At 40.2% G+C, this 72,089-nt stretch overlaps 1 long non-coding RNA gene across 1 annotated transcript; it reads right to left on the bottom strand.

Annotated features, from left to right (window-relative positions):
* Positions 1–35,695: 35,695 nt before the first annotated feature.
* LOC121014960 (uncharacterized) lies at positions 35,696–58,924 on the bottom strand. Its single transcript, XR_005783536.1, has 2 exons — positions 58,821–58,924; positions 35,696–36,123 (listed from the first exon to the last, which is right to left on the bottom strand). It is a non-coding gene; the product is annotated as an uncharacterized LOC121014960 (long non-coding RNA).
* Between the last annotated feature and the right edge of the window lie 13,165 nt (positions 58,925–72,089).

Raw genomic sequence — 72,089 nt, 5'->3', positions numbered from 1 at the left:
TAGGACCCAACGGACACCATGTGTTCCACTCATTCAGAACATTGGGCTGTCAGGAGTTAACCCTCCAGTGGGCATGATTCACCAAGTATTAATTACAGTTGCTGCTTGCTCAGATTTTTCCGGGGATAGGACAGGACAGCCCAGATTTCATCCAAATCCCAGAGGAACCTTTCCTCTAGACACCAGACCCTGCCATATCAGACATGACAAGACTTCCAAGCAGTAGACAAGGCAACAGTCCAGGAGACTGCCAGTCACTGGCCAGTTCTGCCAATACCCCCACGTGGCTGTCAGCACGACCAGCAAAGAAAGTGGCAGTCTCCCTGCAGCCCACCACAGAAGTCACTCACTGAATGGCAGGGCAGGAGCACACTGGGGGCAAGGAAAGGCCATTTCAAAATGTGAATTGGAACCAAACGTGGTAAATTGTGGCCTAGTTCCTAAACAGGAGCGGAGTCTGTCCTGGCTACCAATAGTACCCAGCCTCACTGCCAAGCCTGCAGAGGCTTTTCAGTGGGAATACTTGGCTGCTTTGGACGTTAATAGCCCCTGAAAAGGGGAAGGCAGCAGGCAATGTGAATGGCCAGCAGATTTTTTTCCTGAGTGTCCAGGAAATGCTAACAAGGCCATCACTAATCTCCTTGAAAGGGAAACGATCATCCGGGCACCCCTTTCTGAACTCAGGCCTAGGGCCTAAACCCACTTGCCAGTGGTCAACTTGTTGCTTTTCCCATTCCTAAAGCAGTTTCCAAAAGCAGCTGGGGGCTACAGCATGAATGGACCACAAAGGCATTATGCTAAGTGAAATAAGCCAGTCACAAGAGGACAAATACTGCATGATTCCACCTAGATGATGAACCTGAAGTAGTCAAATTCGTAGAGGCAGATAATAGAATGGTGGTCACCAGGGACTGGGTTGGGGGAAATGGGAAGGGTGGGAAATTATTGTGTAAAGGGCAAAGGATTTGCTTTGGGAAAATGAAAAAAGTCTGGACATGGATGGTGCCGTTGGTTGGACAACAATATGAATGTACTTAACACCACTGAACCATATGTTTAAAAATGTTAAGTTTTAGGTTATGTATATTTTACCACAATTTTAAAAAGAAAAAAAAAAGCAGCTGGGGAAAGTCAAATTCTCAACCATATCCCCCAGGCCGTGAAGTCACCTTATCTCCCATCAGTTCTGCCCCTTAGGCTAGCCTTGACCCAGGTCTACCAGTGAGCTCAGCAATTTGTCTCCAGAATGTAGTCAGGACAAGAAGGGCCTTTCTTCCTCATCCTTTCTCCAACACACCTCTTCCCCACACACCTACCAGGGAGGTAAACTGACCAATAGAATTATATCAAAAGACTGAACTAAAATATTGAGGAAACAGTTCAAGAGACAACCCTGAACAAGACATCAGGAAGAAGAAAGGTCAGTAGCCAACCTTGGATGGCATATCCAATGTAGTTTTCTGCAGAACTTTTCATTCTATTATTTCCTTTCTTCAGTCTTCTCATCAGATACTTCTTCCCCAAACCTAGTTTCAGGTCTCCCGCTCAAGAAAAAAAAACCCTCTTTCAGGAAAGGAATCCAAAACTCAATCCCAATGAAGGTATAAAGTAAAAGCTTTAACTTGTTATCTCTAGTAAGAGTATCAGCTCACAGATTTTTTTTCTGCAAACATGGCCTTAGGTGAAATCTGACTGAAGGATTTCATGAAGGGAGTAAGAGAACTGGCAGGGAATGAGGGGCATGGAGGTCTTCAGAAACTCCTGAAGGAATATTTGATAGCTGTCTACTTCTCATCAAACAGTCCTAAGTTTTCCTCTGCAAAGACGTCTCTGTAGGCCCCACTCACAGATTTCTAAGCACGGAGAAGAAAAGAAAGCCAGGAATTATAAGAAAAAATATATATATAATCGCTACTTTTTTGGCATTTACTATATACAATACGTTATCCTATTAGTCTTAACCACTGCCTTATAAAGAGAATATTATTATTCACATTTGACAAATATGGAAACTAAGACTTTGCAAGAGAAAGCAATTACCTATTGTTTACCTTCTATATAAACACACAGATAGTCATGAATGGTCTTTTCCACATTTCCCTTTCTCTCAATTTTCCCTTTCTTCTCCATTTCTCCTTCCTCTTCATTCTCATTTAAGAATCGTGGACTCAAAATACCTGGACCCCCAGGCATTAAAGCACAGAAGTCAAGATCACACTCTAGAGTCCAAGAGTCCCCGTGTTTGAACTTATCAGTTACTAATTGAAAAGCCTGTGTATAGTGTTTGCAGCATCAAATCATGTGTCTGAGAAAGCATGTCTAAGAACGAACCCTACCTAATAAACATCCTTTATGTAACAAAGTTGTCTTCAGAATAAAAACCTGTAAAAAGATGTCTGAAAATGTAAGTCAGAACTAAGTACTGTGAACACATTCTATCTGGTTTGATCCACATCAAAGACAGCATGTTGCAGTCCAGATTGTACCAACTCCTCCCACATTCAGCAACAAATACATGTTGAGCACTGCTGTGGGATAGGAGATACAAAAATGAATAAGAGCCAGTCTTCATCCTCAAGTAGTTCAGAGTCCAGGAAAGGATAGAGATAACTAGACAAGTAAGTGAGCAGCATGACAAGTTATAATACAAAGACAGACACAAAGCAATGGGTCACAAAGAAGCGGGTGCCTTGATAGGACCGGGAATACAGAGGAACAAAAGAGGGAAAACATTTCATAGCAGAAGGGAATAGTACATGCAGAGACACAGAAGCCTGAAGAAACATGGCACCCCCACGTAGCTACAAGTGCTTCATGGCTAGAAAACAGGTGTGAAGTATGGCTGGGGACACAACTGGTCAGGTAGGCTATGGCTACTTAGAAGGTCTGTCAGTCTCTCAAGAGTTTGGATTTCACTGTGCAGGTAATAGGAAACTATTCAGGGTTCTTAACTTAGCAGTGATGAGATGCAAAGCTCGTGTGACAAAGATTACTTAGGTCACTGTGTTGGAAGTAGATGGGAAGGAAGTGGGAACAAGGATACCCATGAAAGCTCATGTAGTTGTTCAAGGGAAAGAGAATTGGGGCTCGAACAACAGATTCAAGAGATTTTGTCTGGGAGATTACACAGAATCTGGTGAAGAGAAGGGGTGTGAAGGAGGAAAGATTTAAAACCATTCCAGTATTTTGGGCTTATAAGACAGTAGCCAACTGTTCAGCAAAGGGAAGAACACTCTCCCGTCAGTGAACATCACAACACATCACGGAAGCGTGTGGATAATCTAAAGCCTGTGAGTGCCTATCTACAAAGTAAGGGAGCCCAGAAAAAGCAACCTTTAGTTGTTCTTAAGATTCACCCCCTCTCATTGCTCCATCTTTCATTCTGCTCACATGGGCTCAGCACAAAGCAAGACCTCCATGAGAGCTGGTCCTTCTGCACAACCTGCCGTCCATGCCCAAATGCAGGCTGTACCGAACTCATCTGTGTGTGCTGTGCAGAATCCTCTCCTTTGGGTTGCTAAAGTATGGCTTCAGGTAGTTAATCACCATGATGCAGCATATCTTTATTTTTTTAAACCACGATGGGCTGAGGGGCACCTGGGTGGCTTAGTCTGTTGAGCGCCCAACTTTGGCTCAGGTCGTGGTCTTGTGGTTCATGAGTTTGGGCCCCGTGTCAGGCTCTGGGCTGACAGCTCAGGGTCTGGAGCTGCTTCGGATTCTGTGTCTCCATCTCTCTCTACCCCTCCCCCACTCGGTCTCTCTCTCTCAAAAATAAAAACAAACATTAAAAATAGGAAAAGAAAAAAAGAGAAAGCAGCTGGGCCTCTAAAGACTCCTGAAATTCTTATATGTCCTTAATTCATCCACAGTACAAGGACTGCCAGGCAGTTGACCTGGGTCATCTGGCTCGCCTGCCCCAACCCAAGCCATGCAGTCAGCCAAGTCTGTCGGCAATACCCTCTGGGCTCAAGTGTCTTTGAGACTAATTGCCTGCAGGTCACAGCCAGAGAGTACACATTTATTCCCTCTACCTGAGGGAACATTTAGTCTTATTAATTTTTCACAATAGTCTTTATCTCTCATAAGGCTATACACACATGTTAGCTATAAAAATGCTCATCAGATCATCATTTATAACATCAAAAAAGTTGCAAACCACCTGAATTTTCAACAATAGTGTACAAATAAATGAAAGCCCATCTATATCATGGAATAGTATGTAGCCTCCCAAAACGTTGTTCCACAAAGGGATCTATGCATATACAAACATGCTCACTACAGAATGCATGGCCGGGGACACATACTCTTAGAGCATAAGCTCCATGAAGCAAGGGCTTTGCTTTGTTCATCAATGTCCGCTTAATGTCTAGAACAGGGCTAGGCATATGGTAATCATTCATTAAACATCTGCTGACTGAATCATATAAGAAGTGGGAAAGGCAGATAACACAAGAGTGTGGTCCCATTTCTGTAAAGAGAGGCACACACACACACATATATGTAGACAAGGATCTGGAAAAATATGCATCAAAATGTTACCAGTAGTTTTCTCTAGGTGGGTGGACTTTTCTAAACTCTTTTATTTTTATCTTTTTTTTTTTTTTTTTTTTTTTTTCTGTGCACTGTCGAAGGTCCTATCGTAGCAAGGACCAAAGCAAAAAAACTACTGAAGGTGGGGATTGGAAGGCGGATCCGATTACAACTGAGGCCTGGCTTCTCAAGTTCACCTAGGCACTCACTGTCCTTTGCATGCCAGAATAACACGACATTATCTAATCCACGATCTCACACATAACCCAGAACACTAATTTGCACTAACACAGAACATACCCCTTGGTGCTAACTTCATTACCAGCCTCTATTCTAGCCAGTGGCAACAGGACCGCCATCAACTCTTGATAGTCTCTCATGACCGAGCTCTGTGGGAGCATCCAACTCCCTACCGGAAGTTTCTCTTCATAGAAATAGATTGCCCACTGGGGCGCCTGGGTGGCTCAGTCGATTAAGTGTCCAACTCTTGATTTGGGCTCAGGTCATGATCTCACGATTCGTGGGATCTAGCCCTGCAAAGCCTGCTTGGGAACCTCTCTCTCCCTTTCTCTCTCGGTGTCTCTCCCACTCCCCACTCATGCTTTCTCTCTGTCTCTCAAAAATAAATAAATAAACTTTGAAAAATCCTTTCAGAAGAAGAAGAAGAAGAAGAAGAAGAAGAAGAAGAAGAAGAAGAAGAGAAAAGAAAAGAAAAGAAAAGAAAAGAAAAGAAAAGAAAGAAAGAAAGAAAGAAAGAAAGAAAGAAAGAAAGAAAGAGAGAGATTGCCCACATTTGCAGGACAGTTCTCCTTTCCTTAATACCCCAAGCATGAGAGTGTGAATACTTCTCACCCAGTTTCTCCACAGGCAATTAAAAAAGTTCCCAAAGGCATCACCTGCCGGGGCTGAGTCCCAGTTGAACTATGACTGCCCTGGAGGAAAACAGGGCAAGCAAAAACACTGAAACTTTGTAAAATCATCTTGTGTCAAGTTGCCCTGGTACCAGAGCTGGTGTGTATAATCCTCTCCTGGCTGAGCTAATTGGCTTAGCTCACTGATGATTTTATAGCCCCAGAAGCCGTTCTCTGATTGCAAGAATGAGAGTTGCCAAATGATCTTAAACCACAGCACAGACGGGCCCAGTGCCATCAGAAGAATATTTGGGGAAAGAGCTATTTTAAACAAATGCTCCTCTGGGTATAAGGATACTTTTCTGTCTAGACTCCTGCTAACACCTGTTGCTCACTCATCCTGCCCCCAGACCACCTCCCCCTTGACATCACCGTGGCCAAGACAAACCATGGCCACCCGACAGAGCCCAGAGATGCGACCACGTGAACAGCAGACCCAGGCAGCCCAGGCATCACATGCTCTGGCAAAGACAGGCCCAGACAGCTCTGCTGCCAGGTGTCCAGGAGCCATTTACGGGCAGACAGAAGACCTGGCAAATTACTTTAAACTTTCAGGTGGCCAGGGAGAGGAGCCTTCTTCTTGAGTGCATCACAGCTTTGGCTGTGGCACCAAGCACATCGAAAGAGAGGATGGCAACACACTTGTCCAGACCAGTACACCCTTTCATACCTACGTCCCCCTTCCGCATTCCCAGTAGGTGGCTGTCTAGCCTATCCTTGAATCCTTCCAGTGACCAGGAAGCTCACTACCCCATGAAACAGCTCACTTTATTTGAGAGCAGTCTTCCTTACACTGAGCTGAATCCCTTCCTGTAGCCTATCCTCCCCCTGTTACACTTTAGAAAGTTACATAGAAAAAATCACATCTCTCTCTCATGCAATTAAAATCAACATAGGTTTCTGCACTAGGCACATAAAACAGTTCCGATATATAGGGTAAGCACGTACTAGAATCCTGGGGTAATTTGCCAATTCCTTGTAGTTTCGAGCCTGGATTTTAACAAAAGGGTAAGGCTGGGCTTGTGTAGGGTTAGATCAGATCTGAGATTACTGCATACAGTCAGGATTCCAAAAGGGTAGTCCTCAGGAAAAAAAGAAAAGAATGACAGAAGTTAGTACCAAAAAGATAATGGGTAACTCAAACTAGATTCTGCATGGAACAGAAAAAGAATTATTTCCCCAATAACACCCTCAATGCAACTTCACATTCTTTGAAACAAATATTCGTACTATACGTAGGCTGAAAAACTTAGGTTGAATGTCTTCACTTTAATGTCTTGAGTTAGTTGCACAAAATCAAAGCACATCCTCTCTGAAAGAACACACTTTAAACTCAAGCCTCAGGATTTATCACAAAGTTTCCAGAAACAACAGCTCAAAATAGAAAATCATCAAACATACAAGGAAACAAGCTGCTATGATAAAGAATCAGAAGAAAGAGAAAACTGCTGAATCAGAAGCATATACATCACAGATATTATCATTATCAGAAAGAGAATATTAAATAATTTATTGAATGTGTTTAAAGAAATTTTTTAATGTTTTGAGAACATGACAAAGGAAAAAGAAAGTTTATCAAACCTAATAGTTTAGATTGGAAAAATAGAAAATAGAACCCTTACAAATAGAAGAATACAAAAATTGAAATTACAAATTCAGTTGATGAATGAAACTATATAGAATGGAAAGAGAAGAAATATACTTAAAATATAGCTTGGAAAAACACCCAAAACACAATATGGAGATACAGAGATGAAAAAACTGCAAGAGGTTAAAAGATACAGAAGAGAGGGGCACCTGGGTGGCTCAGTCGGTTGAGCGTCTGGCTCTTGATTTTGGCTCAGGTCATGATCCCAGGGTCATAGGATTGAGCCCCACATCAGGCTCCCTCCCTTACTCATAACATGCATGTATCCTCTCTCTCTCTCTCTCTCTCTCTCTCTCTCTCTCTCTCTGTCTGTCTAAAATTTGAAGAAAACAAAAAGATACAAAGGATAGACTGAGAAGGTCTAATACATGTCTAATCTGAGGTCTAAAACAAGATAACAGAATGAGGTAGAAGCAATATGACTGTTTCTCCAGGGGAAAATCCACAGATTCAGGAAGTACAACAAAGCCCAATGGAGATAAGAAAGAAAAAAGGAAAAAAACAAACCTTGACCCATTACCGTGCATCTGTAAATATTAAAAGCAAAGAGATCTTTAAAACAAGCAGCGAGAAAAAAAAGATTACCTATAAATAATTTAAATTACACTGACAGCTGATTTCTCAATTGCAACAACATAAGCCAGAAACCAATGAAAATGATAACCTTAAAGTGCAGAGAGAAAATAAATGTCAAACTAGTATTCTCTACCAAATGAAATTTACTTTAAAGACTAAGAGTGTAATAAAGACATTTTCAAAAACAATCAAAACTAACAGTATGCTACTAACAGAAACCCACTAGAGAATCTTCTAAAAGATGTCTTTAAGAAAGAAAATTATGCTAAAAAGTAGAGCTTAGAGGCAAGAAGGACTGGAGAACAAAGTAAATGCTAGTAAACATGCAGTAAACATAAATAAACATTAATTATATAAATAATAACAATTGTAGCCATTTGAGAGGCTAAAAGATCAATGTAGAACTAAAACAGTAAGTCACAGCAATAATTTATAATAAAAGAGAGAGAAGACTGAAGTTAAGGCATTGATTTCTTATATTATATACAAGGAGAATAAAGATAGTAATTATCTTTAGACACTGTTAAATGAAATATATATGTTAAATTTTCTAAGGTAACCATTAAAGCCCCTGAAATAGAGTCTATAATTTCCAAACTACTGTAGAAAAATAGGGCAACTGGTGTTAATCAACACAAAACAAAAGGAAATAAACATTGAAAACATGGGTGGGAAGCATATAAGATAAAAACAAACCCAAATCAAACAGTAATCATGATTTAAGGTAAACAGATGAAGTTCTCCAATTAGAAGTAAATATGGTCAGTTTTATTTATTTTTTTTAACTTTTTTTTATTTGTTTTTGAGACAGAGAGAGACAGAGCATGAACGGGGGAGGGTCAGAAAGAGGGAGACACAGAATGTGAAACAGGCTCCAGGCTCTGAGCTGTCAGCACAGAGCCCGATGCGGGGCTCGAACTCACGGACTGCGAGATCATGACCTGAACCGAAGTTGGCTGCTTAACCGACTGAGCCACCAGCTGCCCCTGGTCAGTTTTCAATCAAGGTATATACTAACTATAAAAAAACAGAAAATGATAAAAAATAAGAATGCAGAAACAGTGAAAGGAAAAAGATAAAATATGCCAGGTAAATACTAATTAAAATAAAGATGAGATAATCTTATCAGACAAAATACATTTTAAGTAAAAAAAAAAAAAGAATTATTCATTACGAAGGTATAAAATCCATGATATAAGATATAAGGCAAAGATACAAGGCAAAAGTTAAAGAAACCATAAAAACTGACAATTTCACTATTATAGAGGGAAACTATATACACCTCTCAGTGACTGACAGATCAAACAGACAAAAATATTTCAAAGGATATATGGATTTTCCCACTAAACATCTATTCTAATCAAACTTTAGTATGTCTTCCTATACTGTGAAGCTAGAAACCTAAAACAACACTTCCCAGATTCACATGTATGACCCAGTTTTTCTGGGACAATTCTGGTCTATGCCCACTTCCCTGGCATAATTATTAAAGGCACCCCCTTCTACCCTGAAAAGTGTCTGTCGTGGATAATAAGTTATACTATTATGCTACTTATATGTAAAACACCATAAAAACGAAAGTTTCCTTCAAGCACGCTGAATTGGTGACTCAAATATCAAAAGCCACATTACATTCAGAGATGTAATTTTTCCAAAGAGGTGAACAACACTTTTGGACAAAACAGGATACAGTCTCCTTGAATTTACATGATATGACATTCTTGGAAAATTCAGTGCATAGTAAAAGACAAAGTCACTTTAGAAAGTCATGAAGGATGTGGGACAATTCTTCACTGTATGAGGCTGTTTTACACATTGCAGCACATTAAACATTTACTACTTCCGGCCCACTAAGTGCCAGTTGTGCATCCCCCGATTACTGTAACAAAATGAAAATACTCCCAACATGGTGGCTTCACCCCAGTTCAGTACCATTGAGTGCGGATGGCAGAGGCAATTAAGAGGCCATTTCACTTCTTCACGCGAACATCAAGAGCCTGAATAATGCGCCATGGGCTCTGAAACCTTGCAGTACATACTCTTTTCCTAGAGGTAAAGTACCTCCTCTCAGGCTCCAGAGTAAGTTAGACAGTGGCTATGGGCCTGAATTGACCATCTCTCTACCCTATAAGACATTTCCAAAAATTATCTTTAAAAAAAAAAAAATGAACTGTTTTAGACAGTTTTAAATTGACAGAAAACAACTCTAAAGATAGTTCCCATATACCCTACACCAAATTTCCCCTATTATTAACATCTTACATTAGTATGGTACATTTGTTATAATAAACCAATACTGATATATAAAATATTGATACATAATTTTATAACACTACACAATATTATTATTATTATTACTAACTAAAGTCCATACTTAATTCTTTTCTCTGTTCCAGGATCCCATCGAAGACACCACATTATATCTAATAGTCATACCTCCTCAGACTCCTCTTGGTTTTGACAGTTTTTCGTACTTTCCTTATTTTTGATGACCTTAACAGCCTTGCAGAGTCCTAGCAGGTATTTTATACAACGTCCTTCGTTTGAGATCTGTCTCATAATTAGACTGTAGATATATGTTCTTGAGAGGAAGACCCCACAAATAAAGTACCATTTTAATCATATCATACCAAGGATAACTGCTCTCAACATAACTTATCATTATTGATGTTAATCTTGATCACCTGGCTCGGGTCATATTTGTCAGATTTCTCTACTGTGGAATTACAAATTATTCTCCTTTTCCATATTGTACTTTTTGGAATGCAAAGCTCACACTTAAGTGTGGGGAGTTATGCTCACCCTCCTTGAGATCAGAGTATCTACCTACATAAATTATTTGGAATTCTCCTACATGGAAAATTTCCACTCTCTCCCGTTTATGTATATATTCAATTATTTATTTAGATCAGTATGAACTCATGGATATTTATTTCATATTTTAGGTTATGATCCAAAAATATTTTATTTATCTTGTTTCTCAAATTGTTCCAGCTTTTGCCATTGAAAGCTTTTTCCCTTGTCTCCTGTGTCCTTTTTATTTTTTTTAATTTTTTTCTTAATGTTTATTTATTTTTGAGACAGAGAGAGACACAGCATGAGCAGGGAAGGGGCAGAGAGAGAGGGAGACACAGAATGTGAAGCAGGCTCCAGGCTCTGAGCGGTCAGCACAGAGCCCGATGCGGGGCTCGAACTCACGAACTGTGAGATCGTGACCTGAGCTGAAGTCGGACGCCCAACCGACTGAGCCACCCAAGCGCCCCTCCTGTGTCCTTTTTATACACACCCTGATTGTTGTGGGGGATTTGGAGTTTGGGGCGTGGCTTTTTTTAAGGTCCTTACTTTCTGGTACTACAAGATGCTCCAGGATCATCTTGGGTGTATCCTGCACCACTCCTAGGTGCTATTTCTTCATTTCATTTATTGGAGAATTGAAGAATGATGTTGTAAGCAAGATATGGTTCCTATCTGTTCTGCTTGCTATGGGGGGCAATGGTGCTTCCAGCATCTTCAGCTGACAGAGCAACAAAATACATGTGCCTGTACTAACCCAGGTATATAATCATATCTATAAATATTTCTACACTTAACCATATATCAGCCTAAACATATTAGGCTATGAGTTCATACTGATATCTCCAAATCTCCTCCTATAAGCGTTAGTCTAACATCTCCTTGCTTATCTGTAACCCCCATTCCAACACTGAGGAACCTGGCCCCCACCATCCATCATCCATTTACTTGATCATTTACTCCCATTACACATTCTAGCAGAATCAGAATTGTTAATTCACGTTCCCATTGGAAACATTATCAACCAGAGTACAGTGCTTATATACACTTCATTTGCCTTTAGTCCTACAGACCACACCATTCCCAAAGTTACTTAAGTCAGCACCTTTCCCTCCACCCCAACCCAGTGAGGTTCTTTCATACATCTGTTATATAGCTAGATTGTTTTGTCACATTCTCCATGCCATCCTGAGATCCCCTGACTTCCTAAATTATTTCTTTATTTTAATACATCAAGGTTTACTCTTTGTACTTTAAAGTTCCGTAGGTTTTAACAAACGCATATTGTCATGAATTCACTATTACAGTAACCAATGGAACAGCTGGAACCATCCTTAAAAACTCCCCTGGGATTCGCTCATTCAACCCTCCCTCCCCACCCCTAAATCCTTGGAAACCACCGATGTTTTTTCCAACCCTATCATTTACCTTTTCCAGAATATCATATCATTGGAATCATACCATATGTAGCCTTTTTAGACTGACTTCTTTCATTGGCAATATACATTTATGATTCATGCACATCTTTTCATAACATGATAGCTCATTTCTTTTATCACTGAATAATATTCCATTGTATGAATATAACACAGTCTGTTCACCTATTCACCTACCGAAGGACATTTTGGTTATTTCCAGTTAGAAGTGATTATGAATAAAGCTGTTAAAAACATTCGTGTACAGGTTTTTGTGAGGGCATAAGGTTTAAATCAGTTGGGTAAATACTTACAAGCATGCTTGCTGGATCACATGGCAAGACTATAATTAAATTTGTAAGAAATTGTCATTCTAGTTTCCAAAGTGGCTGTATCATTTTGCAGTGAATAAGAGTTCCTTGTGCTCTGCGTCCTTGTCAGCAATTGGTGTTATTAGAATGGTCAAAATTGAAAAAACTAATAGGTATGGAGTGCTATCTCATTGCTGTCTTAATTTACAATTTCCTAATGACAAATGATGTCTAACATCTTTTTATAGGCTTAAAATCTATACTTTTTTGGTGAAGTATCTGTCAGAACTTACTTCCATTTTTTTCAATTGGATTACTTTCTTACTGTTGAGTGTTAAGAGTTTTTGCATATTTTGGATTCGAGTCCTTTATAAGATACGTGTTTTGAAAGTATTTTCTGCCAATCTATGGCTTGTCTTCTCATTCTCTTAATAGCATCTTTCACAGAGCAGAATTATTGATTTTAATAAGATTCAAATTGTCATTTTTTTCCTTTCATGGATTGTTTTGGTGTTGTATCTAAAAACTAAGAGCCAAACACAAAGTTACCTAGATTTTCCTCCCATTCTTTTTCCAGAAGTTTTATAGCACTGCAATTTACACTTAGGTCTATGATACATTTTGAGTTAATTTTTGTGAAAGGTATAAGATCTGTGTATAGCTTCATATTTTTACATATGGACATCCAATTGTTCTAACACCATCTGTTGCAAATACTATCTTTTCTACATTAAATTGCCTTTGTTTCTTTGTTAAAGATCACTTGACTATATTTGTTTTGATCTATTCTGGGCTCTTGTCTGCTCCATCGATCTCTGTATCTATTCTTCAGTACTGTGTTGGCTGTTCCATATAAACTTTAGAACCAGTTTGTTAATATTTACAAAATAACTTGCTGGGATTTTGATTGAGATTATTTTGAATCTAAATCAAACTGGAAACAAACGATGTCTTAACAATATTGAATCTTCCATGAACACAGAATATCTCTACATTTATGTAGATGTTTGTTTTTTTAATCAGTTTTGTTGTGTTCTGAATATAGTTCCTATATATTTTGTTGGATTTATGCCTAAGAAATTTTTGCTGCTATAAATGATATTTATAATTTCAAATTCAAATGCATTTGAATGCATTTAGGTATGCAAGTACCAATGCATTTAGGTATGCAAGTACCAATGCATTTAGGTATGCAAGTACCAAATGCATTTAGGTATGCAAGTAACTTATAATAGAGTATTCCTAAATCCTCCCTCCTATCTCTTAAGACAGTGCTGTCATTCATTTCATTTATCAATATGATTATAATCACCCAATAGACTGTTGCTATGAATATTTTAAACACATAGGTACCTTTTGGATCAATTAAGAATAAGAGAAATAGGGGCGCCTGGGTGGTTCAGTTGGTTGACTGTCCAGCTCTTGATTTCGGCTCAGGTCATGATCTCATGGTTTGTGGTATCAAGCCCCACATCAGCCTCTGTGCTGACAGCACAGAGCCTGCTTGGGATTCTCTCTCTCCGTCTCTCTCTCTCTGCCCCTTCCCTATTCATTCTCCTCCCTCCCTCCCTCTCTCTCTCTCTCTCAAAATGAATAAATATACTTTTTTAAAAATAATAAAATAAAAAATATTTATTCTTTTTCCAACATCCTTTCTTTATATAGATCTGAACTTCTATTTCATTTTCCTTCTACTTGCAGAACTTCTTTTAACACTTCTTACAAAGATCTGGTCATCATAAGTTTCTTTAGTTTTTTTAAATCAGAAAATGTCTTTATTTCTTCTTCACTTTTGAAGGATAATTTCAGTGTATATAGAATTCTAGGTTGGTAGCGCTGTTGTTTACACTTTAGATATTTCATTCCACTCTCTTCTTGCTTGCATGGTTACTGATGAGTTCACTGTAGTTCTTATCCTTGTTCGCTTCAAGTAAGATATTCTTTCCTCTGGCTTCATTCAAGATGTTTTCTTTGTCTTTGATGTTCTGCAGTTTGAATATGATATGCAAAGTAGGTATTTTTTTCTGCTGGTGTTTTCTGAGCTTCTTGGATCTGTTCTTTGATGGCTGTCATTATGTTTGGAAAGTTCATGGCCATTATTTCTTCTGTTCTGTTCTCTCTTTCTTCTGGTATTTCAATTATACATATGTTACACCTTTTGAAATTATGCCTACAATTCTTAGATGATAAGTTCTATTTTTTTGTGGCAATTTTCTTCCATTCTTTTTTAATTTGCATTTCATTTTAGGAAGTTTCTACTGACCTATCTTCAAGGTCAATGATTTTTTTCTTTGGTTGTGCCCAGTCTACTAACGAGGCCACCAAAGAAAGTCTTCATCTCTGCTACACTGTTTTTTTTTTTTTAATTTCTAGCATTTCCTTTAACCCTTTCCCAGAATTTCTATTTCCCTGCTTACATTATTCACATGTTCTTGCATGCTCTCTACTTTTTTTCCATTAGAGCTCTTAACTTATGAATCATAGTTATTACTTTAAAATCTGTATCTGATGATTCCACCATCTGTCACATCTAAGTCTGGTCCTGATGCTTGCTTTGTGTCTTCAGACTATTTTATTCTTGTCTTTGGCAAGCCTTGTGGCAAAGTAGGAGAGAAAAATATCATCCTCTCATCAAATGATCAAATCTCAATCTTTTAATGGGCTTGTATCTCTGAACTGTGACCTTCACAAATGTTTCTTCCAGCTTCTCTCCACATTCCCTACAGAAAGGATGGCCTGAAGGAGCTGGAGAAAAAAGAATGCCCTTTCCACAGGGAGATAAGGCTTTGGCAAAGTATTTTCCCATGGAGAATAGGCTTTTGTTAGGGAACATACTCTTGGCATATCACAGTGATTAATCTTCCCCTCCCTCTGCCAAAGCCACATAGGATCTTTCTTGGATCTTCACCATGAGAACCTGGTGGTATTCCTGAAGGTAAAACCCACAAAAGAGTGAGGTTCTCCCCAAGACCACAAATATCCAGCAGCTTCTACCCGATATGTAGATCTCAGCTGTGGCTCTTTTGATTCACCTGTCTCTCCGGACTTCACGGTGATAATTTCTCCTGCAACTTCATTCCTGTCATGGGTATGAGAAAAGTCACTAATACTCTGTTTGTTTGTTTGTTTTCTTATAAGAATAGGAGTGATGACTTCTAATCTAAAGAGGTTTCAGGGCTGAAACTGAAAGTCTAAAAATCATCTATTTTAATTAGAAAAAAAATTTAAGCAAAATTGGCAAAATGTGGTAGTTGTTAAAGCTGAGGATAGATTTATAGTTCTTTATAAAATCTCTACTTTTAATTGTAGAAATATTTGTTTGACAATTTCCATAACAAAAAGGTTTGTTTTTAATAAAAATTATTGTTAAGTATCTGAAACAGGTCGGCTTTAATTAATAGGGATAGGGAGGAAAAAAATCAGTGATTAGTCAACAATATTTATTAAATGTCTACTATGTGCCAAGGACTGTGCTAATTGGAATAAAATTATGAAGACTATTGTTTCCTGCCCTCAAGGAATTTTAGAAAGGTTGGCATTAAATAAGTAATAATGAACTAATAACTTGTGCTAAGGTCTACAAAGCTGATTTGTTTTTGATGGTGCTGTGGGAACAGATAACAGAGAACATAGAATCTAACCTGGTCTGGAGAGTCAGGGAAGATCATCTCAAAGACTATCAGAAAATATGGCTGCAGGAAGAACCTCCATGCTGTGCCTAACTCCAGGAGACCCAGCAGCATGCATCAACGATAAAACCTGAAGTTAGACAGGACCCAATGGTTGGCCTCCACGGGTTGGACATAATGATGATAATATTAAAGAGTAGAATGTTTCAGAAGCAAACAAGCTTTCCATAGGTTGGAATCCCAGGCAACCTCTTAGATCTCTAACCACCTGAATTTATGGTGGACAATCAGTGAGATTTTCACAATTCATTCTTGCCTTCTATAAATACTAACTTTTTCATGAGCCTTCCTTCCTTACACATTCAAATTCTCTTTAGATACCAGTCAGCTCTGGATTAACTTGTAGTTTTATTCCTGGAGTAATCCCATAGAAGGAGGATTGAGGCTTCATGTTAGAGCTAAGGAAACAGGAGCTAGGCAATGAGAAAACATTGAAATTTCAGAGTTCTGTGCTCGGATATGCTATGGCTGCAACACATAAATTAATGCAAGTTACATGTCTTTTGGGTGTAACATTTTCCCAGCTGAGAAAAATGAAATTATGCCACTTACCAACTCTAGTGCAGACTATTATTAAGCAAGCTAAACAATTATGCCTATAGAAGTGCTTTCTATTGATTTATTATATGGCTAATGGTAATTTATGATGGTAATTATTAAAACATAAATTGATCACAACATTTACAGCAACATCAAAACCTCCCAAATTATTATTATCAATTTATAATTTTTGAATAACAGCAATCAATCATTATTATTGTGGTTAAATGATAATGATTTATAATATGGTATCATACGTTTGCTCCAAATATTAAGAGAAGCACTAATCTCTTATGGTGAAAATAATAACACTAATAATGATAGAGTGATGACTGCTAATCATTTCCCATTATTAGTATTAAAATGTCTAAATCATCAAAAAATCTAAGGAAATAAGATATAGCAGAGGCATATGGCCAAAAAAGTGATGTATTTTCACCAAGTTGAACAAATCAGGAATGGAGGCCAGTGGTCTACAACACCAGCTGCCCATTAGAAAAGATAGGGGACTTTCTAAAAAGTATCAGTTCCCAGGCCCCACCTGCACCCCACTCCCCCAAGGGAATCTGATTTAATCCACCTGGGTGTGGCCAGTGTTTCGAAGGTTCCCTGAGAAATTCTAATGGGCAGCCAGAGTTGAGAACCACCGCTCCAGATGTTTGATTTTCATGCCTGAGAATATAGATGAATTTGCTCCTAGGGGCACATTGAATTTGGAAACCTACTTGCCCAACCTCTGTCAATCAATGCTGTGTATAGCAGAGGAATGAGTTGTTAGTTTTAGTTGTCAGGGAATTTTCTTCATGGAAGAAAAGTACATTAAAATACCAAATTACAGTATTTACATATTTCATGTTTTTTTCCAACTGTGTTCCCATAGCAACTAAATCCATTTGCTCCCTACTTTCTTCTGAGTTATTTTCCATCATGAGCCATGCTTTATTAGAGAGGCAAACAGTTTGCCCTCTGAAATGACTGTTTTGCTGTTTACTGTTTCTCTGCCAGAGAACTCAACTCGAGTTGCATCATCCTTACTCCTGCGCTACACGAATTCAATAAAGTTAGCTTTGCTGGTTTGGGAAGAGATAGTGACTCTGACCCCTTTCTTCCATCTGGAGGAATCCCTGAGTTTTTCTTCCAATGAGCTGGCCAAGAAAAGGCAAGTGGAGTGGAAGGCTTCCCTCAGGGAACCTGGGAGTGGGGAAAGAATGCAAGCGAGGAATCGATTAAATCCCAAACAGTGACCAATTAACCTAAATCAGCAGTGGATGAAGGATAACCCAGCTCCCTGGGATCTCACTGGGTTTGGTCAGGCAGGGGCACTGGCAGAAAGGCATTATGGTTGCAGATGGCCACCTGCTAGCAAGCGGGAAGAGAGTGAGTCCCGCTCCAGTCATGAAAGAATTAACTGAATACCCTGAGAGGAGGCCCAAAGGAGTCATAGGACACTAACATTTCTTTGAGATTTCACCCAGACTTGGCAGACTGACTGCAGGGACTGTTCACTTAAAATGATGACATTTCACTTGCTAATGGGGCTCTGCTTTGCAAGGGGACAGGGATGCCAAAGAAGACCGCAGGAGGGAGGCATGAGGCTCAAAGCTTCAGGGCAGCTCCCCTGGCTGACGCCTAATGCCAGTATGGACCTGGGCTGCCAGTACCAGGGGAGAGACAAATGAGTGGCACCAGAGACCAGCCAATGCTTCCACACTGTCTATTCTCACTTGCTGACTCAGAAGCCTCCTTCTGTGCTAGCTGCACTAATGAAGAAGACTGGCTTCCTCCTCTCTCCCAGACTCTACATAAAATCCAGACCTGTGGTGCAATTGCCCCCCCGGGGCAAGGGTGCTGGTACCCCATGCAGCATCTCAGAATGCAGCAACAGAAATCACATAGAACGAGTTTCCCTCCCACCTGTATGATCTGGGTGTAACTTACATACGTGCATTAGTTACACTGCTTACTGCCAGGCCCTAGGGGTCCGAGATAAAGTCCTTCAGGACCCTTCAACCAACATCATTTATTCAAGAATAACCCCCAGTGTCAGTTAGCGTCCCAGCAGGAAACAGCACTGTCAAATTGGGTAATTTGAGGAGAGTTTAATTAAGGGACTATTTACGAAGGGAAAAAAAAAAAAAACACTAGAAATGGTGTGTAACCTCAGAACTAGGAAGAGTAGGGCACTGTTACCACTCTGGGCCTAAGCAGCAGAATCCAGAGACAAAGCCATGTGAAGCTGACAGGAGCTGAGACCCTCGGCTTAGGGAGGAACCCAGCACACGGTGAGCACACAGGGAGGGGGCCAAGGAAATGAAACCAACCCACTTCAGGGTTATTGATAAGAAGACAAAATTTGCCAAACTGCTCAAAAGAAGAGAATGTGGGGTGGTAGAAATCAGATTCTAATTAATTTAGGCTCTCCTTGCTTTGCATGGCTTTTATTCAATATATTAATTTTTTCCTCATTGTTTGCCTAGTAAGTCATCCCATACACTGGTCATCTAAGAACCATCTTCGCTGTAGCCCATAGCTATGGTGAGTTTATTTTCCCAAGTAAATATTAAAATTTACCACCTTGCCATGTGCTAACCTGGAAAACATACGGTCACCATGGTTATGATACATACAGAAGCACACTAGGGGTAACAGCATCCACAATAATAGCCAAAAATAATCTCTCAAAAGCCTCTCCTTAACCCATGAACCTGTTCTCCAGGAAACTCGATTCCTGTGATCAGAGTGGTTCAGAGTTAAGTTCAGACAAATGGGGGCATTTGTCACTTCCTTTGCACTTTCATCCTTCTGCCTCCCCATATCCAACAATCCCCCCCTCTTCCACCCTGAAACAACACAGCAGACATGCCCAACACACACCAATGCCCGCCGCTCTGCTTCCAAGCCAGGGAACTTCTCCACTTGTGGTCGCTGCACAAAAGCAATGGCTTTATTTGCAGAACAGTAACTCCCGCTGCCCAGATGGCTGAGACCACCATCGCTGAGAAAGGCCCTTTGGTTGTCAACCTTTCATCTGCTCTCCACTGCAACTGATATGCAAGTCTTCACCCCTCTAGTCTCTTTCCAAGGCCCAAGTCAGTGACAAGAAGCACTTGGAAAGCCACGTGCTGTCTTGTGTGGCTGTAGAGAAAGTTCTGGGGAGGAGGAATAAGACTGGGCCCAACTGAAAGGGCAGAATTGATCATCCTCCATCCACTGGGTTTGTAGTTGGATACAAGGCAAAGGATTTGTGTAACCTTTCCTGTTGGTAATGGGGAGCTATCACCGGTTTTTAAGCAGGAATGTGGATTAATCAAAGCTAATTTTGATGACCATGTGGATGAAATGGGCGGGGTAGGGACATAAGACTACTGATGGGACACCAGGTGAAAGAAGATGACAACCCATGGCAGTGTCCATAGAGAAAGAGACAACAATAGAGAATATCTGGAAAGAAAACTGTTCAACATAATCAAATGATGTCATGAAGCTAAAGAGAATAAGATTTTTTGAATTTAGCTATTTGACTTTGGGGTTGGTATTAAGAAACTTAAAAGGACATGATCCCTTTTCTCAGGAAATTTTACTCTAGTTGAGGAGCTCAAAAAATGTCACTGCAAAAAGTATCTAGAACACAGTTCAATGTCTATGAAATATTTGTTAAATGACTAAGAAGATATTTTTCCATCTTTTTTTCTTTTTTCCTTCCAGCCTCTTCACTATTCTTCCTAGAGACCTGTCTCTTCCCGGGAGACAACAGACTGCCACAAAAATCAGTAATTTAGTTTATGAGTTCCTTTAATTTAAAGATATGTTTCTTTCTTTGTGCTGGTTTGAGCCTCACTTACCATGTTAAGTGGCGGGTTTTATTTTCTTTTCCTTTATTTACTTTTTTTTTTTAATTTTTTTTTTTTAACGTTTATTTATTTTTGAGACAGAGAGAGACAGAGCATGAACAGGGCAGGGTCAGAGAGAGAGGGAGACACAGAATCTGAAACAGGCTCCAGGCCCTGAGCTGTCAGCACAGAGCCCGACGCGGGGCTCGAACTCACGGACCCTGAGATCGTGACCTGAGCCGAAGTCGGACGCTTAACCGACTGAGCCACCCAGGCGCCCCTCCTTTATTTACTTTTTAAATTATTTTAATATTTATTAAACATTAAATGTTTATTTAATTTATAAAATTAATTAAAGAGAGAGAGAGACAGAATGTGAGTGGGGGAGGGGCAGAGAGAGAGGGAGACACAGAATCCAAAGCAGGCTCCAGGCTCCAAGCTGTCAGCACAGAGCCCGACTCAGGGCTTGAACTCACGAACTGTAAGACCATGACCTGAGCCGAAGTCAGATGCCCGACTGACTGAGCCACCCAGGTGCCCCTATTTTCTTTTATTTCAAAGACCACTCCACTGAGAGGAGGGAGATGGAATGGAGGCAGGAAGGTAAAAGATCCTCTACCCCTTTTCTGGTCCCGTTAAAATGCAACCCCATCTTCCAAGGGCCAAAGGATGGGTATTTACTCCTGACAAGGCAAATTCTAACTCCACTGGAACAAAACTAGAAATATGCAGCCACAAATCGAATCTTTTCCCCAAAACACTAGGCTTAGGACTATGTGGTCAGCCGCATTCTTGGAAGACGTAGTTCCTCAAAGGGAAGCCCACGATGCTCCAAGAAGAGATAATAAAGCTCTTGCTTCAATTATTTGCATTTAAGCACAAAATTCAGAGATGCCCAAGGTGTCAAGTTATTAAACCGTAAGACTGAATCTGCAAAGCACACAGAAACAACCAAAACAAGAAACAAATCTGGTCTGATGTTATAAAGCAACTATCAGATATCATAACATCCTCTCCTGGTGTTCCGTTTTCGACCCTGAGCCTCTTTTCATGAAAATGTCCCAAACCACCTTGTGGAAATGTTTTACATGTCAACAGAGGCACAAACGGTAACCAGAGGAGACAAAGAAGAATCGAACTCAGACTTACAGGTTTATATATAGAGTGGCCAGACATTCTTTTCCTTCTTCTGCCCTTTGCACTTGCATTCTCTAGATCAAATGTCTAATTGTCATGCTGGATGCTCCAGTGCCTCTGAATACAAGGTATCACCTCCTGTTGAAACCCACATTGTCCTCCCCTGGTTTTTGGTAGTCTTCCCACCCTCTATTACTAGTGTAGCGGTGGGTTTTGCTTTCATTCCTCAACTACATACACTAAATTCCATCCGGAGCACTTACTCGCCTGGCTTTTTTTGGCATCTTTCCACGTGCGTCTGCATTCCTGTAAGGGTAACATCTTCAACCCCTTCCATTTCCCCTCTTTTCTATTTCCTATGATTTTCTCCGTTTTTGTTCTTTGGCCAAACCTCCCTGCAGCTACATGTGTTTTCAAATCTGCCCTGTATTTTTAAATTATCCTGGTATTCTTAGCCTTTGGGCTTTCAGGACTCATTCAAACTCTCTCATCTTTCTTCTGCCGCCTTTCCAATTATTTCTGGGTTTCATTTTGCATGGTCTACCCATAACTTTGTCTTAAGTAAAACTGACTTTCTCAACAGTGAAATGCTTTACCCGAGTAGATGGTTTCTGTAACCTGTCCTTGAAACACAAATTCAAAGTCTTCCTGGTGAGTGAGCCACCCAACCACTTGCTTCCAGTCTGACTTATCCGGAGTTCTATTATCTCCTCTTGTTGGTAATACAGACCAGCTTCCCCTACTAGAAAATGTTCCCAAGAATGGGGAATTTACGCCAAGAGTGAGACTGTACCAATGACGAGTTACCTGCATCTCTGCTCCTAGTAGTCTATATTGCTTGCCTTCCCACAATCTAATCATCCTTCCCAAAAGGAATTTCTGAGCTTTGCACAGGCACATACACGGAACACACAGATTCACAGTGGAAGCCTGCTAGTGAAAATTAACCAGTGATTATCCTACAATCCATGTGAATTGTCTTCATATTGGTCTTGATGATCAATAGTCAGACATGTGAATTCAGTTATTTAGGATTCATCTTCCTTCTCTGTTTTGTGAGCTGACACATCTTGACAAAAGCCCTCACTTAGTCGGGACAGTTTTGGCATCTCGATGAGTACAGTATAAGACCATTTTTAACTCCCATTTAGTTTTAGTTCAAAACACAAATTTTATTTTTTTTTATTTTTTTTTTATTTTTTTTTTCAACATTTATTTATTTTTGGGACAGAGAGAGACAGAGCATGAACGGGGGAGGGGCAGAGAGAGAGGGAGACACAGAATCCGAAACAGGCTCCAGGCTCTGAGCTGTCAGCCCAGAGCCCGACGCGGGGCTCAAACTCACGGACCTCGAGATCGTGACCTGGCTGAAGTCGGACGCTTAACCAACTGCGCCACCCAGGCGCCCCAAAACACAAATTTTAAATGCCACAAAAAGCAGATTTGTGGATCATTCTGCCTAATGCTCTGCTTATGATAACAACACTACAGACATATGCTAAGATATTCCTACCTCAAAAAAAAAAAAGGACCATAATATAAGAACATTCATAAGAAGCCAATTTGAACCCAGGCATCAAATTCCCTTCTTCCTTCTATTCCCACTGAAATAGCCAAAGAAAATTAAAATCAGGGAGGAAACATCTATGTCAGCCCTGGAAAACAGGGAAAGTTGTGACAAATATTTGACCCCCAAAAAATTGTCGTGACCTTATTTACTAAGAAGAAATAACATAGCAAAATGGACTCAAGAAGAGATAAGAAATACAAATAAGTTAATACCATCAAAGATACTAAAAATACCATTGAGAAATTGTCCAATCATAGAGGGCATTTGGCCTAGAATGTTTTGCAAGCCTTCAAGGAACAGGAAATTCTAATGCTATTTAATCTGTTAAGGAGACTAGCAAAAAGATCAAAATTTTCCAATTCAATTTTAAAAACCAACTAGCATAACCCTGGCACCAAATATCTGGCAAATACAGCACAGAAATCTATAGAGCAACATCGCTTAGGAATGCTCATGCAAATATTTTAAGAAATATTAGCAAATGAAATCGGCAACATGTTTTAAAAATAATAAACCATAACTGATATGCATTAAAGATGACTCCAAGTTCTTTCCTGTTTCTCCCATTGGGAGGTAGAGCCTAATTCCGTTCCACTTGAATCTGGGCTGACCTTAGCAACTTGCTTGACCAACAGAACCTAGCAGAACTTCTGGGGTTAGGTCATAAGGAGTCCTGCAGCTTCCACGTCTGTTGAAAAAGCAAACTGCATGACAGTATAGGTAGCTTGAGTCCACATGGGTAAATTAAAGAAACAAACAGTAAAATAAAGTAAAAGCTACTTCCCAAAATACCAATAGCTATTCTAAGAGATTATAGGGTGTTTTTTAATTTTTAACAATTTTGCCTATATGATTTTTCTAATTTTTCTCTGATGGCCATATGTCATTTTTGTGATTTAAAACAAAGAGTGTGGGCATATTTCTTAAATTGACCTAACTGCTTCTTAGACGAAGGAATTTCATGATTTTACTATAAATGTGTAAAACCACACTTCCTTTGGTTCTTTAAACTACTTTTAGTATATGTTCCTTATTTTTCTGAGGCATTACTCACCTGATTCATTCCCTTCATGACACTGGACATCTTTAATGACATCCCACTCCCCCTCCATCTTCCCAGATTGGGAACATTAAGTAGTCACCTCATCCTCATACAGAAGCACTCATTTGCCCCATCTCTGTTTTTACTGCATCATTAAAATGACCACGTGGCCAGAAATTAGCACTTTAAGGACAGTCCCTGACTTATGATCATTCAACTCACAACTTTTCCACTTTGCGATGGTGTGACAGCTACATGCATTTAGTAGAAACCGTACTTCCAATTTTGAATTCTGATCTTTTCCTGGGCTAGGGGTATTCAGTACAATCCTCTCTCTTCATGACGCTGGGCCCTGGCAGCAAGCCACAGCTCCCAGTCAGCCACAAGAGCGTGAGGGTAAGCAAGCCAGATACTGACAACTATTCTGTTTCTCACGCTCAGTACCATATTCAACAAATTACAGGACAGTCAACACTTTACTATAAAATAGGCTTTGTGTTAGATGATTTGCCCAACTGTAGGCTAAATGTAAGTATTCCGAGCACATTTAAGGCAGGCCAGATTAAGCTCTGATGTTGGGTAGGTCAGGTGTGTTACATGCATTTTGACTTAGGATATTTTCAACCCCCTGTCACTTTACCACAACGTAACCCCGTCATTAGTCAAAGATCTGTATTCTCAAATTATTTTTCCCTTATTTGTACTATATAAGAATAATAGCCCCAAATGTAAAATATCCTCCTCAATATAATTTATAAAAATATTTATTATGGGGCGCCTGGGCGGCTCAGTCGGCTGAGCCTCTCACTTCAGCTCGGGTCGTGATCTTGCAGTTCATGGGTTCGAGCCCCATGTCAGGCTCTGTGCTGACAGCTCAGACCCTGAAGCCTACTTCAGATTCTGTGTGTGTGTCTCTCTCTCTGCCCCTCCCCCACTCATACTCTGTCTCTCTCTGTCTCAAAAATGTACATTGAAAAGAAAATTTAAATATATATATAGAGAGAGAGAGAGAGAGAGAGAGAGAGAGAGAGAGCACGCGCCAAATATGTGTATGGATTACTTCTTCACTATCCAGTGGGAAAGCAAATCTTTCTTTAGGGTCAATTTCAGTGACAACATCTATAACACTATAGCTTTTTACCTCCCAAATAGGCATAGATTTCTCTAGACTGCACAGATGGATCTGTATCTAAATTCACAAGGAAGGCCTTTTGCGAATCAATAAGTGCTATCCTGGTGTCATTTTTCTTGCTGTCAAAATGCCACAGTAAAGGGGAAAAGGTCCAAACTCAGCCTGTGTAAATTGTTAGTTTTAGGCTTTTCCCAAATTACTTGGGGGCTTGGGGAGGGACGTGAGCATGCGCACGCACATACACACAGAATTTCTGAAATGGTCTCGTCAACGTGCAAAGCTACCAGGAAGAAAAAGAAAGTCTACTGTTTGATTTTGGATAAAAGAGCCTGAGAGTGGGGAGGAAACAGGGCAAGACCACGTAGTAGACAAACAGGAAGAGAGTTGAGAAAAAGGTGGCAAAGGACACAACTCAGCTGCTAATCAAGCAGCTCCTATGGAGAAGACGACGAGGCTGGTCGCACAGCTGTGAGCCATTCTGATTGTCAGTATGACACTTGCTCACACAGGCTGGTGACAAGTGCACTCTTCTGCATGCACCGTCTAACATCACCCAGAAAAGGAATTATTAACCCCTCACTTCACCTTCATTTCTTCTCACCCAATATGCCACACCCTCTGAATACAGCCCCATTTCTCTCCACTTCATCTTACCCATTGGTGTATGAGTGATTATGTTTAATAGAAAAAGGTATCTTTTGGTCCCTTTTGCTTCCTCTGTAAGCCTTTCAGAATAGAGCAAAAATCCCATCACATACCATATGAGTCCTTCCAAACCAGGCCCAGCCTCCCCTCCATGATTCACATTATTCCAACTCCCAAGTTGTTCTCTCCTCAAAGAACCCCTCCCTTGTCTTTACTGACCATCCTTCCTATAACAGTCTTTAGCTTCCCATGCCCACGTGCCCAAATACCACCCACCCTTCTTTAAGACCAATTTCCCCAACTGAGACTAAGTAATCAACTTCTTCCTCTTTCCCTTTCTTTTCTCAAAGCACTTTAGGCAGACTTCAATAAATCAGTTAGCACAATAAAACAATACGGAGCATTCATTAAATAGAGGGGATGGTGTTGAGTACTCATCCTAATTAGAGATCGTTAGGTTGTGGGAAAGAGAAATCTGCTGGAACCAAGAAAAGGGGGATTTATTATAACACATCAAGAAACCCAGGGCAAGATATATAATCACGCTTCTAGAGGGACTGGAAAGTGATCAGAAATCAAAGAAGCGGCTCGCAGACTCGCTCGCTCACTCAGGCGTGCATGTGCTTTCTCTCTCTCTCTCTCTCTTTCTGTCTCTACCTCTCTATCTTTCTGTCCACCTCCAACTCTTTCAATCTCTCCCCCACCCTTCATTTAGCAATGCTTCTTCCTGGTTGCTGGGTGCTACAGTGGAGACAGTTGTGAAGATCCTCCTTCCCCCCCACCACCAGCCACTACAGAACCATTTAAATGACTCCACTTTTATTTAGTAGTGTTGAGTGAATATTTTTTGTGTGTGCAGATCATTATGTATAATAAATCATTTTTTCAAAAAGAGCAAAAGGAGATTGTTTGTATTAGGTAAACATACCCTAATTAATCAAGTCTAAGATTCCATTGATTGTGAGATTCACCTCCATTTTTTATGCATCATCAAGAAAGAAAAAAACTACCCTTTATCGTTATTAAGAAGCTGCCAATTTTAAGACATCCTTATTTTTAGAGATGTTAAAATGTAAAACAATAACTCTTGATGAAATGTTATGTAGAAAATGAGGTATAAGCTGCCTTTGTATAGCACCTAAGATCTCAAAACAAGAGGCTGTTTATGCCAACTTCCAGGGAAAAGCCCCAAATCACCAGTTTACTACTACATAGGCCCCCAGTGGAGGACCTAGTAGCTGGGGCTCATACCAGAAACTGTCAGAAACCACATGCATTCATCTGAAAGACGACATCCATGATGGTAAGTCCGTAATTAAAAGCCTTTGGGGTCAGGACATATAAACTACCCAGATAAGACCTGCAAAGAGGTCAGAGGTTTCTTGTCACAGGTTTCTGACCCTGGAGCAGAAGAAAGATTGATTCCTCACTGTCTACCCCTTGATTCCTGAAGCAACTCAGTCTGGGTCCAGATGTTCAGACAAAGGGAAAACTTCAACCTCACCACCAATGGTAGACATCTTTTGCTCCCTGCTACTCTCCCTCCCCTCAGGCAACCCACGTGGTGGGCCTGGATAGTGGTGACTGCCGCCCATTTCAGGCCGGGCTTCGTGCTCCACAGCCTGACCCTGAGCTCTTGTCAAGGCCAGTCATTGAACTGAGGACTAGGAGGATGGCATCTGGAACTCTTCCCAGAACCCAACTCTCTCCTTAAAGTGGTTTTATTGTCATTCATTATTGCTTCTAAGATCCATCCACGTTGTTGCACGTGCCTATAGTTCATTTATATCCACCCCTGCACATTACTCTGCCACGTGAATGCACCACAGTTTATCCACCTGGCTTCCCATAACCATCGGTTTGTTTTCCTTTATTTCTTTAATTTTTCTTCTGCTGTGAACAGAGATGCTAGAAGTTCGTATACATGTCTGCTCAGGCACACATGCAAATGTTTTTCTGGAGTATATACCCAGAAGTGGATCGCAGGATTCATATTCAGCTTCACAAGATAAGGCCAGGGGTCATTCCAATTTACCCTCTAATAGGAGATATATGAGTTCCCATTACTTCAAACTTCACCAACTAATTGAAATTGTCAGACTTTCTGATTTTTGCCTATCTAGTAGAATGAAGGAAATGATATACAGCATATCATCATTTTTACAAAGTTCAAAATTAATAGTGAGTAATAAATTCTTAGGTATAGTATATATGCTCGTGATAAAACTATATTTTAAAAAAGGAATGATAAATACAAAATTCAAGATTGTAATTACCTCTAAAAAGAGGCAAGAAAATTTGGATTACTATATCTACATAGTTCATACCTATATAATGTACATACAATATATGTACAATATACATATTGTTTTTACTATTTTAAGTAACAAAATAAAATATTTTCATTGCTTTATTTACTGTTCCCACAAGACTAAAACAATGGTTGCAGATACCTTTGAAACTACATTCTTACAGTCTCATTACCAGAAAAAAAGATTCTTCCCTTCTAGCTCCAGACTGAAAAAAAAAACATCTCAGGGAAGGACTCTGACTGGCTCAGACTAGATCACGTGCCCATCTTTGAACCAATCAGTATGGCCAGGAGTGATAAATCCCAGGATTGATCTATCTTGTGTCTATGTGGCCAGAGGGATAGAATCTGTTGCTATAAAGTGTGGGTAGAAGGGTATGAAAATGCAAAGCATAACAAACACCAGCTGATAGATGTCAGAGCTGAGATTCAAACCCTGATCTGCATGACTCTGGGACCTAGACATTAACCATTTCAGTTCTAGCTTCTACTAGGTTAAAATGTGAGTTTTCTCTAGTGTTAGGCCAGGATTTTCTTAAAGTCTGGGACCCTGTCTTATTTATCTTTGTCCCTCCAGCTCCTAGAAATACTACCTGGCACTTTTTAGGTGTTTTGTGGAATTAAATCCCTGAACTACAAATTGCTTATTTGAACATATTCTTAAATCAACACGGATGTGACCATTTCTGAGACCAGCTGTGTGGGTCTTGTGCTCAGAAGGGAACAGATGGGGATTTGAAGAGTGGGAGGGGGTGGAACATTTTAATTTCGAGAACACTTCAGCACCACAAAAATCAAAAGGGAAATAGAAATACTAGAAATTTTATACTCAAAGCAAAATTGCCTGATGATCAGAAGTGAGCATAATAAGAGTAGCAATGAGTAGCTAGCATACATTTTTCTTATTGAGAAAATCATGACCTTTTAGATTTGTTATTTCTATTAGATTTTCTAATAACCTTTAGAGAAAGGAAAGAAGGATTGGGTGGGGCTAACAGAAGACCTTTCCTTTGACTGTATCCTTAAAATTATTATAACAAAAATGTACTCATAAGATTATTTGCAAATTTAAACATAATCACTCCCTAAATACATGTTTTAAGTTTTGGCAATAATTAGCAGTTTTCTGTCTCTTTCCACTTCCCACAACTGTGATGTGTAGGTATTGTTTGAGAAATGATCTTTATCTTCATTTATTTTCCTTTGGGGCATGTTGGTTTTTATCTTTTTTCTTCCATAGAATCATGTCTTTTCCTAGCATTTGTCTTTTACGTTCCTTTGTGCAGCCTAAAATAAAACAAACCAAAAACCATTTCTTTGTTAAGTACAATCTTCTCTTTTGTCACTATTCATTTTGTCTTGCTTTGGAATGCTTCTAGTCTCCTCCGGACTTTGTATCTACATACTTAAACTTTTATCTTCATTTCAGGCTTTCTTTTGTTCTCCTTTCTTTGTTTCACACACACATTTAAAAAAAAAATACTTCACTTTAAATGACTCACCATTGTATTGCTTCCCTGGCTTGCACAGCCATTAAGTTGAATATAGTCTATTAATTTAGAGTTGTGTTGTGCTGTCTCAGTTCAGGCTGCTTCTAATTTTGCTGAAGGATCCGTATGTGGCTGCAATTAATTTATTTTTAAACATTCTCTTTCTTTCCCTCTGTCCTCTTTTCTGTATTATCCAATCTGATATCCACCAGAGCATTATACTCTGATCCAAAGTTTGCCCCATTCCAAATTTCAACTTTTTCTTTTTTTTCCTTCCTATTAGAGTTGTTTTGTTTCTAATTACAATCCAGCTACCCACAGGCTTGTTTCACCAGAGGCCTTCCCATCGGTGTTTATTCAGGTGATTCAGAAGTGAGTTTTATCCTGATTAACTTTAAAAAAGGAGAGGAGAGGAGAGAAATTGAAAATAATAATTGTTTCAGTCTTGAAACCAAATATTCCCTACTGGCTATGTATACTGCTAGGATTCTCTGGGGCCCTATTTAATCCTCCCACTGCTTTGCCTGTATTGACTTATGCAGAGTAGGTTCAAGACAGAAGTAGAAGTCCTAAGAGTCCTGACTCAAGGCCTATGGCCCCTTGTCCTAATTCTTTTCCTCTATCTCTTACTTAGCAAATCTACCCTTGTTCTTGGGGCAAAAGAAAGAAGTGCCCTTTTACCTTCTTTTCTTCTGGTCTAGTTGATGTAAGCAAAAGAGAGTATAGTCTAGCAGGGCTCTGGAGATTCTTCCCAGATGACCTGACAGTCTTGTCACAGGTGCAAGGTCTTCTAAACATTAACTCACAGAAAGCCATGGTGCAAAGAACAGAAAATAGGTGTTTTATAGAATTAATTTAATCTCCAAACCACTGATTGCTTATTTGAACATTTTCTTATATCAACATGTACATGACCATGTCTGAGACTGGCTGTGTGGGTCAGGTGCTCACAAGAGAACATATGGGAATGAGAGCTCATCCCATGGAATATGAGAATGGGTAGGTCCATTGGTCTACCAAAGTGGGGGATGGAGTAAAAGCCACCCCTGCCATGGTCCTCTCTGGGCTACCCACCAGGTGTGAGATCCATGACTACAGTCATAAGCAAAGTGACTTTTACCCCCCAAATGAGCTCTGTGGCATCAGTTACAAAGAATGAAGCGTTACTCAGCTAATTATAATGCAGTGCAATGCATTTGCTGCTTCAGGTATGAGACTATAGCAACCTGAGATTAAAATCTCCAACAGACTGGTTTTCCCCATGCCTTGTGGAGACACAGAAAGGCCTATGGAAAAACAAAAGAACTTTGACATCGCAGAGAAGTTGGGTCCTGAATCAAGAGTCTGGTTACGTGACCCAGACAATGTGGAGCACCGTGGCGGGCATGAGACTTCAGTGGAGGTTGAATCAGATGACTACACTTAAGTCTGCCTCCTACTCACAAGATTTTCCACTGTCACCCTTACCATGATTCACCCCAGTCTGTAAAGCCCAAGTACAGGACCCAATCCCCCAGAAAACCATGAATGTGTCCCTAAGTCTTTTCCAAGCAAAGCTAGTGCTTTCTGTTGGTTAGAACAAATGCCAGTGAAGCCAAAGCTTGGGCAATACATGAGCCAGTTTCTCACAGGAGAGAATTCTATTCTGTAGCAAGAGCCTAAACCTTTAAGCCTAGCCAGACATTTTGCAACTACAAACGTAATAAAGTCAATTCTGTGTTCAATTATCTACTGTGTTAAAAAAAGCTACTGTCACTTTAAATTCTGTGTCAGAACCAATCTCTAAAGAAGTCAGTTGCTGGAACAAAGTAGCCGGAGGCTATCTATACAGAACCAGATAGAAAAGATTTCTTCTAAGAAAGCAAAAAAATTAAAAGTAACAAAATCTGAAAAACCTCCTATGATGAGAGCAAGCCAGACATGGGTGTATTCAAGTCTCTCTATTTCACAGATGCAAAGGAAAATTGAAGTACTTCTTGGTAGCTTCTAAATTCAGGGAAAAATTAAATTACACAAATACCAAAGGCAATTGTTGGATGTGATGCTAAAAGGATGGTAAGAGAAGCTAAATCCCTTCTACCTGAAAACCATCTCCTTCACCCTAGTGCGAACGTCCTCACAACTAATAAAGGAAGTGAAATACCTGAAAGAAACTACCAGGAAGTTGAGATCAAGATAAGAAGGGGGAATTTAAGAAGAAAAAATTGCCTCCTTCACTGTGATAAAAGTGTAAACTGGTACATTTCTGGAAAGCAATTTGGCAACATACTCAACAAAGCCCTTCAAAATAAGCATTACCTTTGACTTAGTAACCCTACTTCCAAGCAACAATCCTAAGATAATAATAAAAATGGTGGAGAAATATGAATGCCACAGAATTATTTACAATGGTGAAAAATTAGACATCTAAGTCTACTATGGAACAATCGATACTACAGAAAATTATGCTATTATTTAAATTGTACCTTTCAGATTAGTCCGTATTATGCAAACACACTCGTGATATGATAATTGAAAAGAAAGGGTGCAAAATCACATAAGTAGAATTACTGTGGGTTAGTTTATACGTATATTTTAGGAGGAAATACAACATTGCTAGTGGATACCAGTTGACTGTGGAATCAAAGTTCGTGTTACCAAATTTCCCACATCAAACCAGTATGACTTTGATAATCACCAAAAAGTTATTTTTTGAGAAAATTTAAAAGTTTTTAAATGGGGAGAGGGAGGAGTGGATCACAAAACTGTATGGGGGAGGGGGAAGCCAAAATAAAATACTTAAACTATTACAATATGAATTTTTGTTAGCTTAGGATTATAGGTCACTGTATAATTTTTCGCTTTCTACTTTTTGGCATTTTCCTATTTTTCTTTAAAGAAAAGAAATCTCTTTTATACAGGAAAGATATTTTGAAAGAAAGAAAGAATGAGAGAAATAAGAATGAAAGAAAGAAGAAACACCCTTCTCATTCAGGATAACAAAACCACGTAAGAAGTGAATCAGGGGCTTCCTTCTATTTGGTCTTTTATTGGAAGATGTAATAACATGAGGGTAACTTCATGTTGCTCCTAAAATGGGCTACCAAACCCAAAGTGAGTGAACCATAAAGATGGCACATCATAAAGAAAAACATAAAGTGAGGGGAGGGGGCAGCCTCTTATGAGACAAGACTGACCTGGCTCAGCCACCCTTGTCTGATCCCCTCTCTCCAGCGTATACATGCAGACAGCTGGGGGATGCAGAGGACCTCAGAAGTACCTTTGTAATCGTGATTCATTGGTCTGGCCTAAGGAAGAGCACTGTAGGTGGCAGTTGCTGAGGCTGGGAAAATGCACCACTCAGATTTCCTAATGCATGGAGCATAAGCAATAGCCCCAGCTACAGCACACTGGAATCCACCATCACATTGGAGCCAAGATCAGGCTTGTCATTAGCTGCTCCCAGACCAATGACTGAGTGAGGCAAGGATGATAAGGCAGACCCACTCCTGAGAGCCTTGATGGAATTTTCTTACAACTGCACTGAAGCCTAAGACCTTCCTTCCTTTCTGCCCTATCTCCTCCACAGGGGTCAGACCAGCACGACAATCTGGTGGCTCTCTCAGCCTTCTCCCGCTCCCACCCCTTTCCTCTTATAAGCATTTCCCCCCAATAAATCCCTCGCACATCTCATCGCATCTTGGCATCTGCTTCTCTGAGGACCTGGACTGTGGGAGATGCAGGAGAGAAGCATCAAAGGAAAAGACTTCAAAAGGGAAGAGCTGGAGAAGGTGCAAGGCCTTAGGACATGTTTACACGGCTGAAGGCGGCTGCTGCTCGAAAGGAATGCCTAGAGCCATTAACATTGTCCAGGGCCGGATCCTCCTTCACACCTGACCCTTCCTAGTGGTATAGAAACCAATTAACTCAAAATTCAACCTTGAAAAGCTAAACCATTAGATTGATTAACACACTTGCTTAGCTGACTTTATGCACATAGTCTTTAGCAATTATCCTAATAAAAAGAAGCTTCATTCTGGAGTCGGGGCCTCATTCTGACTCGAGTCCGAGGACCTTCACTTAACTGCACTTTGTTTGTGGACTTCTCTTTTGCGACTCTGGCCATACTCCCTGCAACACTGGACTAACACAGAGGCACTCCTTCATCCATTCACCCACCTATAGAATCCAATAACAGACTCATTTACAGAGACTGGGGGTACTAAGTACAAAAGAGTGGATTGGCATCTCATATCGCAGGAGGAAATCTGTTTATGCAGTGGACTCATTGATGGGGCTTCAATATCTATTTTAGCATCAGGAGAAGAAAACCCCAAAACAATGGGGAGCCTTTGAACTGTCTACTCTCCCACTGGTTGGCACAAGTTTCTCGTGGGTCAAGAGAATATTGCAGCATGTAGATGGATTTGAATGGTGTCTCTATACTCAATAGATTTAAACTCAGATTTACTCAGATTTAAAGGTGATGAGGATTCAAAGTAAGGGATTCCGCCATAAGCTTTGATGTTGTGTAAGGGCCTGGGGAAAACCTGGGAGAGAGCATCTGGAAAGGAACTGACAGCAGTCCCCAGGTGACAGCCAGGGTGCTGGGACCTCAATCCAACAACCACAGGGTTGTCCTGCCAACAGCCCGAATAAGCATGGATGTGGGATCTTCCAAGATCCTCCAGGTAAGTGCACAGGCATACCATTCCTTGAGCACAAGACCCTAAGCAGAGAACCCAGTTGGGCCATGGCTGACTTCCGACCTACAGAAACCATGATAAAATAAATGAGTGTTATTTTGAGCCAATAAGCTTGTGATCATTTGTAACAAAGCAGTAGAAAACCAATACACGGAGATTCAACAGCACACATTTGATAGCAGTAATTGGACAAAAGTAAACCATTTTGTTTGTGCCTTTACCAAGTTCAGAATGTTCAATAAAGTAATTACAAAAGCTTTATTATCAAGTTTGACTTGTATCACTAAGTATGTTCAAGTGTTTCATTAGAAACTTATATCAATTATTGTACAATGTAGTGGTTGAAAATTTCATAGTAATCTCTTACCTCAAATTATAACTATTGATAACCAATCTGATCGCTCCCTGTGGTGTTCTGTTTAAACCACCATATAGATGTGTCACATCTAAGTAAATGGTACAATATTTAAAATAATCAACAATCTCCACAGTTCCTGAAGGGAGGCAAGAAAGGAAGAAAAACAAATCTAAGATAGTCGATTTCTGAGCTGGCCATAGACTCACAAAAAAAATAAAGCTGGTTTCTTCTTCAGGTAGGACTTCTCCAGAGAGACCACATGGAACCCTGCAGCTCAAAATAGTCCTGTGGCAGAGAGGGAGCACAAATTATCTGCCAGGTCCTTACTGTCTCCTGTCTCTAGGAGTCAGCCCCTGGGACAGTCAGGTCTCACACCACTTTTCAGCAATTCTTCCAACCTGGACCTGGTAGAAAGCCAGGAGGGTGGGGTTGCTGTAATTCCTGCCCAGTAAGCATGGTGTAGTCAGGCACAAGCAGGGCCCGCACGCTGGGTAGGCTAGGAGGGCTGACGGCGTTAAGAAATAGGGAAAGGTGGTGGCCAACGGTTTCCACTGAGCATGTGGCACTGGCCCAGAAGGTGGGGTCACTCACATCCGGAAAGGTGAATTAACTTGGACCTCACAGCCCCAAAAGTGATGTCTGCACTGCACCACCCTTCCTCCCACACCATTATCTCACCAACCAGGTAATAGAGAATTAACCCGTTCCCCCCACTGCTTCTAAGAAACAGCTACTTCTTTCCTTTGATCATCACCCTTAATTTGGGGTTCCTCCATCTGGTTTACATTTCTTCCCAGAAAGCACTCGATGCCCTGATTTCCAAACACCTCTCTTTACATGAAGCTATTTCTCTCCCACCAATTTGTGTAATCCATTCTGGAAAACACACCCAGAGCCCCTGGGCTTCTGCCCCATTCTGCTTTTCATTATTGCAATTGCAGTGTGGTTAAACCAGTAATGTCAAAACTGTGTGTGTGTGTGTGTGTGTGTGTGTGTGTGTGTGTGTGTACGTGCGTGCGCGCAATGCATTCTAAAGTTTGGTAAGAGTGGTCTTACACACACAGGCACACGTGGACACACACTTCTTTTCTGGATAGTGCAGTGTTTGGGCACAAGTACAATGACATCTCTTGGAAAGGAAGAACAGAGAGGAAAAGCCTGGGTCTGAAGTATAAGCCTTCCAAATTCAAAATGGGAAATATTTCAAAACCAGTTGCATTAAACCCTTATGTGCAGGGGACAAAAACCTTATGAGGAGCAGGAAAAATTAAAAACTAGGCCACTACTAAATACAAATCTTTTTCCCACAGATAAACAGGGCTTTGAGTGCTTTATCCAAGGCCTTCTTTTGACATTTCCGGGATTCTTACATTTATATTCAATCTCATCACAAATAATCCCCAAGTGAACGCAGTATCACTTCTTGTGGTTTCTCTTCTTTACTCTTGATTAGTTTTTCTCTTTAGACCTTTGGCTGACTGTTTTGCTACCGTTACCAGGACTGAAGTTCCTAGTGGGGTTAAAAGAAAGAACCATGAGTAGCAATGCTGTGTTCTCAAGTTTTTTCACCCTGAGCAGCAAAGGACCATTTATGGATTGATCTCCCCATCAGAGAACCATGTCACCCAACCTCCCTGTTCTGCAACTTGCCACAAGATTGATGGTAAATATAATATGTATGAAAATGAAGGAGGAAAATGTATGCAAAGCTTCAGTGGTAGTGCAGGGGGCTGGAAACGATGTTGTGCAGTACATCATTTCATCTGAATTTCTCATTTTCAGGACATTGACTCTAAAATTACTGCAGTCATAGTGTTTAATGTTCCTGTATTGGGATTCCAGGGTTTAAAAAAATGGTTTGAAGCCAGAAAAGCAAGACTGAGTTACATGGACCTATGCTGTAGTGTGACCCAAAAAAAAAAAAAAAAAAAATGCAAGAAAATAAGAAATGCTATAAACACACACACACACACACACACACACACACACACACACACGGACTTACAGTGACTTTAATGTAATATCTAGTAGAATACCAAGAAGGTTTCCAATAAAAGAGGGAATATAACATAATAGTAAACTAATGAAGCTTAAGTTCCAAAGCTCTAGGTCAGAGGTTTTTTGTAAAATTTGTAAAACCTAGCTATTTTAACCAAAATGGTTACAATCGCTGTCTCTCTTCACTCCCATTTTCCCCTCCGTATTGGAAGGCATTAGGTAAGTCATGAGCATATGGGGGAATCCAGCTAAGAGAAAGCTGAGTTGAGGGTATGTTTCATGTAATTTTAGTACAAGGGTAAAATATATTTAGGTAGTTCTCAGCCATTCCTGTGTTGGTTATGTGATTGCTAGTGTCCTGGTAGAGTAATGGCTTCCAGGAGTACTCAGATGGCCTCGGAGCGACATAGAGGTACAGGGCAAAAGACTTCACCTCAATATGGACATGTATTTCAGGAACATCAATTCATCATTTCATGGGACTTTCTTATCAGGGAATATGTAAACATGTGTTTCAGGACCAGGAGTGTGCTGGGTAGACCAGAGGAAACCCGGTTTGAAATAAATAGTACGAAAAGCCAGTCTATGAAAAATTCTTCTAATCTTCAGATCTACTAAAAGATCAGTAGCAGGGGCGCCTGGGTGGCTCAGTCAGTTGGGTGTCCGACTTCGGCTCAGGTCATGATCTAGCGGTTCATGGGTTCGAGCCCTGCGTCAGGCTCTGTGCTGACAGCTCAGAGCCTGGAGCCTGCTTCCGATTCTGTGTCTCCCTCTCTCTCTGCCCCTTCCCTACTCGCACCCTGTGTCCCTCGGTCTCAAAAATAAATAAACATTAAAAAAAAAAAATCAGTAGCAGACTCAGATTTCATTGACACCTCATCAAAACAGAAGTTTTCTCAAGTTTTCTCCTTGATAGATGTTTTTTTGAATTTGATAACAATTCTAAAAGTTTATGTGATACGAGCCTAGTAAGTTGTGACACTGAAAAAAAAATATTTTTCTGATCTGTCAATAATTTTTTTAACCTCACCCATGTTACTAAGAAAAATGAGCTACCTTTCTTTCCCCTCTATGAAAAGGATATTACAAAACTGGTGTCATATGAAGAGGCAAAGATTATGAAGTCAAAGAATCTATTTTTGCTATTTGTGCTATCAGCTTTTTCAAATTTGTAATTGGCTACAATTCTTTTCTCATTCTAAATAAATTTTCTTTTATGCTTAATTTAGCATTCATGATTTCCATCCTCTTGAAGAATGGGATAAGCTTCAGGCCCCTCCAACTCTGCCCTCTGACTCAAAACCTCAGTGCTGGCTCAGATCAGGCTCCCACCCAAGCAGCTTCTAACATCCACACATACGGTGAAGTTCAGCGCCTTCCTTCATCTCCTGGGGTCCACAGGCTTCCACTTCTGCATCCCTCTGTCCCCCTGCACCTTGGCCACATCTTGTACCTTGTCTTGCTGTGGAACCTACTCCATCTCCAAAGTCTTAAGTTCCAAAGTGCCTACCTACAAGTCAGTTTATATAAATCAAACTCACCTTTTTTTCCGATTCCTCTTACACGTACACCTACACACACACACCATGGATCATCTTAGTGTGTTGTATTCTCCTTCCTTGCCTGCCTCTTCTCTTCCCTCACCTCCTGTCCTCATCTCTACTGCTCACTCAGAATTTTCCACATTAGGTCATCCTCTCTGAATCTTGTTCTTCCTACTCCATACTTCATAGCAATCCCTCCCCAAATCAGCCTGGGTAGCTCCAATTACATTTAAATTTTTTTTTTCAACGTGTATTTATTTTTGGGACAGAGAGAGACAGAGCATGAACGGGGGAGGGGCAGAGAGAGAGGGAGACACAGAATCAGAAACAGGCTCCAGGCTCTGAGCCATCAGCCCAGAGCCCGACGCGGGGCTCGAACTCACGGACCGCGAGATCGTGACCTGGCTGAAGTCGGACGCTTAACCGACTGCGCCACCCAGGCGCCCCGCTCCAATTACATTTAATAGTTATGTAATATTTCACAGTGAAGATATATCATTATAAATTCAACATTGCCCCTTTGATGTCCATTCAGTTTGTTTTCTGTTTTCTTCTGTTTGTAGCAGTATGAATGATACTGCACTAAATATTATTTCACCTATCTCTTGGTGCTGTTAGATCTACAGGATTCCCAGTAGTTGGGCTGTTGGTTGAAAAAGTACACATATATATATATTTTTTTTAATTTCATAGATGCTGCCAGGATGCTTCCAGAAAGCCTGTAACAATTCACATTTCCAGGAGTTTGAGAACTCCTTCTCCCTGCCTACTTTCCAGCAATAGATACCATTGCTCTTTTTAACTGGAGTGTATGATGCTTACTGTTACCTTCATTTTCTTTTCTGTGACTACTAGTAAATTTAAGCATTTTTTTCATTGATTAATCAACTAGGCTTTTAGATTTGGCTCTTCTGAGAGTTGCCTATTCATATTCTTGACCAAATGTTGAGGGGAGGTCATTTGTTTTTTTCCCAGTGATTCTCAACCCTACTTGTACATTATAAAGAGCAACCGTTTGCTATGCTTGTGGCAAATATTCCTTCCAAATCTACCGTATTTCTCCTGTGTTGTAGTTTTTACGTGTTTAAATCATCTATGACGGTATATATCATAGCCTCAGGGTTTCTTGAATTGGTTTTAAAGGTCTCTTTTATTCCTTGGTTGCATATAATCTCTTAGATTACCTTCTAAAATGTTGATTATTTTATTGTCTATTGAAACCTTCAGGCCATCTGGAATTTATATTTGCTTATTTTGTGTGATAGGGTCCAACTTTATTTTTTTCTAGAATGAAAGTGGCTATATCAACACTATCTATTAAATGAATCATTAATTTCCTACTGAAGTACCACCTTTATCATATGGTAATTTTTCATATATGCAGGATATATTCCTGATTCTCTGTTCTAGTTTACTGGCTTATTTATTTTTTGCCAATTAGTTTTTAATATAGTGGTTTTGTTGAATATACTGGTATCTAGTAAGAAAAGTATCCCCTAGCTGTTCTTTTTCATACTTTTCTTACTTTTTCTTGCGCATTTATTTTTCTATATGAAACTTGAGATGTTTTTGTTCACTTATAAATGGCTTGAGAGTCCACTGAAATTATACTAAATTCATATAATCATTTGGGATGATTTGACATTTTAGTAAAAGGCGAAAGATGTATTCGATCTGAAGAGAAACCAGAGTGATTTGACATTTTAGGATATAATGTGTCCCCATTCAAGAATGCGGTAGGTACTTGTATTTGTTCAGATTTATTTAATATTTCTTCATATGGGTCCTTTACCTTTTGTGCCAAACTTACTTCTAAATATTTTGTAATGTTTTTTAATATTTTGTAATTTTAATTATCTGGATGTCTTCTTTGGAAAAGGGTCTATTCATGTCTTCTGCCCATTTCTTAACTGGGTTGTTTGATTTTTGGGTGTTGAGTTTGATATGTTCTTTATAGATTTTGGATACTAACCCTTTATCCAAGATGTCATTTGCAAATATCTTCTCCCATTCCATAGGCTGCCTTTTAGTTTTGTTGATCGTTTCCTTCACTGTGCAAAAGCTTTTTGTCTTGATGAAGTCTCAGTAGTTCATGTTTACTTTTGTTTCCCTTACCTTCAGTGACATGTCTAGTAAGAAGTTGCTCTGGCCAAGGTCAACGGGGTTGTCGCCTGTGTTCGCCTCTAGGATTTTGATGGTTTCCTGTCTCACATTTGGATCTTTCATCCATTTTGAATTTTTTTGTGTGGGCGGTGTTAGAAAGTGATCCATTTCAGGCTTCTGCATGTCAAGGTCCAGTTTTCCCAATACCATCTGTTGAGGAGACTGTCTTTTTCATTGGATATTCTTTCCTGCTTTGTCAAAGATGAGTGGGCTAGAAGGGCGATGGTTATTAAGGATGGCACTTGTGATAAGCACTAGGTGTTGCACATAAGTGATGAATCAGTGAATTCTACTTCTGAAACCAAGACTGAACTGTATATTAACTAATTAAAATTTAAATTAAAAAATTATTTTGTAATTTTATGTCACTCCTTTGAGTGACATACTTTTCCCACTTCCATTCCTAGGTGTTATTATTAGTGCAGAGGAGGAAAAATTCATTTTCAATTATTATTGAATCCAGTCACTTCCAAAAACTGTGTTAATTCTTATGAGTTTTTACTAGAGCCTACTGAATTTTCAGTGTATACTATTAGATCATCAGCAAAAGGGAAGGAAAACAAATGTAGTGTCAACTATCAATTTTTCTAGCACCAAGTAGTTACCTGGTACTTAGCAAACACTTTGTAAATTTTGTAAGAATGAATGAACAAGTGAAATGAGTCAGAGGCGCTTCATACTGAGTATTTAAGGTTCTTTCTATTGTAGCACCCCTCCAATGAACTCTTGATCTTCCTTTTGAATGCCACACCCATTTCTTTGCTAGAAAACTCATGAGTTTCCAAAAATACTCAAACAGAAGAGGAATAAGAATGATGGTCATAGGATATATGTTCTGACTATCAGAGAGGATCTTCCTGAGTGAGTTATAGTAGAGTTCCTCTCAGAGTCCTTGAGTTCCTCTTTTCATTTGAGCTGAGAGAAGAGACTGCACAGGGAGTCCTTGTTATTCTGACCAGGAAAGAAGCAACAAGCTGTCTTTGTACCTTAGAGTGAATTACAAGGCTTAAAGAGGCAAATTAATGCTTTTGTTGGCTGAGGGCAGGCAGCTAGCCAAAAGTTCACCTACAGAAGCATTTCAGTGAAGGGTCCAAAAACACAGACAAAAAAATACAAAGGCACCCTGGGAAGCTTTCTAAATCCAGGAAGACAGTCAGAAACAAAAGTATGCAGTAGTAAGTGATGGAAAACCAAAGAGATGCCAATTTGTATACAGGCAATTGTGTTCAATTTAGTCATGATCCACATACTACCTCCATTGTTAAGGCCTCACAAATATTGCATAATGGAACTAAAAGCATGTGCTCACCTATCTAACCTCTGTAAGTCAACCATACTTAAGAAGGCCCAAGCCACTAGGCCTATAATCTCAACCACAGTGATTTAACCTTATGGCAGCTATTAGAATTCTAGGCATAATTTATTGCTGAGGTAATTAACCATTATCTCTGTTGCATACTTGAAACTCTAACTCAACTAAGTGTCACACTGAGTCATACTAAAAATAAATAGTCCCCAAATGCTAGAAGCTTCTGATTTGATGTTACCAGAACATCACTTAATCCTGCAAGTGGTTTTCCAACAAACCACAATAGCTTCCCGCTCTTTTACGAAGTCAAAATGTCCGTATACAAACTCATGAATGCACATGAAGAATCATCCACTGTAAGAAACACCTGTGTTTGCAAAAAACAGAAATGATGATCACCAGGCTGGAAAGCAGGATGCAAAGGGCTCTCCATAAATTACCAGCAAGAACACCAAGTACTAAGACAATGAGAGGAAAAGGGTATGTTCAAGCCGTGGAAATAAACACAAACTCTGGCACAGATTACAAGAGATGGTTACCCAAAGGGTGACCAAACTGTTCTTCTAGGGAAACGAAATGTTTCTATTAGAGAGTCTCAAGGGACATCCCTTGAGAGGCAGACACAGAAGCAGCGTAGTAATTGGCTAGATAATCCCAAACACTGCCTCTGAGCTAACAGCACAAAGCCAAACGAGGAGCATTAGCTTCCACGCACACACCAGGCTGCTGGGGAAGTCAGATGCTTTGAAGCATCTCTTCACATTTTGAGTTGATGAAAGGTTTATAAAGAAAATGTATCCCTCTAAATAAGCCTAGCCCTGCAAACACACGGGTGCATCGGTGATGTGGCTCAGGTCTTTAATTTGCTTTGTGTAGCAGCTGGCACCCTGATGTTTAGCCTTTGCTTACAAGGCTAGTTCTGATTGAAGTGCTCTTGCCCTTTTCTCTGAGGATCTGCATCCTTCTCATCTATTGTGGGTCTGCCAGACTTAGAATCACTTTCTTGCCTGCCAGACCATGCTTCAATTCTTTTGATCACAATGACATAGAATTTGAAGACACTAAGAAACGGACCTCTCAAAAAGAGTCACATGACCTTAATTCCCTATCAAAGGCAATGCTAGGAAGAGCCCAGATATTACCCATGCTGCCACCTGGCCTCTGCCCACAGTGAGAATCTTCAATCATCCAAATGGTCCTGAATCCATGAGCTGGCTTCTTCATTCAACAACTGGATAGACGACAAAAGACTCTTCCCTGCAGCCCAGGATAGGGCCCCTGGAGATGACCAAAAGGGTCACTCCAGCAAACGGAAGGGATGCCCTTTATTTTCTCGGGGGCAGCATTGTGATTTCAGATTAACAAAAGCCAATTGCAACACCCCTCTATCTGTAGAACAATCCTGGTTTACACCTATTGCCTCTGAGTAGTTATTTAGAGTACCTCCTTGCACTCTCAAAAGTGTTCCACTTCAGAAAATAAATTATAGTGTCAACCTACTTATTTAGGATACCAAGGACAAATTCCTCCTCAGCTCATCCAAAGAAGCACATGCATCGACAAGAACAGACAGGGTGCCTAAGTCCAGGGACTTGAAGTGGCAGGCTAGAAATGGTACACATTCTCCTTCGGTGCAGATATCAAGCTTCTTTTGCTGTAAGGTTGCATACTGCTGAAGAAAAATAGCCATAATCTGGAATTCTTGTCTGTTCCCATCAAAAGGAAAATTTGCTATCTGAATGTATCATCAGGACCCCAACAGGATTTCCAAGAGGAAAGGGATGACCCTCCTGAACTAGGATAATTCAGAGAGTTGATTTAGGACAGTGTGGACAAAGCAGGACCACAAGGAATAGTAATGGAACCAAGCTGTCATCACCATCAGCTACAGGAAGGAGGGAGGGAGAGCATCTTGTAGAGCTGTGCCTTGAGAGGAGGAGAAGCTCCTCCTAACGTAGTTCAAATCTACCCTCTCTGATGAACCAGTCCCCACAATCTGGCCCAGAGGATGCCACCCTAAAGCCCTAGAACAAACCGCACCACACATCTGGCACATGTACATACTAACTCACCTTCTTACGCACACTTTTACAGCACAAATAGGTCCTGTCTTTTAATCTCGACCATAAAATGTGTGAAAGCAGAGACATATCTTACCCCTATATTGCAAGTTTTGCAACACCAGTGATTCTGAAATTTCTGTTTTTCCCCTACAACACATAAAATCAGTGACATTCGCACACGAGACATTCCCCAGAGGCATTCACTGGATTATACATAATTCCCACCATGCTCCACCATTTCTCCCCAACTTGAGGAAGCACAGCAGAATAGAGACGAACAAGGTCAGGTTATTTTACAGAGAATCTGGAGTCCGCTCTGACTCCTTAATGTAAATTATATGCAAACTCCGACGATCTGTTGCTATTAACTGCTGCCTGGCAACACATCTCATGGTGGCTCTTGTACACTGCGTGTTATAGTGACACCAGTGCATAATATGCTTCGTGGCGAGAAGGAGAAAAGACTTAACAAAGTGGAGAGAAAGTGCGGAAGAATGGGTTGTCACCATCATTTCAGACACAGGTGTAGGACCACAGAAGAAACCCCAACCCCCCCAATACGCTATTGTTGGATCTTGAGAGAGATCACACAGGTACAAAACCAGCAAAATGTAGCTACAACTTGCCTTCTACACTACCAAGTCCAACCAGGAATTTTACAGATGAAGAAATCAGGATATGGAAGCGTCGCGTGATCCTGTAAGATACTAATCAAGGCAGCACTGGAACCCCAAAGTAAATCAAAGATATCCAAGGAAAACCAACAAAACTATTTTCTTGCCTGGGAACTGATAAAGTTTTTTGTACTTACTCAATGCAGGTATTTACTGGGCGTCTGCCCAGTGGCCGGTAATGGGGGTTCACAGTACACGAAGCAAACAAACACACAAAAAACTCTGCTCTCCGATGAGGATAGCATTTTATCCAGACCAGGGAAGACTTTCTTATAAGATAATGTTTGAGCAGAGATGTAAAGGGAAGGAGGAGTCACGTGGGTCTCTACAGCAAGAGTGGCCCAGGCAGATGCGGGAAACAGAGCAGCGTGTCCTTGGCATATTCCAAGTAAGAAGGCCGTTGTGACTGCCCTGAAGGGGGAACAAGGGGCAAGAGGCTGAGAGATCTGGGGGTTGGGAGGCCCTTCGTGTCGTGGTTTGCATCCTACAGCAAATAAGATGGAAAATTACTGAAGAGCTTTCAACTGAAAGGGACCATAGTCTATGTTTTTTAAACTATCAGTCCAGCTAGTACGTGGAGAAGAAGAGACCTGGCAGAGCAGAGGGAGAAGCAAGGAGAGAGCTAGTATAATATCACAGGGAAGAGATGGTAGCAGTCTGGACTAGAGTGATACAGATGTGAGGCAATGAAAATTGGTCAGATGCCAAACATATTGTCACAGTACGGCTGACAGGATGTGAGGCTTGATTGGACGTGAAATGTGAGAGAAAGAAGGGACTGACCGAGGAGGCCCAGGTTTGGGGGCCAAGTAAGCAAAAGATTGAAGTAGACATCTACCAAGAAGGAAGAAAAAGAGAAGAGCAGCTTTGGAGAGAAAGGTCGAGAGTTTTTTTGAACATGCCAGCGAGATGTGCCTTTTATGAATAGAAGCGGGATGTCCTGTAGGCAGCTGGACACAGAGGTGTGGAGTTCAGAAGAGAGACTGGGGGTCGTCTGCAGAGAGGTGACGTTTGGAGGCATAGGACAAGATGTGAGGGCAGACAGAGAAGAGTGCCCAGGACTGAGTCCAAGTTCAAATATTGGGTTGCCCTTTCCAAACATCACATTTGCACTTTAACTTAGACTCGCCGCAGATAGTGTCTCTCATTCTCCTTCAACATCAAGTGAAGGACAATTCACTAGTGGAATGTCAATGAGCCTCTCCTTCCTGCTCAGGGAAGCAGCGCTTCCTTCCAGCCTGTTCGCCAACCTCAGCAAGTAGCCGAAGGCCTTTCAGAGAAGCCACTCCAGCAAGAAGAATACTGAAGGGGTCAAAGAAACCACCCCAGAGAACAAGGAGCACTGCCACTGTGCCATGGTTGAGTGGGAGAGAGGGGGTCCCTCGCGGGCCTTTCCGAGACTTTGCTCACTGGGCCATCCCAGCATGGAGTGCACAATGAGGAGAGCAGAGGCAAGCCAAGTCAACACTTGAGCAAACTTCCTCGGGAGGGGCATACCCTGAAGAAGGAGAGTCTGATCGGTCCTGAGTAGTGATAATTATGTCCTTCATGCTGTAAAAGACAATGACTGGCTCAACGTGGAATGCAGGGCTGAGAGCTACAGATATTCTGGGTTGAATAATTTTTTGTTGCCAAGGACAGAATGACAGCAGCAGGTCCTAACACTCAGTGGAAGGCTTTCTGGAAAAGCCCTTACAGATTATTTAATTTCACAGAGACTTTCTCTTTTTTTTTAATTTTTTAATGCTGATTTTATTTTTGAGAGAGAGAGAGAGAGAGCAGGGGAGGGGCAGAGAGAGAGGGAGACACAGAATCTGAAGCAGGTTCCAGGTTCTGAGCTGTCCGCACAGAGCCCAACGCGGGGCTCGAACCCACGAACTGTGAGATCATGACCTGAGGCGAAGTCTGACACTTAACTGACTGAGCCACCCAGGTGCCCCTGAGACTCTCTCTTCACTATGAATCAGAAATGGTTAAATGGACCTCCTTCGTGGAGAAAAAAAAATTTTTCAGAAATAACTTAGGAAGAATTATTTTCTGAGTAAAAATAACACTACCACATTAAGTTTTAGACAGTTAAAAATAGGTAAACTCCCATTGTGATGAACTCAAGGAACTTGCCAATTATTTTAATTAACTAAATTGGTGCTAAAATTAACACATTGCTAGAAACCAGGTTCCAGGTTGAAGGATCGGGAGAAGAAAGAACGCCAACATCCAGCTTGTGCTTAACAAATCCACAGCAAAGGGAATTAAACCCAGCAGGGGAAAAAAAATGTCATGAATACAGAAACACATATATACCCCCTTTTCTCTCACTAGATTGCCGGGCTTTTGTCATATGTGGTTTTTGTAATTAATTATTTGGAACATGTAATGGGGCCCAATTAGACGACTAGTTCTGGGTAAAGAATATGAATTACTGAAGAAAAACCGCTTCTATTGGAAGAATAAGCCTGCTAGGAGGAACTCGGCTATCTTTCCTTATTCACAAAGCAGGAAGCACACATTCAATTTCTCTTATTATTGGAGTGACTATAATCTAGACAGTCATTCTATCAAATTATTATTGCACATAAATGACTGAAGCCAGACCAACTAAGTCCAGTACGTAGAGCATAACACCACAACCATAAGTAAAAAATGTGAAATTAGACAGATGTACGGGTCCATATCCTACAAATTTCCAGCTGTGTGACCTTAGGCAAGTTGCTTTGGCTCTCTGTGTCTTAGCCTCCTCTTCTATAAGATGAAAACAGAACACCTATCTCATAGGGCTATGAGAATTGAATGTGAGGATAAACGTACAATACTTAGCGCATCCTGAAAGCAGCTTTTAACCATTCACATAATGAATCACCCAAAACATGGATTTAATTTTATTGTCTAGAAAGCTTTCTTATAACGGTCTTTATTGTAATGATATTTAAATGAGAAAGACAAGCAAAAGACATCTAAAATGCTAGTGTAGCTATCTAGGGGGTCCTCTGATATGCTCAGATCTCTAACAGACATTTAAGAAGCAAGAAGGATAATTGCCCTATCCTTAAGGGCAAGAAGGATACAAAACCAGAGCAAACTGTTTTTAGTAGCATTAACCAACTTCTTGGCACGATAACATGTGAAATGAACTGAGGTTTGCAAAGAAAAAGTGACAAAGACAACAAAAATAATTTTTTTTTCAACATTTATTTATTTTTGGGACAGAGAGAGACAGAGCATGAACGGGCGAGGGGCAGAGAGAGAGGGAGACACAGAATCGGAAACAGGCTCCAGGCTCTGAGCCATCAGCCCAGAGCCCGACGCGGGGCTCGAACCCACGGACCACGAGATCGTGACCTGGCTGAAGTCGGACGCTTAACCGACTGCGCCACCCAGGCGCCCCAACAAAAATAATTTTTAAGGTTATCTTGCTGAGGAAAAAGCAAATGATATTGATGAAATGCTCCAAGACATCTTTGATATTCTAATGAAAACTTGCAACTTGACATTTCAAAGATGGAATGAGACTTAAGAACAAAAAACAAAAAAATGGGAAAATCAGTCCAATGGCAGAGTTTGGACAAATTTGTCCTCAATGTCCTGGGGGAGAGTGAGGCCCTTCTGTCCTAAAAATACTGACAACACGGTTTCCCTTACCCATATTCCAGCAAAGAAAAACTGCTGGCTGCTGGGAAATCCGTGCATGTTAGGCCAAAGGATTAATGTATTATGATGCATGTAACCAAGATGTGAGAATTTTGAGGTCAGCGTTTAAGAAAATTATATTGGAGAATCAATCCACTCATTATTTTGAGATGAAGTATGCATTGATTACGGCTGCTAGATGTAGAAAATAAAAATAAAGAGCATTCAATTAAATTTAAATTTCAGCTAAACAGGGAATCATTTTTAGCATAAGTATGTCCCATGCAATAGCTGGCAACCCTAATGTTGGGCTATCCGTAACTTGTCACTGTAGCAGAACTTCATGCTAGAAAGGGAGTGACTCCCTTCAATTTTGGCAAAGAGCCCAAGTTTTGTGTGGCATTTTTCTTCTTATTTCTGAGGAAGGCATTCATCATGGATCACCGTCACTGATCTAGTCTATTCCAGTGGTTTTCACACACACACACACACACACACACACACACACACACACACACACACGTCTTTAGAAAGCAACTTCTGATATGGAATCCTGACACATAACACAGATTTCTTTTTCTGAAAGGAGGAGAATGTCCTTTGGTTGAACAGTTAGGGATAAGATGGAGGAAGATGGAGGGTCTACATCTCTGCCCACTTGGCTTATCCACCATCTTTGCCCTTACAGTGGCCCCAAAGAATCTCCTCGGCACAATCAGACTCTAGGGAACAAATATAGAACATCAAGTAATTGGTCAGTCCACCAAGTCTTATTGAAAACTGAATGTCCTGGGGCGCCTGGGTGGCGCAGTCGGTTAAGCGTCCGACTTCAGCCAGGTCACGATCTCGCGGTCTGTGAGTTCGAGCCCCGCATCAGGCTCTGGGCTGATGGCTCAGAGCCTGGAGCCTGTTTCCGATTCTGTGTCTCCCTCTCTCTCTGCTCCTCCCCCGTTCATGCTCTGTCTCTCTCTGTCCCAAAAAATAAATAAACGTTGAAAAAAAAAATAAAAAAAATAAATAAAAAAAAGAAAAGAAAACTGAATGTCCAGGGGCACCTGGGTGGCTCAGTTGGTTAAGCATCTAACTCTTGGTTTCACCTCAGGTCATAATATCACAGTTCGTGGGTTTGAGCCCCATATTAGGTTCCGCTTGGAATTCTCTCTCTCTCTCTGCCCCTCCCTTGTGCTCTCTCTCTGTCAAAATAAATAAATAAAACATTAAAAAATATATATCTTTAAAAATAAATAAAACTGAATGCCCAACAGAAGACATGAATAGACACTTTTCTAAAGAAGACATCCAGATGGCCAACATGAAAAGAGTCTCAACGTTGCTCCTCATCAGGGAAATACAAATCAAAGCCACACTGAGATACCACCTCACACCTGTCAGAGTGACTAAAATGAGCAAATCAGGAGACTATAGATGCTGGTGAGGATGTGGAGAAAGAGGAACCCTCTGGCACTCTTGGTGGGAATGCAAACTGGTGCAGCCACTCTGGAAAACAGTGCAGAGGTTCCTCAAAAAATTAAAAATAGATCTACCCTATGACCCAGCAATAGCACTACTAGGAATTTACCCAAAGGATACAGGATTGCTGATGCACAGGGGCATTATACCCCAGTGTTTATAGCAGCACTTTCAACAATAGCCAAATTATGGAAAGAGCCTAAATGTCCATCAAGTGACAAATGGATAAAGAAGATGTGACATGTATATATAATGGAATACTACTTGGCAATGAGAAAGAATGAAATCTGGCCATTTGCAGCAACGTGGATGGAACTGGAGGGTATTATGCTGAGTGAAATAAGTCAGGCAGAGAAAGACAGATACCATATGTTTCACTCATATGTGGATCCTGAGAAACTTAACAAAGACCATGGGGGAGGGGGAGGGGGAAAAAGTTACAGAGAGGGAGGAAGGCAAACCATAAGAGACTCTTGGATACTAAGAACAAACTGAAGGTTGATGGGTGGTGGGAGAGAAGGGAAAGTGGGTGATGGGCATGGAGGAGGGCACCTGTTGGGATGAGCACTCGGTGTTGTATGGAAACCAATTTGACAATAAATTATATTTAATATAAAAAAAAACCAAATGCCCAAATCAACTTAATGTAGGCCTTATCTGTATATCTCCTTTTCCATGCCAGGGTTACTCCTCACTGCAGACAACATCATCAAACCCCCACAAGAGAAACACTGGAGTCCTATTTGACTCATTTTAATCCTCCTTTTGCCATAACCAATCTGTTGCCACTACCTGCTGTTTTTATTTTACAACTGTGCCTTTGACATGAAATAAGCAGCTAAAAAGAGACAAACTCACTTCTACCATTTATCTAATCCACCTAATAGCAATAATCCAGGACGTGAAATAAACTTCCAAATGCTAAAATCTCCAGTTACCACCTAGATATTTGCTATCACATAGACATAGCTAACACGCTTCCCACTTCAGCCTTTTCTCTTGGGGGTGGTTTAGAAAAATGTTCTCACCATAGGGGACAAGAAATACTGCGTCACGCTGAAGTCTTTTCCATCAGTCACTCCTGTGACCATTTGCAAGGGTGGCATGGCATCCCCTGCAGACCTACCTCCATCTGGTATGTGAGGAATGTCTTTGGACATACTTTTCATGTCTACGCAAATCCTCATTATTCTTACCCACCACAGGGCACCTTTAATGGACTTCCCCTGACCCCTGTCTGGGAGTAATCACTCATTATGATTTTATCTCAACCCATTCTCTACAAAAGACCAAATATTTTGGAAGAAGCACCACAGAGGCATTCCCAGAGCACATGGAGGGCATCCATGACCAGCTTAAAAAGCCAACTTCAGGGGTACCAGGGCGGCTTAGTCAGTAGAGCATGCAACTCTTGGTCTCAGAGTTCTAAGTTCAAGCCCCCTGTCGGATATAGAAGTTGTTTAAAAATAAAACCTTAAAAAAAAAATCCAACATCAAACCATCTGTAGAAGGTTATCTTTCACCTATAGATATGTGCCTGTTCATTTTCCTCATTAAAATTTCTCACATACATGGCACCTAGATGGCTCAGTCAGTTGAGCATCTGACTTCAGCTCAGGTCATGATCTCGCGGTTCATGAGTTGAGCCGCACATCAGGCTCACTGTTGTCAGCCTGCCAGCACAAAGCCCACTTCAGATCCTCTGTCCCCGTCTCTCTGCCCCTTCCTCACTTGCATGATTCCCCCAAAACATATTTTTAAAACACACAACAAAAAGTTCTCACATACAAAATAAGCTCCTAAATGTAATGTGATAAATCGACAAAACATTGCTGAGACCAATTTCAAAAGACCTAATTAAAACCGTATTCATGAGATGGAAGACTCAATAATGTTAAGATGCTAATTCTCTTCCAATTGATCTAGACAGTCAATGCAACTCCAATCAGAAAAACAAGAAATTGGCCAACTGAGCTCGAACTTTATATGAAAATACAAAGGAGAAGAGCCAAAACAACTGTGACCAAAAACAAAAACAAAAACAAAAAAACAAAGTTGGAGGACTAACTGCACCTCATTTCAAAACTTATTGTAAAGTCATAGTAATCAAGATACTGTGATATTGGTATAAAGGTAGACAAGCAGATCAATGAAACAGAATAAAGATTCCAGGAATGGATTTATACATACAAGGATTTTTGAAAAATATGAAAAGGCAATTCAGAGGAAAAAGAATAGTCTTTACAACAAATGGTGCTGAAACCATTATATTGCCATATGCAAAGCATAAGGAGGAGAAGGAGAATGGGGTAAAACTTTAATCCATGCTTCACACTTATACAATAATTAACTCACAATGGTTCATAGACCTAAAACTATATGAAACTAAGCTCAAAACTATAAAACTTTTAGAAGAAACTGTGATAAAAAATCTTTGAGGTTTAGGTTAGATAAATATTTCTTAGGTACAACATCAAAAGCCTAATCACAAAAGAAAAAAATCAATAAATGGAACTTCCTCAAAATTAAAGACATCTGCTCTTTGAAATGCATTCTAAGGGTAACTAAAAGACAGGCTACAGACAGAAAGAAAATATTTATAAACCAGAAATCTGATAAAGAACTTAAATCCAGAATATGTAAAGAACTCTTAAAATCAATAAGAATAAAAGTAACTCAGTACAAAATGGTTAAAAGATTTGAGCAGACACTTCATTGAAGAGGAGATATGAATGCCAAATAAGTACCTGAAAAGATGTTCAACACCATTAATCATTAAGGAGTCTGTAAAGTCCTAGAGAACCAGGGATCCACCTGCTTAATCACTTTTTCCAGCCTTCTTACCGTGGTCGGCTATGGCACTACTCTGCGGAACATGCAAGTATCCTTCACCACTCTATCCCCACCCCCACCCCTCCACACTCTTCCTGCTTCATGTCCCAGTGTTATCAAACTAGGTAAAGTGCCTGACACCAGGTCCCTAGCACACCATCCTCCTTCATTGTCCTGACCGCTACCCTCGCCTAAAACAGAGGTTGGCAAGCTTTTTCTGTTAAGGGCCAAATAGTAAATACTTTAGGCTTTGGGGGGCCACATGGTCTCCGTCACAACTACTCTATTTCTGCCATTATAGCACAAACGCGAAGACCACATATAAATGAATGAGTGTGGCTACGTTCCAATAAATCTTTATTGCAAAAAACTGGCAACAGACCAGATTTGGTCTGCAGGCCAAAGCTGGATCTAAAGAATCCTCCCTTCCAACCTCCATCTTGCTAGCTCCTGGCTTTCCTACAAGACTGAGCCCAGGTTATTTTCCTGAGAGTGCTTTCTCCTGTTCCTGGTTTGGACCCCCATAGCATATATACCGAACATACATATGCCCCCGAGCATATATAGGGACAGGAAAATCTTCTTCTCTGAGCCTGATGCTTCCTTCCATGTAAAGGAGTTCTGCTACCCTAACAGGGCTGGCTTCTCTCTACTCCCACTTCCTCCTTCATGGGAGATGGAGCAGCTTAGAGTAGGAGCAGGGAGTTAAACGCCCACAAAGAACACATAATTCCTCCTGCTTTCCTCAGTGCCATAAGGGGCACACTGTCACTACTTGAAAGGCCTGTCTGTCCAGTGCTGCCTCTGCCTGGGTGCATAAATCTGTCTCATTCCAGAGTTCTCCATTATCAGTTTAATCAGTAACAACAGTAATATTTTCATCTCTATCCTCCTTCTGGATTATCTCTTAATTGCTTCAGAACCCTAGAGGAAAATGAGGAAGCTATTCATTAGGCCCCCACTAAACCCTGACATACACCGCTAGCCATAGCACTCGGCATGTTGCGTAGAAATGTTCTTTGTATAACGTCCTTTCGCTTTGGTCAGTGATTCTCAGAGTAGACCTCGGTCCTTTAGAGAGCCCTTCCAATTGCCCTCCACAGACTCAGAAATGCAAGTCTTTCTTTCAGACTGAGAGCAAATGACACACTTTCCATTAGCTTTTACTTTTGCCTACAACCGAATGTTACTCGCTAATCACCTCGGAAGTGAATTAGCAGTACTTTCTAAGTCCAGTGTATGAAAAGAGTTTACTGAATTCAGTGTTCTGTTAAGTCTGGCAGCCACTCTTTTGGAAATACTGCAAAACTTTCATTGGGCATGAACATACAAGACAGAATTTCAACAGTTTTCAGGAAAGACAATTTGTGAATATTGTATGAGTGATGCTATCTTCAATCGGTCATGGTTTTCAACCCCAGCTATCCAATTTTTGCTTTTACTTTATAAATGATTGTTAGTGTAGTATCTTTCTCAGTGTAGTTTATTACTCGTCATTTGGGTAACCTTCCAGTGTATAGTAATGCATATTTTTTCACCGGGAGGAAAAGGATAGGGTAAAGCAGGCACTGAGAATACAGGCTCTAAAGTCAGATTGCCTAGTTTGTATCTTCATACCACCACATACCAACTGTGTGACTTTGGGTAAGTTATTCAACCTCTTGTGCCTCAGTGTCTTCACCATTAAAATGTGGAATAGTATCGGGGCACCTGGGTGGCTCAGTCGGTTAAGGGTCCAACTTCGGCTCAGGTCATGATCTCACAGCTCCTGAGTTCAAGCTCCGCGTGCTCTGGGCTGACAGCTCGGAACCTGAAGCCTGCTTCAGATTCTGTGTCCCCTCTCTCTCTGCCCCTCCCCTGCTCACGCTCTGTCTCTCCGTCTCTCTCTCTCAAAAATAAACATTAAAAAAAATTTTAATAAAAAAATAATTTTAAAAATAAATAACAAAATAAAATGTGGAATAGTACCTATATCACAGTGAACTGGGAAGATTAAATGAGATAATCCATGTAAAGTACTGAGACCACAAAATTAGCTATTATTGTTATTGTTACTATTACTATTATTAGTATGCACATGAACAGGATCTTTGGCCTCTAATTTTCCAATAACCAGGCTTTAATCTATGTGCAAATGCAATTCAAATACAAATCATCCATAAATTTGTTGCTAATGCAGATGTTCTTAGTAATTCTCCCCAAAACTTATTCACATGGTATGTTTCAATGGTGATGTTTTATAGCTCATATTTATTGGTTTGGTATCTATTGTCTATCTTCTCCACTGGAACCTAAACTTCCTAAGGGAAGATACCTCTCCTTATCTGTGAGTTCTCAAATATAGCCTCAATGCCTAGAACACGCCTGGCACATGATGGGCTCTCAATAATTTTTTTAGTGAATATGCTATGTATTGGTACTATATAACCTGAAGTATAATGTTGAGTTTGGTGGGATAAAATTATTAGATTATCAACTTTTTGGTACTGTCTTATACCTTAAATCCACATGTTGGAGCACCTGGGTGGCTCAGTCAGTTAAGCATCCAACTTCGGCTCAGGTCATGATCTCACAGTTCGTGAGTTCAAGCCCTGCGTCAGGCTCTGTTCAGACAGCTCAGAGCCTGTAGCCTGCTTTGGATCTGTGTCTCCTTTCCCTCTGAGCCCGCTCCCTTCCCCCTGCCCCCGTGACTGTCTCTCAAAAAAAAAATGTTAAAAAAATAATACAATAAAATCTTTTAAAAAACACAGTGTAAACTCATACTGTCATTGTATTAAGTAAATAATGGTGATCTATATATCCTAATTTAATTCTTTGTTATCACTGAATTATTTTCCACTGAGAATACATAGGACAGGTGACTATGGGTCTTTGCAAGTCCTGAGTGAGCCACAGCCAAATAAACTACTGTATTTTTTAATTCAACAACTCAAAAAATATTTTCCATGACACAGCAGTTCCAGTTCTGTGTACATGCCTCAAAGAAAAGTCTATCAAAAGACATGTACAAGAGGGTGGGGGATGGGCAGTAAGTAGGGCATTTGTTGGGATGAGCACTGGGTGTTATATGTAAGTGATGAATCACTAAATTTGACTTCTGAAAGTATAAGAGTGTTCACAATAGCTTTGTTTCTAACAGCGAAAAATTGGGGACAATCCAAATCCCCATCGTAGAGGAATAAATGGTGGAATAGTTATGCCACAGAATACCGCAGAGCAATAAAAAAAACAAACTACTTTTACACACTCTCACATGCAGCAACATAGACAAATCTCACAGACATAAAGAGGAGCATAAACGGCCAGACAAAAAGATAACATCTTGTATGATTCCATTTATATGAAGATCCAACTTATATGGATTTATGTGAAGTATATGAACTACAGACAAAACTGATCGGTGGATATAGAAGTCAAAATAGTGGTTATCTCTGTTGGAAAAACGTGAGAGGGCAAAAGAGAGCCTTCTAGCATATGGGAAATGCTCTATAATTAATTTGGGTGATAGTTGACAGCTGAGTGTTCCATGAGTATGTGTATAAATTCATCAAGTTGTACATGTAAGATCTATGCAGTTGACAGAATATATGTTATACAATATGCATAGTTTTGAAGAGAGAATTATTTCTGCATGTCTGACATTTGGCTGGGCCCTGGAGATACACTGATGAACAAAACAGGCATGTCTTTCCCCTTAGCATGGTATGTCTCTGGCGCTAGTTCAGTATCTATGCTCAGTAAATTGTCGGTGACCTGAACTGAGCACTTTTTTTCTTTTTACACACTAACCACTTAAACTTTTTAAAATTTGCTATTGCTGATGCTAATGGCGACAGTGGTACTTCATATTTCTTTGACAAGCATGTCTTGTTTCATTTTAGACTTTTTCAATCCGAGGTCATCATGACTCCTCATTATGGAAAAATCCCAGAATGTTCTCCTCCCTCCAGCAAAAGCGCTATGTGCGCTTTCATCCTGCAGATTTCAGAATTGATTCTCTGTGCTGCTAGCATTGTCCGTATCCCACGGAGTCGTGCGCTAAAATCCAGAGCAGTGAACACACCTATGAAAAATGATGCTTTTGAGCCTGCCCCATGGTGCAGTAAATTTGAAAGTACTCTTAATAATAATAAGGATCAACATTGACTTTAATGGTCCTCAAATCCATCACGTAATTTCATTAGCCACCCAGCACAGATGCAAGCAGGGGTGATGTCATACTTTTTCCCCTTGCTCTGAAACCTGAGTCAGGCGCCAGAGATGGAAACCAGTTTTACAGACTCTAATCGGATTAAAGCTTCTGGCAGCCACTGATCAATATATGGTAGCTGGAGGAATCCCAAAATGTGCAAAGCCCTCGCAAACCCCTTCAGAGCCATGGCCTCCCTCAGGCAGAAGGGAGGTTTAGGTTGTCGCCTAGTGTAAGGGGGGAGAGTCAAGATGGTGTGTCCTAAGGCACTGTGTGATTTTCAGTTTTCCCTAGAACCTAGGTCCACACAGTCTACAGATGTCATCACTTAGGCAACAGCCTCAACTATTGCTCTCTGATCTTACCCAAAGGGAATCTCTACTCATACGCCCATCATTTAGAAAACCAGCAATACAAATCACAGGCTTTGGAGTCAGGTGCAGCTTGATACAAAACCTAGCTCTGCCATTGGCTGGTTAACCCCGAGAGAGCAACCTTACCTGTTTGAGTCTCAAGTTCCTCATCTACAGAGTGGAGATAATAACACGTATCTCATGGAGGTCTAGCGAGAATAAAAGGCCCATGTGTATAAAACGTTTCGGACAGTCCCTGGGCCTGTGGACTTACTCGATAAATGAGAGCTAATATTGAAAAGAAAGGATCATCCATGACTAATTTCGTTAATCTATACATTATCATTGTAATTCAAAAAAAAAACCTGAAATGCCCCCTCATATTCAGAGAAGAGAATTTTTTTTGCCTTTGTCATTTTACTTTACCTTGACTTTCCCATCTCTCAAACTTAGCACAAGCAAAGAGCCAGTGGCTAGATGTGCTTATAACCTCCAGGTTGCTTTAACAAGAACTTCAATAACGTAGCAAAATACAATGACCTCATCATTTCAATGTTGCAGCAGTAAAAATCAATGCTACTTAAAAAGCCTGACAATCAATCAAGGTCTAGCCAGATATCTTTGGAAGTCAAACAGGCCCGTATAAAAAAAAACTGGTTCACCTAGGGATCTCATTAAAGCTCTGCAGCAGTATTTCCCTGATGTAAGCTGGGAGTTTTCATTTGGGTTGCCTTTTTTTTCAACTATGGAATCCCTGTGAGATCAGGGCTATATGTCTCCCCAGCAGCTGGCTCAGGAGCACTTTTATTAGTTGGATGTCCTCACTTGCATTACCAATGCAGTCACTTATATGTCAGTGTCATTCCAACCATCAGCCGTAACTCAGACAGTCTCCTACCGAAAGCACATGCTGCTTTGTCCAGAGCAAGCTCTTGAAAGAGGTCTAAACACACTTTATTCTTTTTTGTAATGTTTATTTTTTTTGGAGAGAGGGAGAGAGAGCACGAGCAGGGGAGGGGCAGAGAGAGAGGGAGACAGAAGATCCAAAGTGGGCACTGTGCTGTCAGCACAGAGCCTGATGCGGGGCTCCAACCCACAAACCATGAGATCATGACCTGAGCCAAAGTTGGACACTTAACCAACTGAGCCACCCAGGTGCCTCAACACACTTTATTCTTATTGCATTGTACACAGTAGTGTAGAAGCTATAGAAGGCATAACCTTAAGAGAAGACATTTGTATCCTATGGGCCTTTTTCTAAAACCTCATAATTCATATGTTAATGTAAAATAACTTGCACTCTTCTGAGCTCAGGTCATTTTAAGAAATAGCACCTGGTGCAGCCACTCTGGAAAACAGTATGGAGGTTCCTCAAAAAACTAAAAATAGAACTATGACCCAGCAATTGCACTACTAGGTATTTATCCGAGGGATACAGGTATGCTGTTTTGAAGGGACATATGCACCCCAATGTTTATAGAAGCACTATCAACGATTGCCAAAGTATGGAAAGAGCCCAAATGTCCATCAATGAATGAATGGCTAGATAAGATGTGATACACACACACACACACACAATGGAGTATTACTCAGCAATCAAAAAGAATGAAATCTTGCCATTTGCAACTATGTGGATGGAACTAGAAGGAATTATGCTAAGCAAGATTAATCAGTCAGATAAAGACCAATATCATATGACTTCATTCATATGAGGACTTTAAGAGACAAAACAGATGAACATAAGGGAAGGAAAACAAAAATAATATAAAAACAGGGAGGGGGACCAAACAGAAGAGACTCATAAATATGGAGAACAAATTGAGGGTTCCTGGAGGGGTTGTGGGAGGCGGGATGGGCTAAATGGGTAAGGGGCACTAAGGAATCTACTCCTGAAATCATTGTTGCACTATATGCTAATTTGGATGTAAATTTTTAAAAAAATAAAATTAAAAAATATAATAGTAATAAAAAAAAATAGCACCTACTATGGACCAGGCATCTTTGTAGGAACTGGAGATACAAAGGTGGATAAAGCACAAACCTTCTCTTTTCCAAGATCTTGTGAGACCAGCCAGAACGGATCCCACTAACTCCAGACCTAGGCCCTGAAAAAAGACAAACAGGATGTGGCACATACCACTATTCTTTCCTCTAACAGGGAAAAAACTACCAGTCTCTGGATTATCCATTCTAGAACAATCAATGTAGAGTGGAAACTTAAGCTAGAATGAAAACTGGATGAACCAGAATCAGAAGCCTCACTGTTCCCAGTGGCATCGGCAGCCTGTTCATTTAGAAACTCAGGAAAAGTCAATTCAGGACCCAATTCTTAGCCTGCTGCATATCCCATGCATAGATGGTGGAAAAGGGAATAAGTTTATACATTATAAATAATTTATTCTTTAATTCCTCAGGAGCACTCCCTAATTTCTTTATTTAGTGTCCCTATCTATAAGTAAAATAATACATCATGGGGTTGTTGAGAGAGTTAAATGAAGAGAGAGAGAGAGAGAGAGGCCCCTGGCTTATATTACATACTCACTAAATAATACCTATAAGAAAACTCAGTTCTGAGATCCATACTAAAAGAGTGTGACCACAGACGCTATGCCCTCCAGCTACTTTCTGGTTTTTCCTACTTCGAAGCAGCAGAAGCGGACATTTTTCCAGCTATACCAGCCTCGAAAGACCTGAACTCAGCTACTAGCCCTAGAAGCCCCTGGTACAACAATCCAAACTTGACAAGAAATCTAGAAACATATCCAACAATAAACATAAAGATGACAGGAATATCAGGAATCCCAACAATTAGAAATAGATTAAGTTCCCTGATTAAAAGATAACAACTTGCAGACTGATTACAAATGAAAGCAAGGTCCAACTGTACGCTCTTTACAAGAGATATATCTAATATAAATAATCTTACAAAGTAATGCAAAGGTTAAAAATATGCAGAGCCCAAATACCAGGCAAATATAAAGAAAAAGAAAGCACGATAGCAATATTAACACCAGTTCATACAGAATTCAAAACAAAAAGCTCTACATGGGGCAAAGAAAGTTGTTTCATATCAATAAATAATAGACTCATCAAAATGTATAGCAACCATGAAGCTTTTCACTTTCAATATCATATTGAGTATCATAGTATCATAGCAGATACATAAAAAGTAAGAGAGGGGTTCCTGAGTGGCTCAGTTGGTTAAGCGTCTGACTCTTGACTTTGGCTCAGGTCATGATCTCAGGGTCCTGAAATAGAGCCCCCACCCTATTGGGCTCCTAGCCGAGCCTGGAGCTTGCTTGAGATTTTGTCTTCCTCTCCCTCTGCCCCTCCCCCACCTGCTCACTCGCTCTCTAGCTCTCTCTCTCTCTCTCTCTCTCTCTCTCTCTTTCTTAAAAAAAAAAGAGTAATAGAGCACTCACAATATGTCAGGCACAGTTCTAAGCTCTTTATACGTAGTATACATAGAATCTTCCCAAGAGCCCTGTAAAGTAGATGATGTGATTTTACAGTGATGGCAACTTGTCAATGTCAGCTTGTGAGGGTGGGGATGATATTCAAACCAGGCAGATGAACCAGCACCAGGGCTCTTAACTTTTTCACTATATTTCCTCCAAAAAGTAAAAAGAAGTGTTAGAAATGGGGAGTGGGGGGAACGTAAAACCCAAAGGTATAGTGGGAAAGGTTAACAAAGCTTTCCCAAAATGTGTCATGTCAAGATGACAAACAAATATAGAAAGATGTAAATAATACATATTATAAGCCTGACTTCATAGAAAATCATGATCTCTCTAGAAGGGGAGAGGTCACAAAATTTTCAAACGTCTATGTAACATTTATTTAAAATATAGAGACAAAGGTCATTTAAGAAGCCATAATAAAACATCTCAATAAGTTTCTAAAAGAAGATCTCTCATAGGACCCACTCACTCATTAAAATGTAATTAAAACAGGGGCGCCTGGGTGGCGCAGTCGGTTAAGCGTCCGACTTCAGCCAGGTCACGATCTCACGGTCCGTGAGTTCGAGCCCCGCGTCAGGCTCTGGGCGGATGGCTCGGAGCCTGGAGCCTGTTTCCGATTCTGTCTCCCTCTCTCTCCCCTCCCCCGTTCATGCTCTGTCTCTGTCCCATAAATAAATAAAAACGTTGAAAAAAAATTTTTTTAAAAAATAAATAAAATGTAATTAAATCTAAAACCTCACTCTTCCAAATAACTCTCGTGTCAAAGAGTAAATAAAAACTTAATTTATAAATTACTTGGAAACTAACATATGTTGAATACTACATGGAAAACTCTATGGGATGTAGCCAAACCTTACTCAGGAGAAAACTATATCCTTAAATAAATTTTTTCCTAAAACAAGAAATGTCTAGAATAAATATTTTTGAAACATTAGACTCAGAAACAGCAGAAGAAAAACAAAATAAACAAAGAAAACCAATGAATTAGAAACTTTATAACAACTAGAATTGTCAAGTAAAACTAAGACTAGTTCTTTTTTAAAAAGCATTAGGAGATGTTTGACAAAAAAAGTTTGAGAACACATACACAACATCAGCAATGAAAAATTAAATGTAACTACACATAGGGAAGAGACTATTTTTAATAAAATAATGTTATGTAAAAACTTATATCATTAAGGTGGAAGCTAACAAAAGATAAACAATTTTCTAAGAAACTACTTGAATTACTTTTAAAGAACAGAAATTCAAAGAATTTAGGAAACCCAACTCTACAAAATGTTCCAAATGTTGGCTTTATCAGAAAGTTCTATAAAGCTTTCAAGAACCCCATTTCATGAGGCTATTATAAGTGATATAAAAAATGACTGAGACAATGGAAAAAAGTAAACTATAAGTCAAATTCACTTATGAATATATATATATTCATATATACATACACACATATATACATACCTACACACACACACACACACACACACACACACACACACCTAAAAATAGTATTAACAAATAGACCCAACAACACAATACAAAAACATGGAATCTCTAACCAGCATTTATTTTAGGAATTCAAGGATAGATCAACGTTAGAAAATGTATCAATCTAATTCATTAGATTAATAGACTTAAATAAAAGACAAAATTATCATTTTAATAAACAGAAAATACAGTCGATAAAATTCTTTATTCATTTCAGGTTAAACCCATGGGTAAACTAAGAATAGAAGGAAACTTATGTAATATAATACAGGATTTTTTTTAATCTATAACAGCCTTTCAAACAGTCAATATTATCTGTAAACAAATTTTGAGTGACTGTTCTCTATTAAAAAGAAACTAAAGGTACCTAACAGTTAATACAGTGAGTGAGCCTTTATAGTAGATCCTTGGTTTAAAAACAATCTTAAATAAAGGCAGCAATAAAATATATTTTGGGAAGAAAATATGTAACATGTAGAGCAGTAAAAACATTAGTATCTCTATCTGTTAAAGATAAATAAGTTAAAAATAAGACAAGTATTCTTACCTTCGGCCAAAATAAGTAAAGACTCATGAACAGGGCAATTTCGAAAGAAGAAACACAAATTGCCAAAAAAACATATGAAAAGGTATTCAACCCAATTAGCAATCAAGGAAACGTATATGAAAATAACAATGGAATATGACATTCCACCTTAAGATTAGCAAAGATTAAATGGAATAATAATATTCAAAGTTGGTGAAAGCATGAATACTCTACTGGTGAAGCATAAATTTGTTCAACTCTTTAGAAGTAATGAATTAGACAATATACACCAGTAAGTACTCCTGTTGAACTAGCTGTTAAACTTATAGAATCTGCCCAAAAGAAATAAATGGACAAAAATTAATGTACCTGATTTCTTTTTGCAGCATGACCTATTAAAAAATTTAATGACATTTAATGACCAATTACATAACTTGTACTATAACCATATAACTTCATACTCTTTATTTTAAGTTTATTTTTATTTATTTTGAGACTGAGATAGAGAGCAAGCAGGGGAGGAACAGAGAGAGAGGAAGAGAGAATCCCAAGCAGGCTCCTTACTGTCAGGGCAGAGCCTGACGTGGGGCTCAGACTCACGAATCCTGAGATCATAATCCGAGCCGAAGTCAAGAGTCAGATGCTTAATCAACTGAGCCACCCAAGTTCCCCAATAACTGCACAATCTTAAACAGTGGAAAAAGAACAAGGAAATCTAAATGTATTAGTATAAGAAGATATCTGTGAAATAGTTACATTAAGAAATTTTATAGAAAATTAAGTCTAATATTATTTTATTTACCTAAATTATATATATGCTTATAGATGCATAGAAAACTTCTAGAAAGGTTTACAACAAATTATAACAATGGTTATGTCTATGGTGTTGAATTAAGGAGACTTTTGCTTTCAGAATCATAATCAGAATAATAATAATAATAATAATAATAATAATAATAATACCAGTGCACCTAGGGGAGAAAGAGGGATACTTCACTGTCCCAGTGAAGGACAAGTTGCCCCATCTCAGTGGGCTTCTCAAAAAGCACCCTAGGCAGGGTCACTGGGATTAGGCAAAAACCCTATCAGCACTGTGAAAATCTTGCTTTGTAAATCTCCACAAGCCTGAGCCTTCAGTCATATCAAACACTCGCCCCTCTTTAAGGTCACCCTTAAAATATATGGTAGGACAAAAAATAATGTGTTGTGGAGCAAAATGAAGCAGGGGAAGAACAGGGGGACCCCTGCGGGATAAGAGGGTTTGCAGTTTCCAATGAGACCGTCGGTGAAATGCTTCCTAGGAAAGAGATATTTGCACAAAGATTTTAAGGAGATGAGGGAGTAAGCCATGTGCATCCCTGAGGGAAAGAATCACGGGTAGAGGGAATGGCAATGCAAAGGCCCGGAAGTAGGATCATATCTACAGGATTCTAGAAAAGTGAGGAGAGTGGTGGAAGATGAGGTCCAAAAAGTACACTTAGGGAAGGGTAGACCATGTAGTCCATCAAAGGCCTTTGAGTGAGATAAGAACTACCAGATGGTTTGAACAAAGGAATAACATAATCTGAACTCTATGTTAAAGGATCCCTCCCGCTACCGTATGTAAAAATAACACACAGGCAGAAGCAGGAAAACCACTTAGGAGAAGGTCACTGCAATAATCCAGGAGCGAGCTAGAGGTGGCTCAGAACATGGGCAGCAGGGGACAAGATGCAAAATGGTCACATGTGGCATACTTTTTGAAGGCAGAACTAACAGATTTGGTGATGGGTTGCAAGTGAGAGCCCCCCAGAGGTGAGGATACTCAGATCACCCACCACTGTGCCCCACAATCGAGGCAGCCCGCCTGTGGAGTCAGCTGCCGCGTGAGACAGCATAGTCAGGCGACACCTTTCTTGGTCCCATCCCCTGCTCCCCAGCCCCTCCTACTCTCCACCTTGAAGGTGATCTGAAAGAGTGGCCTTAATCTCAAAATGAGGGGGCGGGGGTGTGATGCACACTGAGGAAAAAAAGAAAAGAAACTGACCGGAACCCCTTTTACCCACAGCCTGTGGCCAGACTTCAGCAAGCCTGAGCTGGGAGAGGAGGAAAAGCTCTAACCTTTAACAAAATATACTCATTCTATTATTACACTGGCCTGGACATACTAACAGCATGACCTACTGCTAAGTGAAGGTTGCCAGATAGCTGCTATAGTGTGCAGTAAATTGGATCTTTCATCCAGAGGCAGGAAAGAACTAGCTCCACACAATAAACGTGAAGGGACAGGGGAAGAAAATAATAATAATAAAGTTATTTTATGGTTATAAAGTCATGCTTGTTCAATGAAACATTTACTTTAGGAGGTCAAGACCGAAATGCTCAACAAATGCTCTTTATGGCAAAGGCCAGTTCAAGAAGCAAACTTCTGTCCAGTTGATGATATATATCTCCCACCCCAAGGAGAGCCTGTAGGAGCCCTTCTTCTAGGGTTAAATCTGCAATTAAAGACACAGGCACTGAAAAAGCCGGTCTCTTGGTCACAAAACTGTTAGGAGCCGGTAGGAAAATAGAGGGTTTATTGTTGATGCTACTGCTGTGGCTGTTACTCAGTAGAAGCCCTTAAGGTTTGGGGAAGCAGAAATCCTGCACAGGACTTATAATTTAAATAGATTCTTCACAAGTAAAGATAATCCTTCATTTGACATTTCTCCACTTAGTTGTTTTTTCCATATTACTCACATCAAGCCTTGCCGGTTGATTTATTCTTAACATAATGCATTTGTACATTTGCTGTTTTGATTATTATCTCCCACTTAAAGCTGACTTGGCACTTTCTTCCTGGGCCCTTATTCACAGCAGCTTATAAATTTTATGAACAAATTATTTTTTATTTATCAACCTCTTCCTCTGCCCAGCAGTGAATTTTTTGGAAGGTTGACAGAGAAAGCGCAAATCCTACTTTTTAATTAGACATCCTAATGAAGAAAGCTATCGTCTTTGGGGGGAAATATAAGCCAAGATGGTGCTTTCTTTTGAATTATTGCATTACTTAAAAATAAATAAATAAATACAATATAAAGCAAAATATACATGGTAGTCCTCCAACAACAGAATTATTCCTTGGGGGAGGTGTTTTGCCAGAATTTTCTTTCTTCTGGTATATAGCTTCTATGCTGGAGTGTTTCCTCAACAGTCACGATTTCCTAACGCCATCAAATTATGCAGGAAAATAGTTAGAAAGTCCATTGTGATTCCAGGAGTGACAGTTGACTTACATAGGAGTCAGAGGCTGTCAAACTCTGGATTGACAACGTCTTCCACCGGCAATGCTGTAAACAGATATTAAAGTCACAAGGGGGGACAGGGTCTATGTACATGAGTAAACTCCGAAGAAGGGATCCAACATTTACTGACTACTTTCTCTAGAACTGGCAGATCACCTATTTATCTCATTTAATCTTCAAAGGCTTTACAAAACAAGCATTATCCCACTTTGCAGAGACAGACATTGGAGGTCAGAGAGGTGGATTATAACAGGCCAAAGTTCACAGAGTCAGTGGTGGAGCCTGGATCTGAACCAAATCTATTTCTCTAAAATATAGCATTATAATCTTAGATAACACTTTTGAACATTCTCTTCCTTGCCATCAGTGTCTACCACCAATGCTTCTAAAACTAGCTGATGGGCAGGTGAGATAAATACTAAAAACGCTTGCAGTCAAGAGCTTGGGTGGTTGGATTTCGGGATGATCGTTTTGGAGATAAGGAACATGGCCACAGTGTCAGTATCCAGGAGTCAGGATTCCTGGAGTCTGGATTCAGGTCCATTTCTGCCTGACCTCTTTATCCACCATCTCAACCCCTCTCCCAGGAGCCGAGAGTCCGACCCTGGCAGGATTACTTCCAAAAAAAGTCAACTGAGGCACTCAACCATCCATGCTTACACAGACAAGTGTATCCCAACTTCTTCAAAACTAGACAATGGCAAACAGGAATTAATGAATATCCAGAACAAATGTCACAATTACCTGGCACTAAGGAAATCCAGAACACAGGATGCCCAATTATCTCTGCAGTTGAAACAGTACCATCTGTCTTTAATAGACTAATAGGATGAAAAGTCCTGAAATTCTAAGAGATGGCAACAACAACAACAAAAAAGGCAGCCCATGAAGCTAAAACAAATAGCTTTGGATGCTAAAATAAGATGTTTTTAACACTGCCAAAGAAGGCAAACTTCAACGCTAAGAGTATTAAAGAACTTTACTGAGGATGAAAAAGTACCCTAGGAGATTGTGATTCTGACCCTGCAGAAAGGCGACGATATTACGCTGCGGCAAAGGCTCAGGCTGTACCCCACTGCCTTGAAACAAAGAACTGTGCTCAGGTCAGGGCACAGGCAGAGAAGTGAATGCCAAGAATGGCCCTGGAATATTATATATTTAACCTAAAGTGGGCATCTGATGTTCCTCTTGGCTTCCCTACATGAACCCCTTTATTTGCTGGGAGAATGCCATAGTTCATGAGTTTGGGTTGGGGGAAGACAGTCTCCTGCTGTAGGAGCTGAAAATGTTGGCTCGCCCCTCACCACAAAGGAGTAGCCATGAAGCAAAGTTTCATACCATCACACCAGCCTTGGTCCAGGAAGTACCCTCACACTGAGTACCCTCGATTTTCTCTCTCTCTATTTCTATCTCTCTATCTCTATCTCATACTAGTGGCCACAGCAGGAGGTGTAAGGTGAAGTTCCTGGCACAGAAGTTGTATTTAAAACGGTGTCACCAAGTAATCAGTGGCTACACTGGTAGCACTTTCCTTATAGAACCAGGTCTCTGGCCTGTATTTGGGCATTATTTCAGGAAGCTTAGTCCCAGAACTGAGTGTCTCTAGTTTGAGTACCCCCTAGCCTTAAGAAGCCAAAAGCCATTAACTGTAGCTTGCAACCAAGGCTTACGACTGAATGAAAACCCAGCACTGAAAGCACCTGCCTGTACAACCCAACAACGGTCTTTACAGAGGACATAAATCGTTAAGAAAAGGTTTAGTTATATTTTATATACTCTAATTGCTAGGATATAGAGATTCTATTTTAGAAATTTTCCATTTCATACAAAAAACTTTGTTACTTAAATCAAGTTATCCAAAACAACAATCATCCAAACACTTTATGCCAATCCATGCCAACAGCCTGAGGTATTACCAGGATATGATGTATCATACAGTATATAACACATACTTTCTATATGAAAGAAGCGCTTGGAAATGCCAAGAAAATATCTATGTGGCATGCATTTTGTATATCTGTGTCTCTACATGGGAAGCAGGAAGTGGGGGTGGGAGAGGGAAGGTGTAAGAAGCAGAAGTAAAAACTGGTTATGAACACCTCCATCGCTGGTTTGAGGTCAAGTGAAGGATTTCCATAATTTTCAAATTCGAACTCTGAAGTGATACCACACTGTGACTTATAATTACTGATAACCAATATAAAAGCCAGAGAAAAATGGGGGTTGGAGAAAGATTAGGAAATGTTTCTTAGTTCCATTTATACCCGGTTTTTAAAAAAGAAAGCGAGAAAAAATTGACCAACAGTACATTTGGTAACCATTTTAACTGGACCATCAACCCAAATCTGATTATAGCAAAACACCTGGAGTTCAAGGGCTAGAAAAAAAAAAAAAAGCCTTAAGTTTTATGAACTTACATGTGTATAGCATATATAAATAGACACACACTTTTTTGTTTTGTTTTACCACATTCATTTCTACTAGGCAGAGATGTAGAAATAAGAAAACTCTTGCTGACCCCTCAAGCAATTAGAGTCTATAATGTAATCTGGGGCAAATAGCTGCTCAGATATTCAGGAAAAGCCCATACCTCAAAAGGAGCTCTGAGATCACTTTAAAACTAACAGAAAGAGAAGGCATTGAAGGAAAAAAAAATAAAGTTTGGAGAAAAGGTAAATTTCTCTGAGACACAAGGCAAGTCACCATTGACGGCTGTTAAAACCATTTGGACTGAGCTCCTTCATCAAATCGATCAAATAGTTCAATGTTGTCAAAAAAAAAAAAAAAAAAAGGATTTAATGTTTTTGATGGAACTGACCAGATAATTAAGTGGACAGTCAAGTCACACAAAATAGTCCAAACACGTGTGTGTAGATGCAGCAAGAAAGCCTCAAAGGAAAAGATCCTAAAAGTGGTGGAAAAAACAAATGAATTCAGAGTGAAAAACAACGCAGAGAAAAAGGAAGATGGCAAGTTACGGACAAATCACCCCTCACAGGCTGTGAATGGTGTCGGGCAAACGAAGACTTCTGATTAGCTCCTGGCTGTGCTGTTAATAAGGGAGAATTCTTTGGATTACCTATGATTGCAGCAATTTTCGAAGCATTAGAACGTGCACGAGACAAGTGAGTGATAGTTCAAGGGGGTGAATGGAAAAAAAAGATTCTATAATATGTTTTTAGTGAAAAATGAAGGTGGAAACCAGCCACGAAACAGTGTCACTAAATAAAAAATGGGGTGGCAGAGGGGCACCCTGCAGCCCCAAAAGGAAATACTCCAGGCGGCAATAAATGGGTTGGTTCATAAAACAGAAAAGCACTCCCTCACACTTCCCCAGCTGTGCTTCAAAACAAACTCTTTGAAATAGTTAATTCTATTTTTTTTTTTGTAATGAAACATGTCACACAAAGATATCTTCTGTGGCAATGACTAATTATGTGAGAAGGAGAGTTTGTGGTGGGGCTGCTATGCTTTTCTAGACCTTTCTTTTGCTCTGTCCCTAATAAGTTGCCCATTCCCCTGTGTGGATCCACACAAAAGTCCCCAGTCAGCAGACAGTCAAGTATGTACTGAGCACCTACTGTGTGTCAGGCACTCTTTTTTTTTTTCACATTTTATTTATTTTTGAGAGACAGAGAAAGAGGGCAAGCAGGGGAGGGACAGAGAGAGAGAGAGAGAGAGAGAGAGAGAGAGGGAGACACAGAATCCGAAGTAGTCTCCCGGCTCCAAGCTGTCATCACAGAGCCCAACGCAAGACTCGAACTCAGAGATCTTGAGATCATGATATTACCTGACGTCGGACGCTTAACTGACTGAGCCACCCAGGCACCCCTATGCATTATTTTTAAGTCTATGCATTATTTATGTTGTTATTATAATGGAATATGAGGCAAAAATATGAGGGATCTGCCTAAGGACTTAAAAAAATCTAGTGTAGGAACCTGGCCTTGAAGCTGATCTGCCTTCTGGTACAGCATTATTTCCCAGCACATCGAACCAAGTGCTCTATAAGCACTATGGAGGATGCGCTCCTTGTGCTGGGCACTATGGGGGGTCTTTGCCGGCCCTTCCACAGCTGTATTTCCAGTTGGTCAAGAAAGAGCCCAAGAGTTCTGCCTGCTTCTGAGAAGAAGATGATCCTCTGTCTTTCCACACTTCCATCTGTGGCATCTGAGAGAGAGTCCAGGAGCTGTGAGTGCTCCAGGAAACACCACAGGGGAAGGAGTAATGAGGGGTCCTGAAATTCTGTGTACTCCTGGAAGACCCCCTCAGTCGGCTCTCCACTCAGGCTCACAGCTTTGCCCCTTTTTATCTTGAGACCCTCAGGATTAATCTCATCATGTACTTGATTGCACTTCCTATTAATCACCACGAGAAGCCCAGAATTGGACAAATATTGTATGATTCCACTTATATGAGGTACCTAGAGAAGTCAGATTCATAGAGGTGAAAAGTAGAAGGCTGGTCCTCTGGGAAGATGGAGATATGGGAGTTGTTTAATGGAGAGAGACTTTCAGTTTTACAAGGTGAGAAGAGTGTTGGAGATTGGTTGGAAAACACCGTGATTGTACTTAACATGCTGAACTGTTCACTTGAAAATGGTAGGTTTTATGTTGTGTGTATTTGCCACAATTTAAAAAAAGAAAAGAAAAGAAGCCCAGGACCCAAGCTCATCGTTCAGCCCCTCGTGGCTCATCCCCATTTATGTGTGTGACCGAAAAGCAAACCCTTCCGCCATCAATCTTGGTCGTCCCACTTCTGCCCTCTCCCTCTCCATAGCATCTATGACTGTCTGACCTCCTGCAAATGTTACTCATTTCTCTGCCTCCTCTCTCTCCCTTCAACTAGGATATTTGGTCTATTGGAGCAGAGACTTTTGTTTGTTTCACTTACTGCTATAATCACAGCACCTGTAAGAATGCCTGACACACAGGGGCACCTGGCTGGCTCGGTTGGGCGTCAGACTTTGGCCCAGGTCATGATCTCCCAGTTCATGGGTTCCAGCCTCATGTTGGGTTCTGCACTGACAGCTCAGAGCCTGGAGCCTGCTTCTGAATTCTCTCTCTCCCTCTCTCTCTCTGCCCCTCCCCCGCTTGTGTGCACGCTCTCTCGTGCTCTCTCTCAAAAATAAACATTAAAAAAGTTTTAAAAGAATATAATTAAGCATTGCACAAAAAAATGACAGTGAGAAAGCCTTCTCAAAGGTCTTGTTTTTAATCTCTCTACACTTTCTTCCTAGGAGTTCGATTTGGGACATGTTAGATTCGAGGTGCCTGCAGGAGATGTCTAGCTTATGTTTGGAAATTTGAGTTTGGAGCTTGGCCTAGAGATCTAGAATTGGAAGTCATCCACTGAAAGGTAATAACTGCCATGGATGCCATCCAAGAAATCACAGCTCTCCTTAAAACTTATCCTAATACCCTACAGCTTTAGATCTTTCAAACAGAAGATGGTATTCATGCGGAGAAACAATCCACATATTCAATCTCAAATCCAGCCATGTAGCCATATTGCAAAACCGAGCAGATCCAGACTATTCCTCAGGTTTGTGCATGCCCAACCTTACTCAAACACAGGCCCCAGAGACCAGTTTGGACCAGGAGACAGGGAAGCAGGATGACCTTACATCTCACTCAGTTTGCCCAGGACAGTTTTAATTTATACCTACTGTCCCTGCATGATTATTAGTAGTACTCCTTTCACTCTCAAAAGCATCCCAGTTTGAGATGATAAATCAGACAGTCAATCTACTAATCCCCCAAATAACCAATTACTTGAATGACCCCTTCCCTAAATGATCAGTTTGCCTAAGGTTAAGTCTTTTAACTTTCTGGTTTCATTGATTGGTTTTCAATTTGCTTTCATTGTATCAGTTTAGGAAATATTTTGATTGTCTCTTCCCCAGCTCCCTAGAACTTGAGCTGGAAACCTAAGTTCCTTTCTATCTGTTCCTCAGTTTCCCCCTCTCTGCCTCTAATTCTGTCCCTCAGTCTCCAACAGTAACAGCAAGGAGGTGAGGCAGAAAAAAAATTGAATGTATTCTTATGAATATATTCTCCTCATAATTATGTTGTTACCTGAATATACTGAATGAAAATATTCTTTTTATGAATATATTCCTTATAAATAGTGCCTTCTTACATATATTCTTAAATGTAAAGAGTTCATATAAATGTATTATCTTTATGAATAATTATAACTTAGTGAAAAATATATTTCCAACAATCCTTCCTATTCAAGAATATATCCTAATGAATGTATTTTTATTGTGGTCCTCACCACTCCCCAACCTCTCGAGCCTGACTAGGAAAAAAACAGTTGAAAAGGCCTCAAAATGTTGGTAGAAAGTCAAAATAAAAAGCAAAACTAAATAGTATAGATGACATAAATAATCTCGGTGAGTTAGTCCTTCAGCGAATTTGGCCATGCAATGAATTAGCTTTCAGCAAATTGATTTTCAATTAATTGACTTTTAGCAACCTGACCTATAGCCTTCCTGACCAGCCCATCTAAAACAAG

This window comes from Herpailurus yagouaroundi, unplaced genomic scaffold (genome assembly GCF_014898765.1).
Source record: "Herpailurus yagouaroundi ecotype Mexico unplaced genomic scaffold, PumYag 29, whole genome shotgun sequence".
Lineage (NCBI taxonomy): Eukaryota > Metazoa > Chordata > Mammalia > Carnivora > Felidae > Herpailurus > Herpailurus yagouaroundi.
The sequence above is the reverse complement of the archived record's forward strand: the minus strand, read 5'-3'. Positions and strand labels throughout refer to the sequence as shown.